This window comes from Lygodium microphyllum, chromosome 24 (assembly GCF_053477565.2).
Source record: "Lygodium microphyllum isolate KBCC chromosome 24, Lygodium_microphyllum_v1.1.10, whole genome shotgun sequence".
Lineage (NCBI taxonomy): Eukaryota > Viridiplantae > Streptophyta > Polypodiopsida > Schizaeales > Lygodiaceae > Lygodium > Lygodium microphyllum.
This window is the reverse complement of record NC_141158.1, coordinates 99,731,895-99,803,983: the sequence shown is the minus strand read 5'-3', so window position 1 is coordinate 99,803,983 and position 72,089 is coordinate 99,731,895. Positions and strand designations below refer to the sequence as shown.

The following is a 72,089-nucleotide window of genomic DNA, read 5'->3' as shown; positions in this document are numbered from 1 at the left end:
GTCAACTACCACATATATGCCATACCATCCTTTCTTGGCAATGGGCAGTCTAGTAATAAAATCCATGGTGATTTGCGTTTATTTCCCTTCGGGAATAGGCAGGGGTTGCAAGAGACCAGCTACTCTAAGCATGATGTTCTTAATCTATTGGCATGGGATACAACTGGCCACAAAATCCCTGGCATCCCTCCAATGCCCTTCTAGTGAAAGCTCTTGGCAATCCTACCATATGTTTTGAAAATACCCAAATGACCAGCAATGGGGCAAGAATGCATCTATATCATGGGGGATAATAATCTTGCCATGGGACCATAGAATGCCATTTTTGAGCTAATATTTAGAGTCTTTGTCCATTACCTTATGCTTAATCTCTAAAATATGTGGTTGAATTCCTCATTCAACAAATAGGCCTCTTGAAGCTAAAATGGAAGATACTCTGCATGCCCACATTTGTGATAGTGAATCAACCACTACATTGTCTTTGGCCCTAGTATGGGAGATGTCAAAATCATAATTTTATAAGGTTTTCACCCATCTCCTCTACTTAGAAGTCAAAGTAGACTGAGTTAAGAAGTACTACAGGACTCGATGGTTGCTCTTCTCTCTAAACCAATTGCCATAGATATAATGGTGCTATTTCTTAATAACATGAAGGATGGCCAACATCTCCTGGTCATAAACATTCATTTGCATCTCCTTTTCATCAAGCCTACGGCTCTCAAAAGTAATTACACCATGCTCTTGTAGCAAGACAACACCAATACCTCTATCACTAGCATCACACTGAATAATAAACTCTTTCGAGAAGTCAAGGTGGCATACGAGGATGGGGGCTAAAGTAAGCATTTCCTTCAACCAGTTAAAGCTATGATGAGCAATAGCATCGCAAAAAAATGATTCCTTCCTTAATTGATCTATCAAAGATGCTACAATGGTGGCATAATGCTTGATGAAACGTGTATAAAATGAAGAGAGACCAAGGAAACCATGTAATGAAGTGGTGCTAGATGGTGTGGGCCACTCCTTAACTCATTGCACCTTTTTGGGGTCATCTTGTAAACCATTTTTACTAACATTGTGCCCTAAGTACTCCTCTAAGATCTACATGAAGATGCACTTGATTGCCTTAGCAAATAGTCTTCTCATGATCTACAATAAATAAGAATATCATCAAAGAATATGAGCACAAACTTAAAAAGGAAGGAATATAAGACTTTATGCATGAGGCTTTGAAATGTAGTGAGGGCATTTTTCAATCCAAAAGGCATCACTAGGAAATGATAAAGCCCACAATTAGACCTAAAAGTCGCTTTGACCTCATCACACTTCCACATATGTATCTAATGATAGCTAGAGTGCATATCAATTTTAGTGAAATATTGTGCCCCTTCCAACTCATCCAACAAGTCATCAATCCTTGGAATAGGATACCAATTCTTGATTGTGATCTTATTCAAGTCTCAGTGTCACTAAATTGATTGCTTATTATGCATTCTCTATTTAATAAAGTTATGTCCATAAATTAATGACTCACTTTGCTTTAAGTGTTGATGATGATCTAGCATGGCCATGAGACCATTTAGAGACCAGTATTCCTAGTGCATCACTTAATGGGGTGATCAGAGCACTGTGACGGGGATATCTCGTACAGGCAGTACAAGTTATGAAGGGGAAAAGAAGTGTCTGCCAAGTGTAAGAGTGTACACAAGAACCAAGGAGTTACATATAAATGAAGATGGATTGAGTTCTAAGAAAAGGAAGTGCATTAGCATTGTGTATATGTATTTATGTGTGCATCCAGGGATGCCTGGGAATGTTTACTTGTGTGTAATGAGCATTGCATTCATTTGGGGTCATCCTCTCCCCTACAAGTCAAGGTTTAAGGTCTTTTCTTTCATTAAGAAAGACTACAGAGGGAAATCTCTCACTAAGAAAGACAAGAGACGTGATCCTCTGGAAGTGATGAGAGAAGTGGTTTTCTCTTTCTAAGGTCTAAAATGACACAAGCTCTTGTGTGGAATTCAATCTTAAGATTGAGGCCCAAGGCAATCTAATGAACTCTCCTTATCTATGACTCAAGGTGGTTGTATGGACCACAAGTTAAGAGTACAGTTTAAAAAGCTATTTTTTGGAAAATCTATTTTTAAAATATCTTGCAATAGAAAAATAATCTCTAAAAATGGGCCGCGTGGGTTAACAGAAATAGTGAGATCTACAACTTTCGTGTCATCCAAACAACGCACAAAGAGATATCTCGAAATTAGCGTTGCAGGGTGGAACAACCACATCTTGCATGAAGATCAACTCAACTCTCTCTCCAAGAAGAGAAGCTCTTGAAAGCCTATAAAAGAGGAGGCTCTCCTTGGGTGTAAGGGAGGGGTGAAGGAAGTATCACTTTGCATGTATCCAAGAGGAGAAGAGAAGGTGCAAGTGTTGAAGCCCTACTGAAATCAAGTGCTGTGGAAGCTCTGCTGAAATCAAGTTCCAAGAGGAGAAGAGAAGGTGCAAGTGCTGCGAAAGCTCTACTGAAATCAAGCGCTAAGAGGAGATCCCTACACATATTGTGTAGGAGAGAAGGAGACTCAAGAAGGATCAAAAGGTGCCAACTTCCAAGTTGTGCAAGTGTTAGCTGGTTGTATACCATGCAAGGAACCGTGATCTTGTTTCCAAGATCTACAAGTAAGAACTGGCTTATGTGTAATGGAGGAGCTTGCTCCTTGTCAATAATATAACTCCACAAGGGGGGCGGACTGGCCCATCTTCTAGTCCCTAGTGTGTTGCCAATTTCTGTACCTCTCTCTCTACATCTTTCTTTCCTCTCATCTATTCTCCCTCTGTGCCAACATAATATTCGCCATATATATTTTAAGTATATAAGAAAGTCGAGCATGTATCTCAGATTCTATAACAGTGGTATCAGAGCAGGTCTCTTTGCTTTTCTCAAAGTAAAGGCGATTGTTGCAAGAAGAAGATAAAGATGGCAACTGATGAAGCATCTACAAGTACATGGTCAATTGACAGAGTATCGTAGCTTTTTGGAGATTCCCGAAGTATGTCAATTGATTGACAGCTTAAGGGCAAGGGAAGAAGCTACTTATAAAGGACCGAATCCTCCAAAAGATGGTGGTACTAGAGGAAACACCACTGCACCAATTGATGGTAAAGATGCAAAGCATGCAATTGCTAAGAAGCTTCCTAGAAGAAAAAAGGATTCTCGAGTCAAGAAGAGTAAAAAGACCTAACCTTGAGTGAGGCGGATAAGGAGGGAGTCATCTCCCTCAGCAACCAACTACTCCCCTGATTACTCAAGTTCCTCCTCCTCCTCATCATCTTCTAGTTTCTACTCTCTTGGTTCTAAGTCTCGTGCAATCTGAAAACGGACAAAGAGGGACCATAAGAGGAGCAAGCTTAAGGAGACTAAGACTTTCAAGTTTGGGGATAAGGACATAAAGTTTGACTCTTGCTTTGGTAAGGGAGATCCTGCTAAGGCGTTACCCTTTGTCAAGCAATTTGAAGTTTCTTTTTCTTATGGTAATTTCTTAGAAAAGTCCAAGCTCAGGCATGTAGGCATGCACTTAAAAGACATCGCTAGCAATTGGTGGTTGACTCTCATTTTGGAGGGAAGGAGACCTATGACTTGGAAAAAATTCAAGAATAAGTTTTATGCTCAGTTCATGCCTCCTGATTTTGAGAATAATGTCAACAAGGAGTGGGATTGGCTAGGCCAGAAAGAGCATGAAAAGGTCACTAGTTATGTGGACAAGTTTTGGTCTAATCTTCTCAAGGTTACTCATTTCATGGAGATTAGCAGATGAATAGAAGAAAAGGAAGTTTGAAGCTGGCCTACTCTCTCATTTACACAAAACCATGAAGGTGTATCCACATGAAACCTTATCTCGCATGATGGAGTCTGCCATCATAGCTGAAAGTTTGCATACACCTAGTACATCTCGAAAGTTGGAGATGAGTCCTTATAGAGCTAGACAAGAGCAACTCTATGATCAACCAAGAGACAGGACTAATCGAAGAAGACCTACCTTTACCCATGACAAATATTCAAAGCTAGAGGGTAATAAGAAGAAGCGCAAGTATCTCTCACCCTCTGAGATACAAAAGTACAAATAGGAAGGAAGGTGTTTTCTTTGTGGTGAGTTAGGGCATATGAAGCCTGATTGTCCTCACAAAAGGAAGGAAGAAATGTGGTTGAAGATCCTCCTCCGCCATCCTCAAATTTTGTTCTGGATGTGCAAGCTAACACTCATTCAAATCAGAAGAAAAAGACAACTCTTAAAGGGTTGGGGGACACTCAACAATCAATGAGTTTTGATACCCTTTGATCCAGGGTCCACAGATAATTTTGTGTCAGCAAATACTGTTGAAAGGCTACAAATTCCACCGGATCGATTAGGAACACCAATTGGATCAGATTCGGTATTTGAAGGACTTACAACCAATTCTATTCCTATTCAAGGTAAGTTGAATCTTAGAATTGGGGATTACCACGACCAATAATCTTTTCTACTTGCACCCATAGGTAATTGTGATGTTATCTTAGGCATGCCTTGGCATTACAAGATTAGACCTCTTCCCAATTTTGTTAAGAAGACCCTTGCATTTCAATTCAAGGGTCAGAACATAGTATGCATTGTTGATGTTGGAGATTGGCCCAAATCTATTTCTGCGTACATGATTTTTGTGAGAGAGTCAAAAGAAACTAATGATTCAAGGGCACTCGGTGCCTCTAATGAACACACAATATCAACTAATGCTTCTAAGTCTCAAACTTTAAAAGAACCCCTCTCTTTAATTGATCAAGCTAGACATGATTTTGTTAAACAATATGAAGATTGTTTTAGTGATTCACTCCCAGGAGAGTTACCTCCTAAGCTCCCGAAAGATCACACAATTGATCGTATCCCCCCAGGCAGTTCACCGCCTAACCAACTGCCTTATCGAGTAAGTGCAAGTCAGCAAGAAGAGATCCTAACACAAGTAAACGAATTGTTGGAAAAAGGGTTAGTTCAACCTAGCTCTTCTCCATACTGCTCTCCAATCTTACTTGTTCAAAAGAAAGACGTTTCTTTCCGTATGTGCATAGACTACAGATCTTTGAACAATATCACAATCAAGAATCGTTTTCCTATCCCAAGGATAGATGATATCTTGGATAAGTTGCAAGGGGCTAGTATCTTTAGTTGCATTGATCTCAAGAGCGGCTATCATCAGATATGGATAGCACCTGAAGATGTTCATAAGACAGCTTTTCATACGACATTTGGACTATACGAGTTCTTAGTCATGCCATTTGGTTTGACTAATGCACCCACCACATTCAATCGAATGATGGAGAGAATTTTCAGACCTCACTCAAAGTTCACAGGTGTCTTATTTGATGACATTCTAATATTTTCACGATTTGAAGAAGAGCATAGAAAACATATATCTATTATTTTTCAAGAGCTTTGCAAGCATAGACTACAGGTCAATGCTAAGAAGAGTGAATTTTTCCTTTCGGAAATTCATTACTTAGGCTATATTGTTTCTCACAATTTGGTGAGAATGGATCCTGAGAGGATTCGAGCCATTGTTGAATGGCTAGACCTACTTCTGTACATGAAGTTAGAAGCTTCTTGGGCCTATGTTCATACTATAGAAGATTTATACGAGGTTTTGTGTATGTTGCATCTCCTCTACATGACCTTACTAAGAAGCGAATGCCTTTTTGCTGGGGATCAAGGAAACTACAAGCCTTTGAAAGAATTAAGTTTCTTGTGACTCAAGAACCAGTTCTCATAGTTTTGGATCTTTAAAAACCTTTTGAAGTTCAATGTGATGCTTCTGGGGATTGCATTGGAGTTGTGCTTAACCAAGAGCATCATGCAGAGCATTTGAGAGCCAATGCCTCAAAGACCATGAGCTACATGCTCCATTATATGAGAAAGAGCTTATGGCAATAGTACATGCTCTTCAAGTATGGAAACTATGTTTACTTCGTGCAGATTTTGTTATTAAAACACATCACCAAAGTCTAAGATACTTCCTCACTCAGAAGAAGCTCTCAGAGAAACAGATGCATTGGGCAAATTTATTATCTATGTTTCATTTTCAAATCCTTCACACATCTGAAACTAAGAATGTGGTAGCAGATGCTCTATCACGGCGACCTCGAGTGAATGCAATCACAACTGTTTACCATAACGAGTTCATGGATTTACCCAAAATGTATGCAACTGATTCTGACTTCTCAACCATATGGGATCAGCTTAACTCAGTTTAGTCAATTACACCTTACTCGATTCAAGATGGTTATTTGTATCATCATCAAGCAATTTGTGTAGCATTATCATTGCGACACAAGGTAATGGATGAAGCACATGCATCTCCATATGCTGGACATAGGGGTATTCTACCCACTACTCAAGCATTGAAAATATATTTCTTTTGGCCCACTCTTAGAGTTGACATTGAAAGATATGTCCGCGAGTGCAAGATATGCCAAAAAGTAAAGTATGACAGGCATAAACCACCTGGTCTACTGAAGCCATTACCTATTCCCAATGAGCCTTGGGAAAGTATAGCCATGGACTTTATCATGGAGCTTCCTCGCACACAAGTAGGCAATGATGCAATCTAGACTATCATTGATAGATTCAGTAAGCAAGCTCCTTTTATACCTGTGCGAAAGACCATCAAAGCCGATCATATGGCTAAGCTATTCATTGCTCATATTTTCAAGCATCATGGCATGCCTAAGTTCATTATAAGTGATCAAGATCCCTGCATGACCAGCCTCTTTTGGCAAGCTCTCTTCGAGAACCTCGGACAAAGTTAAAGTTTCCATCCTCTTATCATCCTCAAATGGATGGGCAGAGTCAAAGTGCCAATTCTACTGTTTGGACCTTTTGAAATCCTATGTCTTTGATAATCAAAGAGAAAAGTATTTGCCTTGTAGAGTTTGCATACAATAATATGGTGCACTCTAGTACTGGTAAGGCACCCTTTGAGATCATCTATGGTAAGTCTCATTTACCACCCATTCTTCTTATGAAGGATAAGATCTTTGCAGTAGATGATTTTTTTGGAGACATTGATACAACTTTCACTCAAGTAAAAGCTGTTATCCAAAGGACACAAGAGAAGCATAAACGCAAAGCAGATAAGCATCCTCGTAAGTTAGATCTCAAGTTGGGACAATATGTTCTTCTTAAGTTTGAGAAGGCTCGCTTGAAGAAGCAGAAAGGTCAAAAGGGTAAAGTGGTTAAGCTTTCTAATCGCTATTATGGCCCTTTCAAGATCACAGATAAGATAAACGATGTGACTTTTTGTTTGGATCTACTAAGTCATTGGAACATTCATAATGCTTTCCATATAAGTTTTTTGCATCCCTATATTGGAGAACCTCCAATGGAACCAATCAAGGAAGATTTACGTGACATAGAAGAAACAGAAGAGTTCCTTGTGTCTGAAAGAATTTTACACCATCAGGACAATAATCTAAGGTCAAGTAAGGTATTACGGAAGTATCTAGTTAAGTTTAAGAATTATCCCCCATTGGACGTTGTCGTCACATTAAGAGTTGAAGGTCTACCACCGGGGCTTTTAGTGCAAAAGAAGAGTTTAGGATTAAAGATTCAGGAAGGGAAAATGGATTGGGTTTTAATAAGATCCGGGATTTAGAAATGATTTAGATACGGAAGAAGAGTTCAAGCCTTTTCACTATGTACTTAGCATACATGAACAGAAGGAATAAGACTAACTTGATTACATCAAATGCCTCTAGATACATACATCATATCATAAAGGATATTTTCAGATTCTCAATTCATTTATGAATGTCAAATGCAAGCTCTAATGGCATTTATTTCAAGTACATAGATGGATTTCAACCCTTTGGTTCAAGTATATTGTTGATAGATTCAAATGCATCCAAGATTTGGGCCAAAGATACATGAAATGAATTGAAAAAGTATAATTTTAGCTTCAGCCCTGTTTTAAAACAGAAAATTCCAGCCCATAATCAAGTTCAAAATGAGTGCTTAAACTCAAGAACAAGCACTTCTAATTATTCATGAACAATGTCCTGAAGAAAAGAGGTCATTTCCTTCCATTACAACCATAAAAATCCCATTTTTGCTCATAAAAATGGACCATAACAGTGGGCTGCCCTGTTTATGACTAGTTATTTCAGCCCATAACAGCCCATAAGTCTTCAATATCCTTACCCTTTGCTTGCCCCAAAGTCACTCAAGTACTTGGGTACAAGTCGGGCTTCATTGGACCAAGAATAAGGTAAACAAAATGAGAGAAGTCGTACATAAGAGCAGGCTGAATACTCTTCTCTCAAATTTCCCTCTTTTATAGACTGTTTCAACATGCATTTTCGTCAGACCAAAGAGGCAGAGAAGTGGAGCTCTCACCATATTTACATCTTCAGTAGTTGGGCCTATTGATCTTCAGTTTGCATGCTCCATTTCATGCACCATAGCTTCAGCTCTCTCCAGTTTGCCTCAGACAGTGCAGCCCACATTTTGCACCGAAAAACGCGGGCTGCTCCCTGCTCAATCCCTGGTCACTTTTTGACCAGCCTAGGTCACTTGCTGGTCACTTAAGTCTGTTACTCCTGGTCCCATGTGGATCTAGTGGACTTTTGGCAGTTTTTGGCATCTTTCTTGGGTTCTGACCATATTTTTGTACCTGAATTAATGTGATTTATCCTGCAGACTGTCAATTCCTTCCAGATGACCAAGTTGTAGGTTCCCATAGACTTATTTTTCATAAATATACATGGTATAACTGAAAAGTATATGCTAAATACAAAAGAAATTGTATAACTGAGGTGGTTATTGGATAACAATGTCTGAATTTTGTATGCAAATTTTCTCATATAACTTCCAGTGAAGCTCTTCTGTGTTCACAAGAATCCCATGATTTATATTATGAACAGTAAACTCTTTGACATTCACCCCCTCCTAACCTGCACATCCTCCAGCATGTGCCATTTCATAAGATTACAGGTCAAGGTGGATCTTCTTCATCATCTTCATTCTCTAAGTCTCTTTCTTCCTGCATGTCTTCAAGTAGAGGGCTTATATTTAAGTCATCAAGTTCATAAGTTGAAGATTCTCTTCATTTGAAGAGTTTGATTCATTTCCCAGCTATTGGAATCTTTATCATGGTCCCATCCATTTCAGCCAAAGAGTAAGTAGCATTATTATGTACTACTTTTATAACATATGGTCCAAACCACAGCTTGGCTAACTTCCTATGAGCACTATATTGATTGTCCAGGCTGCTATCATAGACAAGAACCCAATCATTATCTTGAATAGCTCTTGGACGGAGTCAATGATGCTTGTCAAACCTCTTCTTATTCTTTAGTCTTGCTGTTTTTAGCCTTTCAATAGCTGTTTTGACATCTTCTGGCCTTCTTTCAAGTTGCCTTATGCGTAAAGACAGCAATTCTTCTCTATTCATGCCTTCATCCCAAGGCAAGATACTCCATGTGACAATGGATTCCTCAATAGGCATAACGGGTGGCTGTCCATACATAAGTTCAGCTGGCATATATCCTGTCATTGCACTATGGGTAGTTCTATCAGCCCATAATGCGAATGGTAGCATTTTAGGCCATTCCCTCAACTTCCCTTTGCGTGATTTTGCTAAAGCTTCAAGAATTGGTTGATGGCCTCTTTCACTCTTTCCATTGCCTTCAGGATTGTAGGCTGAAGTAAGAGATAGCTTAATTCCTAATTGAGCAAAGAAATGGTGAGCCTCATCGGCATCCAATTCCCCTCTATCAACTGTTACTTTAGCAACACATCCATACCTGCAAAATACTTCTTCAAGTAGAAATCTACAAACAGCATGAGTGGACTTTGTTGTCAAGGCCTTTCCTTCCACTTGATTTGTGAGATCTTCTCTAGCAAGTACTAGATATCTCATGTTCAAAATTCCTGTAGGCATGGTTACTAAATCAATAACCCATCTATAATGAATGGATAAAGGATAGGTAGGCTGAAGCCCATCTCTATGCTTTACCATAGAATACATTTGACAAGCATGACAAGACTCAACAAAATGCTCAATGTCTTTATACATGTTTTACCACCAAAATTTCTCTTTTATTTTAGCAAAAGTGCCCCATATGCCTCTATGACTAGCCAATAGGCTTTCATGGAATTCTTGCATGACCTGTCTTTGTGTCTTTTTATCTCCTAAGACACGAACAAGCGCCCTTCCTTTCTTTTTCGCATGCCTCCAAAGGTAACCATCTTTAAGTAAAAACCATAGGCTTTTCTCTTAATTCTCTTGAACTCTTCATTAGTCCAACCTTCCTTCTTTGTCATAGTACTCAAAAATTGGCCAATTTTTAGCCAATCATCTGCATAATATTCTTCTTTAAAGTGTGAACAAACCATAACAAAACATGGAGTATGTTGTTTACTAACTGTCCATTGTCCTTCTTTGGTTGATTCATCCTTTCTTGTTGATGTAAAAGTAGTTTTAACAGCTGAACCTGTTGTTTTTGCTATAATTTTTGTTGTACCTGCATTAACAGCATCATTTATAAACTCTGATTCTTCTTCATCCATCATTTCTTCTTCATCCATATATCTGGCATGTGAAAGCATATCAGCAACTGGATTATCTCTACCTGCAATATGTTTCAAACCAGAATTTAAGGATTTAATATAGGCTATCCATCTTAGCATGGCTATATCAGGAGTGGAACAGTTGGCGATCATGCCCAAGAGTGGAAGGCAATCTGTCTCAACTATAACATGTGCGCCCATGAAGTACTCCCTGTCACATTTTAATGCAGTTACTACTCCCCAAAGCTCTCTTTTAATTTGAGCATACCTTCTTTGTCATTCATTAAGAACCTTTGCTCCAAAACGGATTACATATCTGTTGCCTTCAAGGTCGTCTTGTCTAACTACCCATCCTATTCCAATCGGACTTGTGTCCACTGTGAGTATAATGGGCTGTCCATTAGAGTAGTTAGCCCTCTTTAAAGTGGAGGCTGAAATCATCATTTTCTTGAGTTTCCGAATAGCCTGAGTGTGTTCTTTTGTCCATAGAAACCTTTGGCCCTTTCTTAGAAGCTGATAAAGACTTTCAGCAACATGGGCAAAATGTGGAATCCAAATAAGGTAGAAGACACATGCACCAAGAAATCTTCTCACCTCTGAAACATTTGTACATTCTTCTTGCATTTTGCCGATAGCATCTATTTTGGATGGAGAAGGCTTTCGGCCATATGGACCACACATATGTCCGACCACAAGGACTTCTTCGACTCCAAAAACAGATTTAGCTCCTGAAAGAGTAAGATGAACTTCTTCCAATTTAGACAAGATTTGAGCACAATCATTAATATGATCAAAGACAAACTTTCGACATCCAAGTTCATTGAGTTCTTCATTTTTCTCATGAACTTCACATCCTTTGATTGGAACATCGTCAAGAAAAGGAAGAGTCAATTGAGGAATATAATCCCTCAATACTTTATGCATAGCATTCATCATGTGAGCTACTGAATTCGTAGCCCCTTGAGGTAGAGTACACATGCGGACTAGGCCAAGAGGTGTCTTCATTGTGGTAATGTCACAGCTTCCAAAGCAAGCTGAAATTGGTCGTAGCCTGAATATAAGTCTCCCATGGAATAGATTGCCCTACCTGCAAAAGCTTCAACAAACTCATCCACAATTGGTCCTGATCCAACATTTCTAATAGTGACTTTATTGATGGGTTGTAAATCTTGAATGAATCATAAAGATTCATTCTTCTTAGGTACGGTAAACCAACGGTTGGAATATGGGGTTGAAGATGGCTCCAATATTCGCATTTTAATCTTTTCATTTAAAAGTTCCAATAACTTTGGCAAATGAGCCCTTGGAACCGGAATTGGTTTAAGATTCCAAGGCACATATGGGACCGTAAAAATTACCATTGGTGCCACAATGCTTGGATCCACACAGCCAATTTCATGTGGCTGAAATGAAAAAGCTTTACCATGGTTCTTTAATATCTGCATGAAGATTTTCTTTTCAGCCGGCAAGAGAAAAGAGTCTTCACCAATTTTCAGCTTTTGTAGACTTTCTGTTGTAAATTGGTGACCGATATCTTTTGGATCACAAAGGCTTGGTTGTTTGGATACCCTTTCTGCCAGTCCTTCACTTTCAGGTGGTAGAGGAGTAGTTACTGGCTTGACCTTCTTATCAACTGTTTTTTACTTTGTTTCTACTCTTGCTTCATCCTTGTTTGGCTGTCCAAAAGCTTCATAATCTGCAAATTCTTGAATTATGTCATACATATCCAATGTACATACTTGTATGGACTGATTTTCAGCTTGATTTTCTGCATGAACGGCTGTATAAATTTCAGCCATTGTATCATTATAATTCAGCCCATAAAATAGTCTTGAAATTTCTTCATCTTTAGGTAAAACATCAATTTGCTTCAGCTCTTGCTCTATATGACTCAAATACTTTCTTTCACCCCTATTCATGGCTGAAAATTGTTTATAACAGCCTACACTATTGGCTGAAAAAGCCTGCAAATCAGCTTTTGGCCTTGCCTCCTTCATATGTGGAGGCAATTTTTTGTGACATGTTGCACTGCCATAGCCTCCACTTATAGCAGCGCTACCCGAAAACCCTTAAATTCTCAGGCATTAGGAGGAACAGGATGATCTCTCAATCGATCCCTATTCCGATGGTGATTAACACAGACAGTTAGGAATTAAACAGCTTTATCATTATCCTTGCTTCTTATCCGAGCATATGATGAACCATCATCAAGAGCCTTTGTCTCTAAACGAGACTCGGAAACAAATGGTTGTTCGAGAATGATAGGATAACTGCAGGAATCTTGAACAAAGAAATGAAATTCATCTTTTACATTACCAATAGTAACTGTACATAAGGACGGGCTGCATAAAGATCGCCAGAAGAGTTATTAGCTACCTTCATGCGCCATCCTGGGTCCACATCAATGGGCCATCCACCATTCTCATAGAGACTTCTTGACATAACATTAATTTCCGAACCATGGTTTATAAGGGCAATGCATGGAGTTTCTTTCTCACCGATTTTAACAATAGTTTCAGTAGTCGCCCTTGCCCAATGGGTATGGGAATAGTGACTACTAGGAATAAAGTGAGTTTCACTTTCTTCTTGCATATTGTGAAGAAGAGTCTCTTTCTTATGCATGGGCTGCACTTTAGATTGAGAAGTTCCCACCATTATGGCTTCTTCAGCTTCTCCTTCATAAATGTCTTCATCTTTGGCTTCTATAGCTGCAATCAATTTTTTGATTGCCTCTAATCGAATCCCTTGAGTTTTCAGCTTCTCTTCATCCTGCAAATACACATGAAGTACTTGCAAAAAAGAATGTACAGATTCTTCAGTTTCCTCACCAACATATTGTATTTTTCATTTAATTACATCAATTATTACATCATGAAATCCTCGTTTTGCAATTTTGAGAATTTCTCCTAATATAAATTCAATTCTACTTCCAAGAATCCTTTCTTCTAGGATCCATTTAAGATCCATTGCGGTCTCTATGTCAGACTGCAACTTGTAACTGGGATGTTTGCTTTTTCTTTTTCCTTCTGTCTTCTTTGCTTGAGAGGCATCTCCCATGTCATATTCTGGTGGCGGCGGATTTTCAACAGCCTTCTGTTGGTCTGGTTTACTTCTTGTTATGCGTTTAGTCGGTCTTGAAGAAGAAGGACCGGCAATATCTTCTTCTCTTTTCTTCTATCATGGCTTCTTGATTATTAATTTCAGCTAACCGGGCAAAAGCTGAAAATGAATCCACAGGCTTGGACCATCCGGTTCTCCCTCGAATACATTGACTGGCAGTGGTTAAATCATCCTTAGTTGCCTTGCCTTGCTCCATGCATTCCAAGGCCTGTGTCCACACTTTAGATTTTGCATTAGTTTTACATGCTTTAACAATTTCATTAGTTGGCTCAATTTGCAACCCATAAGTTGCAGCATCAACAGCTGCATAGGCTGTTCTTGTTGCCAAATCCTCCAATCTTTTCTTCATGCCACCGTTGCCGAAGTTTGGCTCAAGAGGAAGCCCGGTTTCGGTTGCATGAATTTTACCATCCTTCCAAAAGACTAATTTTTGTGCTTCAGCTTCACGGAATGCACCACACTCTCTCTTGTCATGCTGAAGGCTATCACACCAAATGCAGCGTCTTTTGAAGCCTTCTCGTGCAAGCCTTTGGGCAGTTGACCGACCCCTTTCTTCTACTTTTACATCAAGCCTTTCTACTTTAGAATTAATTTCTGTTAAATTAAGATGGAGATCCCGCATGCTTTTAATTATCTCGTCCATAACATCCTTCTTTGGAGAAGGAACAACAGAATTTCTTGATTGCTCGGTCATTGAGACAGGAGGTCAAGAAACTGGAACAGGCTCCTTCATAGATTCAGTTGTTGCAGGGGTTGATCCCTATCTTAGGCGCAATCGCTCTCTTCGAGCAATCATATTAACTGCTTCAATGATATCACTCCAAGCAGTCTTCAATCCCGACTCAGAGTCAGGGTCTTCAAGTCGGTCAATAAATTTCTCCTAAAGAGAAGAATTTGCACCCTTTAAAAATAATTCAATCTTTTGACTTTCCATACCTTGTTGGTCATCAGGATCTAGTTGGGCAAATTTGCTTTCAAATTCTCGATGAAGAGTAGTAGCAGTTAGACCCTTATTGGGCCTTTCGACCCATTCGGTGAAGACTTTCTTTGTCATAAGGCCAGAGTCTTCAAGGAAAAATTCTTCTCGAAGAGCCTTCTTGAACACAGTCCATCCGGCATCTATTTGGAAAAGACCATGAATTCGGTCCTGGAGACCATGCACAGCCAGGCAAGCAAAGTAACGGCTCCAGGCATGTTGAGGAACTCCAAAGAAGACCATCTTGTCAGTGTAGAGGTGGATAAAAGATGACACATTTTGTCCATTAAATTGCATGAGCTCATGCCCAACTGCTTCTAAGGCCTTAATGGCAGAAGCATCAATCCACTCTTCTTCTTGTCTCCGTTGTTGTTGCAATTGCAACTGCTGTTGAAATTGCAGCTGTTGTTGTTGGCTCTCTTGCATTAGACGAACCAACTGTTGCAAAGCATCGCCTCCCGAACTTGATGATTCTCCCATTGGACTTCTTTTTCCGCAGCGGACCTTCACGTCGGGTTCACCACTGTCGTCGCGTTAAGAGTTGAAGGTCTACCACCGGGGCTTTTAGTGCAGAAGAAGAGTTTAGGATTCAAGATTCAGGAAGGGAAAATGGACTGGGTTTTAATAAGATCCGGGATTTAGAAATGATTTAGATACGGAAGAAGAGTTCAAGCCTTTTCACTATGTACTTAGCATACATGAACAGAAGGAATAAGACTAACTTGATTACATCAAATGCCTCTGGATACATACATCATATCATAAAGGATATTTTCAGATTCTCAATTCATTTATGAATGTCAAATGCAAGCTCTAATGGCATTTATTTCAAGTACATAGATGGATTTCAACCCTTTGGTTCAAGTATATTGTTGATAGATTCAAATGCATCCAAGATTTGGGCCAAAGATACATGAAATGAATTGAAAAAGTATAATTTTAGCTTCAGCCCTGTTTTAAAACAGAAAATTCCAGTCCATAATCAAGTTCAAAATGAGTGCTTAAACTCAAGAACAAGCACTTCTAATCATTCATGAACAATGTCCTGAAGAAAAGAGGTCATTTCCTTCCATTACAACCATAAAAATCCCATTTTTGCTCATAAAAATGGACCATAACAGTGGGCTGCCCTGTTTATGACTAGTTATTTCAGCCCATAACAGCCCATAAGTCTTCAATATCCTCACCCTTTGCTTGCCCCAAAGTCACTCAAGTACTTGGGTACAAGTCGAGCTTCATTGGACCAAGAATAAGGTAAACAAAATGAGAGAAGTCGTGCATAAGGGCAGGCTGAATACTCTTCTCTCAGATTTCCCTCTTTTATAGACTGTTTCAACATGCATTTTCGTTAGACCAAAGAGGCAGAGAAGTGGAGCTCTCACCATATTTACATCTTCAGTAGTTGGGCCTGTTGATCTTCAATTTGCATGCACCATAGCTTCAGCTCTCTCCAGTTTGCCTCAGACAGTGCAGCCTGCATTTTGCACCGAAAAATGCGGGCTGCTCCCTGCTCAGCCCCTGGTCACTTTTTGACCGGCCTAGGTCACTTGCTAGTCACTTCAGTCTGTTACTCCTGGTCCCATGTGGACCTAGTGGACTTTTGGCAGTTTTTGGCATCTTTCTTGGGTTCTGACAATATTTTTGTACCTGAATTAATGTGATTTATCCTGCAAACTGTCAATTCCTTCCAGATGACCAAGTTGTAGGTTCCCATAGACTTATTTTTCATAAATATACATGGTATAACTGAAAATTATATGCTAAATACAAAAGAACTTGTATAACTAAGGTGGTTATTGGATAACAATGTCTGAATTTTGTATGCAAATTTTCTCATATAACTTCCAGTGAAGCTCTTCTGTGTTCATAAGAATCCCATGATTTATATTATGAACAGTAAACTCTTTGACAACGCTCAGTTTATGACTAAGAGAGAACTACAAGACTTTTCAGATCTTCTTAAGGACTATGTATCCCCTCTACAGTTGAGGTCAACTATTTAGAAGCCAGAGGGATGTCACTAAATTAATTGCTTATTACACATTCTCTATTTAATAAATTTATGTCAATAAATTAATTACTCACTTTTCTTTAAGTGTTGATGATGATCTAGCATGGCCATGAGACCATTTAGAGACTAGTATTCCTAGTGCATCACTTAATGGGGTGATCAAAGCACTTGTGATGGGGATATCTGGTACTGGTACAGGCATTACAAGTTATGAAGGGGAAAAGAAGTGTCTGCCAAGTGTAAGAGTGTACACAAGAACCAAGGAGTTACACATAAATGAAGATGGATTGAGTTCTAAGAAAAGGAAGTGCATTAGCATTGTGTATATGTATTTATGTGTGCATCCAGGGACGCCTGGGAATGTTTACTTGTGTGTAATAACCATTGCATTCATTTAGGGTCATCCTCTCCCCTACAAGTCAAGGTTTAAGGTCTTTTCTTTCATTAAGAAAGACTAGAGAGGGAATTCTCTCACTAAGAAAAACGAGAGACGTGATCCTTTGGAAGTGACGAGAGAAGTGATTTTCTCTTTCTAAGGTCTAAAATAACACAAGCTTTTGTATGGAATTCAATCTTAAGGTTGAGGCCCAATGCAATCTAATGAACTCTCCCTATCTATGACTCAAGGTGGTTGCATGGATTACAAGTTAAGAGTACAGTTTAAAAAGCTATTTTTTGGAAAATCCATTTTTAAAATATCTCACAATAGAAAAATAATCTCTAAAAACAGGCCACGAAAGTTATCGAAAAAGCGAGATCTACAACTTTCGTGTTGGATGTTTTTTCATCCAAACAACGCACAAAGAGATATCTCGAAATTAGAGCTGCAGAGTGGAACAACCACATCTTGCATGAAGATCAACTTAACTCTCTCTCCAAGAAGAGAAGCTCTTGAAAGCCTATAAAAGAGGAGGCTCTCCTTGGGTGTAAGGGAGGGGTGAAGGAAGCATCACTTTGCATGTATCCAAGAGGAGAAGAGAAGGTTCAAGTGCTACGGAAACCCTGCTAAAATCAAGTGCTATGGAAGCTCTGCTGAAATCAAGTTCCAAGAGGAGAAGAGAAGGTGCAAGTGCTGCAGAAGATCTACTGAAATCAAGTGCCAAGAGGAGAGCCCTATACATATTGTGTAGGAGAGAAGGAGACTCAAGAAGGATCAAAAGGTGGCAACTTCCAAGTTGTGCAAGTGTTAGCCGGTTGTATACCATGCAAGGAACCGTGATCTTGTTTCCAAGATCGACAAGTAAGAATTGGTTTATGTGTAATGGAGGAGCTTGCTCCTTGTCAATAATATAACTCCACAAGGGGGGGGGACTGGCCCATCTTCGAGTCCCTAGTGTGTTGCCAATTTCTCTACCTCTCTCTCTACAGCTTTCTTTTCTCTCATCTATTCTCCCTCTGTGCCAACATAATATTCGCCATACATATTTTAAGTATATAAGAAAGTCGAGCATGTATTTCAAATTCTATAACACTCGTTAGTGAATGCACATGCAAAAAGTGCCATCTTTTTTCTTGACTAGTAAGACTAGAGGTGCCTAAGCTGAGAAACTTGGTTCAATGAGTGCCATCTCAAGTAACTCTTTCGCTTGCTTTGCAACTTATTCATTCTCACACTTCGAGAGTCTATAAGGTGGCTTATTCACTCGCTTAGATTGGGCTTCTAGATCAATTAGGTGATCCACTTGCCTCTTAAGGGGAAGAGTTGTAGGCATCTGAAATAAATCATCATACACCTCTAGTAAGGATTTCAATGCTCAATTCTTAGATGGTTTTGAAGATTGATCTAAATTTTCCTTATTCAAGCATAAGACAAAGATCTATGAGCATTTGTTAAACTCCCATTTGAGTTGCTTTGTTGTAATTAGCTAAAAATCAACATTATCATGAACTCCCTCAAGGCAAATGAGTTGTCTATGCATAGCAAACTCCATCTAGAGCTAAGAGAAGTCCATAGTAATTTGTTGCAAGTGTTTCAAGTAGTCACAACCCAAGACATCAATGGGGCCCATGCCTAATGTAATTAGATCAACTAATGCCATACAGTTTTCAACCAAGCATAAGTAAACTTTGGAGCATACATGTGTGCCTTTTTTTTTTTCACTATTTGTTGCTTGAACTTTTAAGGGTTGCTGTAATTTTGCAGGGGTACATTGCACTTGATTAAGGGCTAACTTATTGACAAAACTATGTGTACTACCACTATCAATTAGGATAAATACATGCTTTCCATTAATGCTTCCTTGAATGCGCAGGGTGGGGGCTTATGGAGCCATCCATGTATCCATGGAGATGGAGCAAAGGGAAGTGGTAGCTTGAGAGAGTGTAGTAGAAGATATCAAATCAATATCATGAGGTGGGTAGCCACCTACATCAAAGGGAAACCCATCTTCCAAATCATAGAACCATTTCTAGTCTAAGTCTCGAGCATAATCCTCATTTTCAGCATGTGAAAGGATATTTGTAGCATTCGAGGCATGTAATTCCTCCTCATCATTTTGCCAATCCTCCAAAATATACATGCTATGGACTTTGACCTTCACTATCTTATAGGGGCATTTTGATGCATAGTCTACCGTGTACTTATCTCGACACTTAAAAACATAATCCTTTTTCTTTTCAATATTTCACAACATCTAGGAAAATGAATTTTTGGCCACTTTGACAAATGCATTTCTGGGCTTGTTTTCAGCATATTTACCTTCACCAATAGAGCTAAGTGTTGTCCCAAAAGTGGCATGTTTTATTTTAATTTGGAAGGGAGGTAAGTGGAGATTTTGGCACTGCTACTAGGCATGGGGTTGCCTCAAAAAACACCACCACATTAGCGTGACCTCATGGGGATACAAGGCTACCCAAAACCTTGTTGAAAGCCCTTATTTTTACGGTACTTCCTTGCATATCTTTTAGCCAATTCAATTGCATCAAATAAGGTAGAAGTCTTTTGAGCCTTTACATTAGCCAATAAGCTAGACTCTAACCCATAGATGTACTGTTGCAATTTTGCATCATCACTAATGCTCTCAATATACATGGTCAAGTTCATAAACTAATTTGTGCACTCCCTTACTATGAAATTACATTGGTCAAGTTGGCACCATCATCTTGCCAACCACTCTTTTTCCACCGGGGATATAAAGACTTGAACCATATACATCTTAAATTCCTCCCAGTCAATAAACTAATCATTTTCACGGCTTATGTAGTGCCACCAAGTGTGGGAAAATCCCTCTAAGTGGAGAGAGGAGAAGAGAATTTTCTGATCATCACTGCATGTATAAATATCAAAGTATAACTCCAATTTGGAGGTCCATTCTTCCAACTCCGATGGGAATGGTGATTGCCAATTATACTTTGTAAGAATGATCTTGTCACGAAGATCACTAGGGCCTCGATGTCTGTGAAATCCTTGTTGTTTGTATATACCATGCTACCCATACATACCATGCTATCCATACAAGTCATATTGTGCATTGACCCCATGCTACCCATAGGTAGCATGTTGCCCATCATTGCCAAGCTGGACATTAATACCATGATGTCCATTATTGGGTTGAGCCTGCTAAGTGCCATTGGGGCTCCTAGGGAGAGTGGGGGAGCTTTTGCCAATGGTAAACAGTGGTCTCACAGAGGGGTTGGATGCATGGATGATGGGAGAGCTCAAGAGAGGCTCTTTGTTAACATGAGAGGGCTTGCCAACCTCATATGTGGTAGTAGGAGGAATGCTCTTAGCTTCAAGGATACCCTGTGGGCCATGAAGCAGTTTCAATGGTGGAGGCTGTCATGATTCATGTTTGGACTCATTTTCCTTATCTTGTGCTCGAGAGGTGATGGATAAATGGGCTATAAGAGTGGTGATGTGCTCTAAGGTCTCTTGAGTGTGAGAGTTGGAGAGGGTCATTTTTTCGATCGCAAGATCAATTTTTGATAGCATATGGTGATGATTAGCAACCATGTCATTGTGCCTTTCCATGTGATGGAGCTCATGCTAACAAAGGGTATGATTAAGCATAATGTAGGGTTTCCTCATTTATTGAGGCCCTAGAGTCTCTAATATCCCTCTAGACCTCATCATAGGCCTTGCTTTTGCCTTTCTGCCTTGCCATCTGAGTGTAATCTACAAGACCCACTGTCAATAAAATAGATGTAACTTCCAGTAGGAGTTCTAATCGATGAGATTCTTGATTTATATCAAAGGAGAGAAAGTTTTCTTCAAGATGATCTATTAATCTTTGTGATAGAAAATGATCAAAGAATTTTGCAATTGAATATCAGTTTACTCTGCCAACACTGCATACATGTCAAGTGCTATACATGGGTGCCTTGCTCAATGAATGTGCCTCATATCAGGGGTATATCATCAAGAATGGGGTGATCATGGAGTGTACCTATACCTACATACAAGTGTCAGACTCTAGATCACCAAGAGGTGGGCAAAGTTTCCATCGGGTCAGGTGCTACACCCCTTCAAGGTCTTAAGTGATAAGGGAGGGTCACCTCTCTTTTGGCTTACCACCTCGCCTAGCATCAACCTTTTTTCTTGGCCTGAGTATACATGGCAAACAATTTTTAACCACTCAACCAACATGGGATACATGAGAAAATTGAACATTGGGCCTTTTCATGAGATGCAAGAAATTGACAAGAACTTGGGTGGAGGGCTTACGTTGGCAGTCCAGTGATTGACTAGCTGCCACTTACCCTTTTTACAGAGCATTTTTCTAATAAGTACACCAATAACTCAAAGCTTGTCCTCTTCTCATGTAAGCCTTATCCAATTAACACATCTCATGTATCAAAAAAGCTCCCTAAAAGTTTTTTTCCCTTTTTTCGGGGGCGCATAAGAATATTGCTTTTGAAAAAAGTAGTAAACTAAATGCAACATTAGCAAAGAGTAGTGTGATCTTAACTTGTCCTACTATGATTTATTTTTTTTTAGTTTGAATATCTTGTGTTTGCCCCTAAGAGCTCCTAGCATAACTCAACAATCTTACCATAGCAAGTTGAGACACTCATATGGGATATGGCCTGTGTGATTTCTAAAAGCCATTGCATTGCAACTATTATGTTGAAACTTAATTAATAGCAGTGATTACCCTAATGAGCTTTCAGCTAACCTCATCCAGGTTGCTATGCTCTCCAAAAAGGGTCACAAACATCCCAAAGTTGGGCAAATTTGCACCTTTAAGACACTTTCTAATTCTCCTCCACACTGGGATGAAATACGTGCAATCCCAAACTAGATGTTTCTCACTCTCTTCAGCATGTTTGCAAAAAGGACAAGAAAGGAAAATTTCCAATCTTCTTAGAGAGGATAACTCTAAGCAGAAGCTTCCTAACAACCAATCGCCACCTTGGTGAATTCAACCTAAAGGAAGGAGTAGCTTTCCAAATGTTCCTAACCTATCACCTCCAAGTATACAAACTGACCATAGGAAACTCTTTCTTCCACTCAATCGCCACCTTAGTGAATTCAACCTAAAGGAAGGAGTAGCTTTCTAAATGTTCCTAACTTATCACCTCCAAGTATACAAACTGACCATAGGAAATTCTTTCTTCCACTCGGCCTAGAGAGGCATGGGGATCATAAGTGGCGAGCGTTCAGAGTCCCTCACATTCTTACAAATCCAAAGCTCTTCGCTAAACATGCTAGTCAGGTCCTTAACGATTGAGCTTTGTTTTATTTACCACGGACCTAGGCCAATCCTCCTGGAGTATAATACTGAGGAGACCCATCTCCTTTCCTTAGCAGAGAGAGAGAGAGAGAGAGAGAGAGAGAGAATTGATCGCCATTGGCCTCGCTCCTCGTCCCAGTTTTTAAGCCATGTTGTCATGCCGCTATCATAGAATCCTTTTGCTAATCTGGGCTTCTGTGGGCTGGGGTATACGAAGGATTAACGGCATGCAAATTCAACATTACCCTTCCACTAGGCGACGTATCCCCAAGTCTGCTGGACCAAGACTCCCAATCGGCATTGGAAAAAACAGTTTGCCAGCATCCTGCCAAAGCCTAAGCGACACTAACTGAGGGATTTTAAGCACCTGATGCACGCAAACAAGCCGATCTTGCCACTTAAAACTTGCCCGTATAACTCCTTTGATGCACACAGCAATGATCTCGTGCTGAATTAAGATAGAGCAAGGCTCTTTCCCCTGCATTTTCCTTAGCAACTTGGTGCTTAGCGTCTGAGATTTCTGAGTCAAGGCTTCCAGTACAGCTCCACCATCGAACATATCTTCTGCCAGCACTCCCTAGCTTATTTGGGCTAGGCCTTTCTTGCCCTGGCATGACCAAAGAAAATCCCTAATAAGCTTTTAAGTCCTTGACGATGAATGATTGTTGAAACATAGAATAGAGCCCACATAAACCATTGCTGAAGCCAGCAAAGGAGGAGAGTGCAAATAACCACTTCCCAATCTTTGCGTGAAAGTTCGAAAAGAACCATTGGAATCAGTGGCTTAAAGACACACCTACCCCTATGGGGGCTCCCAGGTAGCACACCCATCTCTCTTGAATGTACTATTTTGAAGCCCAGTTCTGTAAGCCAATGCTCAAGTCTAGGCTATGTTTTAGCCTTGGAGGCAAGAAGAGCTGAGAATTCTAAATATACCTCCAATAAGCTACTGATAGACCCCGTTTCTGCAGCTACGATGGAAGCGTTATCATCTGTGAAAAATTGCAGTGCAATCAACGAGTCATCCGATAGATGTAGGCCTTTGATAACATCATCCTAAATCCTTTTGTCGACCTTTCACAACAAAAGTGGGTTTGTGATGAGAGCGAGAGCTTAAGAGACCCCGTTGATGCCGATGGAGAGAGTAGCGTTCCGAAGCAAGGTGGCCAGAATATTGCTGAATAATAGTTTCAAGCACATAGCAGCCAACACAACCATGATGGAGGACCAACTCACGAGATCATAGGTGTTGGCCCAATCAATATTTGTTGAACAAAATCAGATTATTGTAAGCTCAGGGCATGATCCATGGGAAAAACGAGGTTGAGTATCGCATCACGTATACTACAATCAATATTTGTTGAACAAAATCAGATTATTGTAAGCTCAGGGCATGATCCATGGGAAAAACGAGGTTTGAGTATCGCATCACGTATACTACTCCCATCCACAAGCCCGTACTGCTTGGAATGTATGACCATGGAAAGAGTTTGACATGCATGGCAAGCGCTTGAGCAAGCACTTTGTATGAAAATTAAGCATTGTTAATGGATGCCAATTTGTCACTTTAGTCCTACCCAAGGACTTGGGTATTAACTTAATCCAACCTTGATTGAAACACTTAACATACTCCAATTTGTCTTGTATAGTTGAGCATGAGCACTAGATCAAGTCCACAATAGGGCCATGACTTCTAAGTTACTTCAACCAAGATGCCGTTTGGACCAAGGGCTTTCTCAATCTTCATTTTGAATACTACTTTCTTGATTTCTTCTAGGGAAAATGGCCTATCCAATAGGAGTGCTAGATCAATATGGATAGGGACCACTAAGTCTTCCAAAAAAGTCATACAATCTCTACTCATAAGTTAGGATGGCATGGGGGCCTCCATCAACCATTGTTGCTAAGTGTTCTTCAAATATTTTGATAAGAGTAGTCATTGATGGCGAGGATAACTATTTTTTATGCAAGGGATACATTCTTTTTTCTGCTTTGATTTCAACATAGTGAAATAAAGCTCAGTAGGCCATCACCTTTCAATTCTTACTAGCCTTTGAGATGAACTTTGCAGCATGCACTACTATTTCTTCTTGCTACCTCAGATAAAGCTCCATGTCATTTAGACATCTATGCGATGTTTCATCTTCAGAATTCATAGCTAAAGATGCTAGGGGTGAGTTGCAGGCCCTAACTACAACTTCATTATTTCATTTTCTTATTAAAGCCTTGTTCCCTCCCCCCTCCTTTGTGTATCAATTGATGGCCTCTAAACATTTTATCCACCTAAACTCCAACATAGCTAGTAGATTCCTAGCATGATTCTAACTTGAATAGATCTTATGGATGAATCTATTCTCATTGAGAAGTGAGATTGAAACAGAATGGAGGGCACATTACAATTCTTGCCAGCACCTTGTGAGACAATCTATCCAACCTGCTACCTCTCCAAGTCGAGTTGATGTTCTTGTTGTGCTATGTACTTCAATCATGCCCCGTCAACACAAAGCATAGCAACATCTTTTAACTCACACATAAAGACCAAATCATTCCATGAGTATCCTCTTGTACCATTAAGCCATAGCCTTGGGAGCACTCCTCACTACATGTCATATTCCAATTCACTAATTCTAGTCACCACCTAGAATAGCAATCTTCCCTAAAATCTACAATGCAATTTGGTAAATTCCCACTATTTAGCCTAAACCATAGAGGTATTAGCTACATATCATGAGCACATCAACAAAGTTCACCTTGAATGCTAAATTGACCCCAACAAAGCTTCATCACCAACATTGAATGCAAAGACATGTTTGAATTCCTCTTTGATTAACATTGGCCTTTGGCTCTTCTAAATGCATCAAAAAAGGTTTGAAAGCTAGGAATTTGAAAGCTTTTGCAAGCATCATCATCCAAACTGCACAACAAAACTTGACCTTTGGAAATAGATTTGCCCTCTCAAAGCATCAAAGATAGCTCATCCAACATGGCGTTACCATTGATAGGGGCATAATAGTTGTGATCCACCGAGGAGGTTCGTGCAAGATTTTGTTGGCGTTCTTCTTGTGATCTTTACCATCATCTTTCCCAACAACAACTTTCAATGTGGACTACATGTCCCCTTTTGAGTCTTTGCCCTCTTACCTATTAGCAATCTACACTTGAGAGACTACTTCCTTTTTTGACTTATCATTGGATGCAAACTGCATCATTTTCCAAGCAACGACCTCTCCATTGCTCGACTTTTTAGGCTTATTCACAATTGCTTTATGGTTCTCTTTCATAGATTTCTTGGGACATCCACGAGCAAACTGCCCACTACATTTGCAATGATAGCATGAGTCTAGAAAAGCAAAAAACCAACATTGAGCACAAGCTCCATTCCTTTAGGATCCTACAACTACAAGTATTCTCAAGGCTCATTATGATGTTCCCAAAGAATACACAACTACTTATCACCCATTAGCAAAACCCAAGACGTAACAACTGCCAAAGCCTATGGCACATTTCCAAGCATTGGGATGATATTTGATGCTCCATCATCAACCAAGGGAGAATTTCAATGAAACTAATCCAATTTGGGCATTCATGGAGCACCATCCTATCAAGTGAGAAGGTCCAAGGTAATGCATACACCAAATTTGCATTGTGTCCAACTATCGAAGCAAGAACCAAATCACATTTGGCCTTAGAATCAAGCAATGCCAAATAAAATCCTTTGATAACAAATTTGAATTGAATAATGGCTACCTTACCTTCACAAGTCATGTCAAGCCATTTGCAAAAATCCTCCTCCATATGCAACCAACCCAAAAGATACAAGTATGCCTAAAAGCAACATACCGCTAACAAACTTTGTCAAGTGCAATTGTGGCTTTGTGCACCTAAGCTCCTTTTGTAGCTTTGACTTTGCACTCAACATTGTGTCTATCTTGATCTTGCTTCAAGAACTCTACTACTGCCACATTGAGGTCATTAGCCTTCAAGGCTTGCCAATAGTCCCAAAATAGCAACAACTTGCCCAACAAACATAGCCATCCGGTTTACTTGAAGATTGAGATGAATTTATAATTCTTGCATGTAAGCCTTCCGGAGTGATAAGATTTATTTCTACCTTTGGTGGCATCACATCTCGTTGAAAAGTGAAATTGGAAGGCAGCAACAATCAAAATTAATTTACATGCCATTGATGTTCACGTATTTTAAGACCTCATTCTCCATTTACATGATGCAAGTGACCAGTATATGGATTAAAATGTCCCCCATGAAGGTAACCTCTTGGTGTTGCCTATTGTTGATCCTTCTCTGCTGGTCAAAACCTAATCTTAAACTCTTCTTTCTATTTCTCAGGCATAAAATTTTTGGTTTTACAATCTAAGGGAACAATAGTAGCACTGACATCAATAAGGTTATCACACTTTCTGGGCAAGGGGAATGATAAAGTTGTAACAGATACCCAACAAACTTGATCCTTACATAGATATTATCATTCATTGAATCCGTTAGCAATTTGTCTCATCCAATCATCATGAAGGTGTGTAGAGTGACTTGTTAAACAACAAAATACATGCAGAATCTGTTCAAGTTGAAATTTGTACATTTGACCCGTCACCCTGCAATCCATCAAACATAAACTAGACTAGCAAACATTAATGATTTTTGTGTCTTTCACACTCCATCAAGCAATCTGTGAATTCAATGTCCAGACACTCTTTGCATCCTGCTCCTGAGATACATCCCCAATTTTGTCATAATCATAATTCTTACATAGGCCAAAATGATGCTGTAAAGCTGCATTCTACCCTTTCCAAAGTGTTATTCTCTAGAGAAACTAGAATAAAGAAACAATTACTTCCAGTTCTAGCCTCTAAGTACAATAACTCTTGAGTAAAAAATTACAGGTAATTCCATAATGAATCAATGCTTTGATAATGCAGCTGCAGTCAAGGAAGAAAAATCATAGGTTGCTCCTGCTGATGGAGTCGAAATTTCTGAGCCAGCTGAAATACTGCTTTTGCTTGCAGCAGGTACCGGTGGGCCAGAGACATTGAGGGAATTTCCACTGAGTGCAGAAAGGGATGAGGAAAAGAGAGACTGATAAGGCATTGAAGCCCCTGGCATCCCTTGGCTTAGACTGCATTCCAGCAAAGGGGGAATATGAAGGATTAGAGATGTGATATTAACAATACTCCCAGAAGCATGTAAGGCATTTTTCAAGTGCATGATGCCAGAATAATTCAAGTATGGACTCATAAGGTTAGACGATTAGCCAAGTGTGGATAAATAGTTTACATATGCAATTTTGGCACAGGGAGGCAATTTTCACTTCGCTATGTCAACACAAAGTTGCACTAAAAGGGAGAACTGGTGGAACATTGAGTCACAAATTTCAAGTAAACACTCAAAATATGCAAGCAAGAGCTTTCCACTAAACCCTTTAAATGGAAACCAGGACCAATATAGATGCAACTAAACACTAAGTCATCTGCCACTTTTTAATGTCAGAATAAGAAAAACTCGACAATTCCCCATCCCACTCAAGAACGGACCAATCACAGACGAAAAGGATGAAAGAAGGAATATGATCAGTATTTAGAGCCACTCCATTTGGAGTACCTTATCAAATATTCCAATGGCCCATTTTCAAATAGTTCAAACAGAAGGTATGACAGCAGACTTTGAATATCAACCTCGATCCCCAGTCTGCCAGTGATTTCAACTAGACACAAAAAGTTGGTTAAGAATATTTTAGCAGCCTCCCCCCACATGCCTTACAACCATACTTCAGAAAAGTACAATCGTTAGGGAGCCCTTATTCCAGAAAAGAATGACATGCATGCCTACAGGCTACTGCAATTCCTCTTCGTCTGAATTCAACTCTTAGTCCTTTGAGACTGACCTTACAGCTTTAGTTAACAATGTATATGTAACAAGTAACACGCAAATAAAAATGAAGAAATAGTGGAACTATACCTAGGTGCTCCCAGGACTTGAAGGTTTGTGTTTTGCGCAATCGCCCCCATGCCAGTCTGACAACATGGTTAATATTTTAAAATGAGAAATTCTAAGAAAACACAATTACCAGCCTTTCTGGCATGCCAAAGGGACTCCTGAAAATTGTGTAAAGACATACTACTATCTCTTCAACAAACAACAGATAACTCATAAAAGCTGAAAGGTTCTATATGAATTTTCCCTGTATCTAGATTTAAAATTCGCACTAAACGCCTGCAACTCTCATCCAAACAAATTCACCACACAAACACATCCCACCTGACCAAGTGGGAACACTGAAGATTGACTTCCTGAATTGCCAATCATCCCTGTCAGTTGAGGATTAGACATTGTCCATGTAGATCCTATAGTTGTACTGACAGATCCCCGGTTCTTGTCTTGAGATGACAAAACTTGCTGGCTTGCCGGAAAGGTAGTTGGGAGTTGCACACCTGATCCTGCTGTTGCTGCCATTAGCATGTATTGCCTCTGTGCCAACGCAGCCATCTGCTGCTGATGTGCAACATAGGGGGACGCAATAGATGTCTGATTTATAAAGTTAAAGTAGAAGATGTTAAGATAAATAGGTGTGAAAATAAACACAATAAATGTATAAAATCTGTTTCAACAGCATGACCTGCCCAAACAGACTCAGTATATCCTTCTTGACATCTTTCTGCGGTGGTGGTGCATCTGATGTTTTCAACGATACTGCAGGAGAACCTATAAATAGATCCTCAAGCCCTGCCATGATGTCATTTTTTGTGGTTGAATCACTTGTAGACTCGGACTGTTTTGTTGCACCTGCCTCTGTGGAACCTGAGACTGGGTTTTCAGAACCCAAGGCGACCTCTGCAGCAGGTGCAGGTTCTGCAGCTGCACCAATACCTGAATTATTTCAGTTCTAGTGACTTCAAGTTGAAAAATATAGCCCCAAAATGATGCTGCAACAGCCAAATGAGTATACAAAGTAATTCTCTACACAGATTTAACCAAACAAGCCTATTGACTTTGTTTTAGGACCTGAAGAACAAAAAGAAATATTGGATCAAGATGACAAAAAAGCTTCAAAAGCAAGTGAATTTTACACTGAAATGCAGCCCATGACTGATCATCTGGTACAGACATAGGAACTGCAGCCTGCGGAGGATCTTCAATATTCAAAAGATCAAAAAGATCAGTAGATGCTTCCACTTTGGATGCAGCCTGCGCAGGCACACCTTGAACAGCTTGCAAAGGATTCTGAGGTGGCTTAGGAGCAGGTAGAGCAGCAGCATGCCTTGCATTTTCCTGTCCTTGAAAAGAAATTAGTAAACTTGCTGGTTTCAAACTGCAGTCCTAAACAAGCCCAGCAACAGATGCACTGTAGGCGTGATACTGTGAGGCTTAGACTTGGAGATAAACACAGCACCTGGAACTTGTTGGAGGATGCATCTGAGGAGGAAGTAGAAGCTCCAGAGGTATGGCGAATGGATGGTCGAGATGCATGAATTGTTTCGGTGTTATCTTCATGATGCTCGCTTTTCCTTGGTGCTTGTGTGTCAGACACTTCATGTTCATCATGGCCATGGTCAAGACTTTTATGCTCCTTCCCATTGTCTATGCTTCGTCTAGGCCGATCTGTGGAGAATCGTTTTTCCTCATGAGTCCTTGAAGGTGACTTGCTGCTCCTTGGAACCCATCTTCTTGCTTCATATCTGCACAAAAATCAGTGATTTTGTGTTCAGTTGTTAGACCATCCATGTGTCAATTCCATAGCTGAAATCATTGTAAATCTTATATCAACCTGACAAGTATACAGAAAATACAAATATCACATTTGAAAATGTTGGCATGTATCGTAAAGCATATGTAAAACGCTCTTCCTTTCTTCCTTAAACATCTTTCATGCTCTTAGCTATGGCTACTGCACCTTACAATTATAAGTTATGGGAACTCAAATATAATGGGGATTTTAGAGTTTCCAAAACATTTCAAAAACTTTGTTTTGTTTTCATTTCAAGCAACTATGGACAAAGATGCCCCAACCATTTGGGACGTGTCCATAGAGTGGTTTTGTTTCGCTTCTCCCTATGTAACGTGTCCAAGAAACCCCCTCCAAACTTCTTCAGAACATCTAATGTTTCATTCTAATGGAGTCCAGGCTTTAAAAACATGCATCATCAAAATTGCTTTCGACCTTTTTGATTAGGGACTACAATTTCTTACAAGAGGCAAAGACGTGATAATTTTGGCCCTATGAATCCCCCTCTTAGAATAAAAGTTGCTCCCCTTTATGTGGTTCGACAAAAAAAAATACCCTTAGACCCTACGGAAAAACCTTAAATAACTAGTCCCACAAGGCATAAGCAAACTTCCGTAAGGAGCAAGGAGAGACATTTGCCCTTGTCTTTTAATTTTTAAGAGTGGCTTGTTAGAATTTGTCAATTCTGGGTAGTATCCATGTGATTCGTGTGGTGTGGACACTATTCAAGTGTCACTTTTGTGTGTGTGTGTGTGTGTGTGTGTGTGTGTGTGTGTACCTAGTGTCTTTAACATTAAAAGTAGTGACACTAGGGACTGGAGTGAGTTAGCTTAACTCTAGTCAATTGCTGGAGGGCTGGTTAAGTCAACCCTTGACCTAACTTAAGTCGTACCTTCACTCTTTCTCTTTGAATTCAGCAAGTACACTCTACTCTCTTGCTTCAGCTCACTCATTGTCATTATCTCATTTCTCTCTCCTCCATGGCTGGCATATCACCAGCCAGTGCAACTTCACCCAAGGTCCTACCGCCATCAGCTTTTGTCCTTGTGAGAAAGTGCTCAACTGCCTAAAGCCCAACTACTACTGCCTAGCAATGCTCAATCCGCCATCATCCAACTCATTGGCCACCAGAGCCACCAGCATTGCCGCCAAAACCATCGACTGTGCAACTGCAATCTGTCTAGCCAGTGCCAGCACCAGCGCCGCCCCTATCTCGCCAACTCCACTTGTTCTAGCACAGTGCCGTTTGTGCCGCTTGGTCCTACACCCTGTCCACCTGCTGACTAAGCAATGCCACTTGCTCCGCCTCCAATTTGTATCTGCAATGCCGCTAGTAACACCATCTCTACCTTGCCTATCTGTTGCCTATATCCCCTGCTGCCTGGCAATGCCGCATGCTCCATTTAACACCACCACTCAGCCTATCCTCTATAGCGCCTACTTTCACTGCTATCTACCCACCAACTCCGTCTCTTTACCAGCGTGCCACCAGCTCCCCATCGATGATCTCCCGAATGCTGACATTTCCGCCACCTGGGCCGCCATCTCAGCCAATCGGGCTGCCACCAAGTCCTAATCTGTGCACGTGTCCCGGGGTGCCCAAAATTTGGGGCTTTTCATTGATTCGGCCTCCAAGCACAATTTGATCTCAATTTGCACAAGAAATTTGAGGCTTTTTGTTATCGAGGCGACAACACACATCACAAGGTGGATTCCATCTACTACTCACTATTGGCACACATCCCGTGTTAGATATGCTCAATGCCCCACCCTTGTAAAGTGCCACAAATGATCCATGGTGCTCAAAGTTATAAGGCTCCCATTATGAGGAGAAGCCATATGTGAACACGAACATCGGATAGGTCTTGACTTGTGTGTCAAATGAGGTCCATGTGACCGGATGGCAAAAAAGTAATCTTTGTGGATCTAGCCTTTGGATTAGATCGAGTAGTTATGCTAGTAGCAACTCGAGGCACAATGCATCAAGTTACTAGGTGTGGAGTTATTAGAGGGGCCTATTTTGGGGTTCCGCAACCCCCTAGCTAGGGGGGGGGGGGGGAGGGGGGGGTCTTAGGGAGGCCAGCAACCCCCTTGACAGCGGTTCGGAGGTAGCACTCCGGCCTGACGGTAAAGGAAATATTCCTTGGACGACTAGGGAAGATTCATAATATGGTTGGACTTGCCGACCAAACTACCTTCCCGAGCTATAAAAGGAAGACCCTCTAAAGCCATCGCTTTCGCCCAGTCAAAGTTGTTACAACTACCCTAAGCTCTTCGCCTATCATTTGTCTAGATCGCCATCTAAGCTTCACAATGGAAGCACACGAGTGGACAGAGCCATCTTTGTATCAATTCGTTTGAAATTAGAGCAATCTCTATTCTTCTCATATTTGTTGTGTGTTCTCTACCCCTTGCTCAAATTTTGTATGCTGTGCCGTGTGATTTCTACATCCCCTAGTGACATTTCTGCAAAAATTCGAACTGTAATGTATGATTTTTTTCAATTTATTTGAACTTTTGTGAAGGAATTTGGGGTTTTTGCGCGACACGCATTCCAAGGCAAGAAATAGGTAGTACAACAACATTTAATTGCTGTTACAATCAGATTGAGCAGAAAATTTTGGGAAAAACCAACAAATTTTGGTGAGACTTAACATTAAATTGCTGTAAGCTATCCTTTTGTGGGCATGCGTTTCGAGGCAAGTGTGATATAGCACTGCATTGCTGTCATTTGCAGGCTGCGTGCTGATTTCTATGACATTGGGCACATTTTGGCATATTTGTGACAGTTAGGTACTTGCATTCTAATCCCATGGGGATTTTTGGCACTTGGAAGAGTACACTCTATACTTCAACTGTGAAGTATTTGGCTGTTGATTTTTCATGCATCATTGACAACATGGCATATCAAGGGCATAATCATCAAAGGAGCATCCTTGGTGTCCTCACTTAGAAGGACAAACTCGATGGCACAAACTACCTGTTGTGGAGTTTTATGGCCCACAACCTTCTTATGGTGAAGGACTTGTGGAACTATATTACATGTGATATGCAGAAACCAGGAGGTCTTGCACCTCAGATACCTCAATGCAGTGCTCGAGAACAAGTTGCTGGTGCTATTTCTCCTCCTCCTCCTTCTCCTACTGAGGTTTAGAGGAAATGGGACTCGAAGGATGCACATGCACTTTCTTTGACTGCCTTATCAATGAAAAGGGCAATTACTTCGCACATTCAATCGTATAGGACCTCAAAGTCTGCTTGGGATGTACTTGAGCGAATGTTTGTGACACACAATGAGGCCATGATATCCTATCTTTGTAGAGAACTGGCCAATGTGAACATGGATGAGGGTGATAGCATGATGTCGATCACTATATTAATGAATGCAAGAAGAGATTGGCCAAAGAGAAGGAGGAGGACTCCGATTTGTTGGAGGTAAAGGCGCCTCCGCCTAGCCGCCCGTGTATTACTACACTGACAGTACCCACCATTGTGTACTGCAGGTGGCGGGCGCCCGTCACAGTCACTTATTCTTTATTCTTTTAGTGACAATTTGAATAAAGGAAGGCCCGGCCACACATTGTGGTTGTTGGAGTTCCCACTTTTGAGTCTCCCTCTCTCTTGGCTCTTGCTCTCCATCCGCCATAGCTCTCACCGCTAAGCTTCTTCCTCCTGGGTTCCACTTCCCTTTCAACTGGTATCAGAGCAAAGGCATTGGAGCTTGCCCGGCATTCTTTTCAGCCCGGATTTGAAAAGCTTCAACCCGAGCTTCAATGGCAACTATGGCACCTTCATTTGCAGGTATGTTTTGATCTCCCGCCTCCTCCCCGAGCTTCCGGACCTTCCTCGGCTTCTTCCCGGGCTGCATTGGAGCCCCCTCGACATTGCCAAGTGTCCTCGAGGACTGTTGAAGACCCCCCAGCCCCCAAGAACAGCCAGCGCATTTTTAGGGGGCTGGGTTGACCTACTCCTGGCATTTCCCTGCTCTTCATGGCACTCTTGGCAACCTTCTTGAGCATTGCTTGACTCCCCGACATTAGTGCTTGACTCCCAGTGATCGATTCGAGTGCTTCCCCCTTCAGCCCTTTGCTGTATACACAGTCCCAGGACTGTCAAAACAGGGCAACACTTGACATTTACTGTTTGATGCTTCTTGGCATTGCCCGTTTGATGCCTGGTGATACCTAGATGTTATGGGATGCTATGTCTATGCTTTGGGACTAATTTGGAGCAAATTTGACCACCATTTGAGCTTCATTTAACAGTAAATTGCTTGCTGTAATACAGTGGGCTGAAGCTCATTTACTTGGTGTATGCATTGGTTCATGGATACAGGGTGCTTACTGGAGGTTTAATTGATCATACCGATGTATTTGGAGGTTGTCAATGTTAGCATTTGAGTCATCCCCTGGACAGGCTATGTTAGGGTTTCTGCACAGTTAGGGTTTGGTACAGCAGACAGATTATAGAGCCACGTCAGCAACAAACAGAGTACAGTGCCACATCAGCAGATTGCACAGGTGCCACATGGCAGCCTGCAATGCAATCGGACAGTTTTTTTGGCATTATTTTATTGCAGTCATCGGCTTCGTATAGCAATCCTCCAACACATTGTTCGTACATTATTCAGTGATTTCAGATTCTGATATTGAGATCTGTTGGCTGAGACAGACTGTGCTCGAGCTGACGGAGATCGAGGTCATCAAGTCAGAGACATATGCAGATATTTCCTCTGCCCCCTTGTGTACTTTTACACTCTTATACAGCATACTACACTGCAGATTTTCTACGTTTACACTGTCTCCTCTCTCTCTCTCTCTTCTCTCTGTGTTCACTCTCTCTCTCTTCTCTCTGTGTTCACTCTCTCTCTCAGTCTTTGTCCTACGCCTCCACATCGCTACACTCTGACAGGGTATCAGAGCGATGAAGATGGACTGACTGAGGGTTGAACCTATCTGAAGAGGAGATTTCAGTGCGACACAAGGCTGCGTTTCCAAGATTCGAGGGCGAACAGGAGGGCTGCGCATCGGATCAAGGCTAAAGCGAGCATGGGCGTGCAAGAAAGGAATCTAATCGGTGAATTTGCTGCATGTTATTGCTTTTCGAAGGGAAAGAAGGCTACATTTGAGGCCTTCCATTGCAGATTTTATATTTTCATCACCTTCGGCAAGTGAAGAAGGTTTGGGCAGCAGAGGAATCAGTCCTAGAAGGCTGCGTTTTCACAGTCAGAGGGGACTGCTTTTGCGTTTGTGCAGGTATTGCAGTCTAACATGTCTACAGAGACTGATTTGGAGTTCCAGGCGATCATGGACAGGAAGGTGCCTGTCCACCGGCTCTTCCAACGGATCAAAAGCTTGATGGTGACAATTACCGCATCTGGCGGGCGATGGTGTTGGCCATTTTAGAGTCTTATGATTTGGTCGGTGAGGGATGAGTCCAAACTCTCTTCCAATGCTCGTGCAGAGATGTCCAAGCCCCAGTCTCATTGGGACAAACTGAATGCCAAGATTCGATCTTTTCTGTTTCTGTCTTGCACCACAGCCATGATAGCTCACATCGAGCACTTGACAGTGCTCATGAGATATGGCTGAAGCTCGACCAGATGTACAATTGGATGGCCCTGAAAAAGAGGGTTTCTTTGAAGGTGCAAATGCGGATTTTGTCTGTGAATAAGTCTTCTTTGCTTTGGGAACACATCAACAAGCTTCGGCAGCTTCAGATGCAAGTTCAAAATGCGGGGAAGCCTATTTCCTCCAAAGACATGGCGATCACTTTACTATCCCAATTGCCGCCATGATTCGTACTTTTTATTCCGCTCTTATTGCTTCACGGCGGGAGTCGACTCTTCGGTGGGAAGAGTTGGTTCCTATGGTCTTGGACCAGGAGGAACAATTGAAGGGACAAAATGCTTCCAAATCGGAGGCATTGGTTGGTCAAGCCTCTCAGAAGAAGGGGAAGGACCAAAAGAAGAAGGAGGACAACAAATCCAAGAAGGATAAGGAGAAGGAATCGACTTGCCATATTTGTGGAAAGACCGGTCACTGGAAGAAGGATTGCCCCAACAAAGACAAGAAGGATACTAAGAAGAAGGACATAAAGGACTCTAGAGCCGTGGATGCACCCTCATCAGCTGCTTTTCTACACTTAGCAACCATTGAGAACTTTACACCGACAACTTCTGATGCTGCGATTCCCAGGCTCGAGAGTGGATTATGGACAATGGTGCATCACGGCATATGACTCCTCCTTCCGTTGGTGTTGCCCATTTGCGACCTTTGCATGGGCAGATTCTCATTGGAGACAACTCTTCTATGTCTATTGCTACGAGGGGTGAGATACACCTTATTCCAAATGGACATGGTGGTATCCACACCTCTGAGGTGTTGCATGTGCCAGGATTGGGGTATCATTTACTTTCGGATCATAAGATTTGTGCTCTTGGCCTCTTGATGGAATTTGACAGTGATATTGTTGGAGTCCTTGATCGTGGATCGAGGAAGGTTCTCTCTGCAAGGTATGAGGAGAATGGAGTCTACAAATTGAAGTCTTCTTCAACTCTTACTTCTCTTTTTCTTACTTCTCAGACATAGTCCAAGCTATGGCATGCTCGGTTTGGCCACCTAAACTACGAGTACCTTCGGAAGGCATCGTGAGGATCGTTTATCCGAGGCTTGTCGGACATAGTGGTGAGCCATCAGCCATGTGTCTCCTGCATTCGTGGGAAACTGCATCGGGATGTGATTCCCAACAAAGCTTCCAGGAGGTCTACTTCACCCATGAAGCTTGTATCTACGGATCTTTGTGGCCCGATGAGGACCGAGACCCTGAAGGGGAGCTTGTACTTCATATTGATCGTAGATGACTACAACAGGATGACTTGGGCCTATTTCTTGACCTTGAAGTCAGAGGTTTTCTCTCATTTCAAGAATTGGCTTCTCTTTGAGAAGAACCGTTCTGACCGGCGACTGAAGACCTTGCGTTCAAACAAGGGAAGTGAATTTATGTCTAATGAGTTTGCTCGTTTTTGTGCAGATAGGGGCATTCACCAGGAGTTTGCTAACACCAATACTCCCCAAGAGAATGGCATTTTGGAGCGGAAGAACCGAAGTGTGATCAAGATGGCACGCACCATGATGGAGCACCAACAGACACCTCAGTTTCTGTGGGCCAAGGCAATGACTACTGCAGTTCACATCCTTAATCGATCTCCCACTTCAACCATTGACAGGATGAAACCTTTTGAGGCTTACTTCGGAACTAAGCCTGATGTCTCTTATTTCAGGATCTTTGGGTATGACACTTATGTGCACATTCCGAAGACGCAGCGTGATAAGTTCGAGGCGGCTTTCCGCCGACAGGTTTTTATTGGCTATAGCTCCCAATCCCAAGGTTATCGTTTATTTGATCCCGTTAAGCAGGATGTCTACACGACCGAGATGTGCGGTTCGTGGAAGTATCGACCACAGAGGGGGTGAGGAGCACCGCGTCCTTGGAGATCCAGGGGAGAGTTGGGCTCCCGAGACAATTTCTTTGGAGCCAAAGCCTCTTGATGGAGATTCTTCTTCGGATTCAGAGTCTTCTCTTCCACCGGCCACCCCCGAGGGCTTCCGCCGGTGGATACTCCTGAGTCTTCAACTAATGGAGAGTGACGGGGAGAGGTTCGTCCTCCTCGTTGGGCCCATGACACCCTCCGAGATCTAGGGATTGAGGGGGTCCCTGAGGAGTGGGAACCGCAGGATGGACAGTGAAGGTCACGGAGGAACTAGGCACATCCTTTGGAGCTTGTCTGCTCCAACTATTGTTTATTGATCTGTGTTATGCAGGATCGAGAGTCCACTTCAGTGAAGGAGACTTTGCAGTTTGATCATCGCCGAAAGGCCATGGAAGTCGACTTGGAGGCTATTGAGAGAAATGGCACTTGGTATCTTGTGCCTCGTCCCTCTCACAAGAAGGTGATTGGTGTCAAGTGAGTCTTCAAGAACAAGTACCTTAGCGATGGTTCTTTGGACAAGCACAAGGCTCACCTTGTTGCTAAAGGTTTTGCTCAACGCCCAGGCATTGATTTCCACGATACTTTTGCCCCCACTGCTCGTATGGCAACTGTTCGAGCTGTTCTTGCCTTGGTTAGCCATAGGAGATGGCCTGTTTATCAGTTGGATGTGAAGTTGGCCTTTCTAAATGGTGACTTGCAAGAGGAGATCTATGTTGAGCAGCCTCCTAGCTTTGGATCCTCGGATGGAAAGTTTACAAGTTGAAGAAGGCCTTGTATGGCATCAATCACGCTCCGTGTGCATGGAACGAGAAGATTGACTCGTTTCTTCGGTCAAAGTTGGGATATTGGCGCTCCAAGGCCGATCCGCAGCTTTATGTACACACTTCCGAGGTTGGTCATGTGTTGTTCGTGTTATATGTTGATGATTTGATTTTGATAGGGGATTATGCACAGAAGGTCCGAGAGACCAAGACAGCTTTATATCAAGCATTCGAGATGACGGATTTAGGGCTTCTTCGTTTCTTCTTGGGTCACGAGATTTATCAGTCTCAGAGGGAGATTTTCATCTCTCAGCAAAGGTACATTTATGAGCTCTTGGTGACTTTTGAGATGGAGACTTGTCGGCCCATTACTACTCCTATGGATCCGAATTGGAAGGCCACTTCACACTCCGATTCTCCCGTGATGGATGCTTCATGCTACCGTCAATTGATTGGATCCTTGATTTGGCTTCTCAACACTCGTGTTGATCTTTGTTTTGTTGTGGGTCTTTTGGCAGGGTTCATGACGGAACCCAAACAGGTGCATTGGCAGGCTGCCCTGAGGATTCTTCGGTATTTGAGGGAGACCTCTGACTTAGGGGTTTCTTATCCCGCAGATACAGATGCTTCCGATCTGGTTCTTGCAAGTTGAAGTGACTCGGATTGGGCTGGCGATGTGGACCACTGACGATCTACTACAAGCTACTGTTTTATCTTGGGTCCAGGTGTTATCTCTTGGAGTAGCAAGAAGCAGCCCATGGTAGCCCTTTCTTCTACTGAGGCGGAGTATCGGGCTGCGTCTTCCACCACATGTGAGGTTGTGTGGCTTCGGAGATTGTTGAAGGAGCTTGGCTGCCCCCAAACTCGTCCTACTCTTATGCAGTGCGACAATGAGAGTTGCATTGCCTTGGTACAAAATCATTGAGATCCAGTATCACTTCATTCGGGAGAAGCTTCTAGATGCCATTAATGTGGAGTATTGCAAGACAGAGGATAATCTTGTAGATTTGTTTACGAAGGCGCTTTCCCAGGCTCTTCTTCGGCAACATTCCAGATCCCTCAGTCTGATACCTCATCCAAGATCTGAGAGGGGGTGTTAGCATTTGAGTCATCCCCTAGACAGGCTATGTTAGGGTTTCTGCATAGTTAGGGTTTGGTACAGCAGACAGATTATAGAGCCACGTCAGCAGCAGACAGAGTACAATGCCACGTCAACAGATTGCGCAGGTGCCACGTGGCAGCCTGCAATGCAATCGGACAGTTTTTTTGGCATTATTTTATTGCAGTCGGCTGTATTTAATGCAATCGACCTATTTATTTTATGCCTTTTATTTCTGCTTTATATAGCAGTCCTCCAGCACATTGTTAGTACATTATTCAGATTCTGATCTTGAGATCTATTGGCTGAGACAGACTGTGCTCGAGCTGATGGAGATCGAGGTCATCAAGTCGGAGACATACGTAGATATTTCCTCTGCCCCCTTGTGTATTTCTGCACTCTTATACAACATACTACGCCACAGATTTTCTACATTTACACTGTCTCCTTTTCTCTCTCTCTCTCTTCTCTCTGTGTTCACTCTCTCTCAGTCTTTGTCCTACGCTTCCGCATCACTACACTCTGACAGTCAAATGCTTCTTTTTGGTTCCGGAATGCTTTTGAGCTTGGATTAGGCTCCGACTTGGTCGTTCTTCACTGGCATTTGGCTTCAGTTGGCATGCTTTGGACCGGTCTATCCCTATTGTCACTGCTTGACATTTAGAACTCTTGCATTTATGCTTTGGTCAGATATGGATGCCACTTGATTTGCCCATGCTTAACAGTTACTTGGAACTTCATCTTCACATATATGTGAGCATTTTGGATCTATTGGGCATTCCATTTGGTTGTCAGCTACATGCTCTTTGAATGCTTTCAAGCTTATGCTTTACGGGTCTGAGATAGCTTGGGATTTATGCTCCGGATGTACCTTATTGGGATTTGGCATGTCTGATGCTATGTATTTGATATATTAGAGCGTTGCTTGATCTCTTTGCATCTGACTTCACTTCTAGTGGGAGCCTCTTGGTATATTCGGATGTACACAAGTCTTATTTACAGATGAGCTTGAGCTTGTGGGACAATTACATGCATTTGCTCTCTTGAAAGCTTTATGTCTGGAGTTTGTTTGTAGTGGGCTGATTTGTTACACCTATTGAGGCAAGCACCTATCTCTGTCACAAGTTTGTCAGTTTTGTATGCATCTTGGATGGTTATGTATTGAGTTTCTTGCTCTATCAGTTGTGCTTGTGCTTGGTCTCTTCTCTTACCTCGAGACCCATTACATGCATGACTTCTAGACCTATGAGATGTCTCTTGCCTGACAGGTGATTGGTTTGACAGTTCTTGGTACCTTCTTGCCCCTGGACACTCACTGTTGGATGTATCTTGCTATCTGGCATTTGCAGTGACATATGTATCAGTGATTGCTTCATTTTGGGACAGTTTTACATACTACTGTCATTTATTACAACAAGCTTAAATCTGCAAATTTTGAGCACTTCTATGAGGGTAATGCTTACTATTTGATGTTACCTTGGTCATATTTGGTAGACAGGTGCTTCTCTTGGTGAAATCCACCCTTTTAGCTTGGTTTAGCAATGGTTTTAGTGCATTTTCTGCTAATTACAACAACCTGCAATTTTGCCTTTTTGCTTTGATTTGGGACAGTATGGCTGGTCATCTGAAAGATACAGCTCTCTTTAACATTGCCAAGTTGGATGGTACTAACTATGGGTATTGGAAGTCCCAAATATGGCAGGTTTTGGTGCAAAAGTTGCAGATTAGACCCTTGCATTTCAAGGGTGTTAAATCTGAGGATATGGATGATGATGTTTGGATGGAAGTTGATGAGCTATCCAAGTCTACCATTATTTTGTCACTCTCAGAAGAGGTCCATCATAATGTTATTGAAGATGAAAATCAGAGTGCATGGAATTTATGGGAGAAGATTCAGGAGCGCTATGCGCAGCAAAGTCCTGTGTCACAGATGTATTGGCTGAAGCAGTTAATGGACCTTCACATGGAGGAGGGGACCTCCCTTTCATCTCATTTCAGTCAGTTTCATGCTATCATGAAGAGTCTGTTGTCACAGGGTATTGAGTTCAAAGACAACCTACACCCATTGTTTCTGCTTGGCACCTTGCCTGAATCATGGGATGTCTTCTGTACTGCCATATGCACGAACAAGCTGGATGGACTGAAAACCAAAGATGTTGAGAGTGCTTTATTGACTGAGGAAATCAACAGGAGAAACAACGATGCTTCCCGCTCTTCACATGCATTGACCGTTAGAGATAGCAGACATGGCAGGCATGATAATGATCATAAGGGCAGGGACTCTCAGAAGTCCAAATCCAAGTCATGTGGTCACAGTAAGTCCCGTGGACGGAAGTCTGATCTTACCTGTCATTATTGTGGAAAAGCAAAACATATTAGGCCGCAGTGCCATAAAATGCCCGATAATAAGTGCAAGGAAAAGGAAAAAGAAAAACTGCATGAAAAGTCTTCTGAGCGCAGTATTGTACCTGCAAAGTCCAGTGTGAAGATAAAAGAGGTTAATGTCATGCAGGCACTGATTCAAATGATAATTACATACTTGCTGTCACAGGGACGTGAAATTTTGAGATGCTTTAATCTTGCTAGTAACATTTGATTAAGTTATTAATCAAATGTGCCAGGTTGTTTAGCACAAGTGATGCACATGGCAGTTATTTCATAGGAAACGGGCCAAGGACCCCGAGGATACAGTGGGTGTTAAAGGAAAAAGTTATGTTAAGTTATGCCAACTAGGTTTTAGTGGTCAGTTGGTGCCAGTTTGGACCCTAGGACAATTGTTTGGCAAGTAAGTGTCAATGGTGACACTAGGGACTAGCATTAATTAATGCTAGTTTAAGAGTCAACAAAGGTTGGGAACCACTCCAAGTTGCAAATGGCCTAGCCAATTTCATTATAAATGGGCAAGTTTAATTTTGGGCAGGGTCAAAAGAGCTGAAATTAATTTTCACAATTAATTAATTCTGAAAAATTAATTTAATGGCTGAAAATGCATTAGGAAGGGTGCCACTAGGCAAAACTTTCCCATGCAACTAGGGAGAAGGCTGTTGGAGGGTGGTGAAAGCTGAATTGCAGCCATTCTGAGCTTGGTGGAGGGAGAGGAGGTGATCAGATTTGGCTCTAAGAGGCGACGACAACTGATCGCGCGCCGCGACAGGATAGGGGGTAGCAGGTAGAAGAGGAGGGCTCCCAGCCGAGCTAGAGTTTTACCCCCCTTTTGAAGCTGTTAGTGCCATCAGATTTGTCATCAGAGCTACGAATCAAAAGATACATTTCAGCTGATTTTCTCTCTCTCTACAGCATTCTCTCATCTCCTCCAGTCTATGCTCAAGCATTCTCAGTAATTCTCAGCCATTGGTGGCATAGTACAGCCAAATTTGGTGGACAACAGAGAGTTTACTGCTGTAAGCCCTAAATTACAGCAGTAATTAGGGTTTAGCAGCCACCTTGGGACCCGTGCCATCAGTCAAAGGCATTGTACACTGAAATCAGCATCGGAAATTCGCAGAATTGTGAGGATTTCAAATGCCAGCCCATCTATTGTGAATTTGGGACAGCATTTGACTAGTTGGGACTCCATTAGAGCAAGTCCTAGGTGGAAATCAAGGGGCAATTTGCCCAAATGCTTTGCTGATTATTGGAACAACAAGGGGCTTTTGAATCAGCCAAGGAGATCGTGAAATCTCGGCTTGTAATATTTCCATTAGCAATTGAAATTAAAGAAATACCGAAAGAGGCGCCAGTTTTGGGGCCAACAAGGTGTCCACTGTCCAAGTTTATGAAGGTAAAGTGAGCATTTCAGTTTATGTTCATTTGCTGATTGCTGTAATTAAGTGCTTAATCAGGTTAAACCACCCTATCCGAGAAGGAAGGCTGGTTTCACTTGCAACTTCTTCACACGATGCCTTACAGACTTCTGAGATACATTCTATGTGTGCGCAGTGCTGGCTCTTGGATTCAGGAGCATCCTTTCATGTGACACCCTGTAGAGATTGGTTTCATACCTATCGTACCATATCTGGTTCTGTGCGTCTTGGTGATGAAGTCTCTTGACATTGTGGGCATTGGAGATGTTAGGCTGCAATTTCCTTTTGGTAGTTCTATTGTTTTGCATGATGTAAGCCATGGACCTCCTCCGCTAATCCAACTGCCTCTTGCTGTCAAAATTGACCAACAAGCCTCCAAACCAATAAGCCCCTTGATTTGCTTGGAGATTAGCCTTCACCCTACTCATTGAAAGACAATTTCAGTCCCAAATCTGATATTGGTTGTCTGGCCTCTTGAATCTTGCTAAAATTCCTCAATTTCAGCTGTTGGAATTCAAGTCCTAGGCCCTCAATTCTAAGCACACATCCCGAGGCCGCTGTCAAAACCCTAATTTCTGCTGTAAATTAGGGTTTACAACAAAGATTGACTAAAATCTCTTCCTTTGATGGCTGAAATTGCTAGAAAATGTTGAGATACTAAGTGATAGCCTTCTAATCTCATTTTCTAGCATTATTCAACTTACTAAATTAATTTTCAGAATATTAATTCTAAAAATTAATTTAACAATTATTCTAGTGCTCAAAAAATCAATTTTACCAATCAATAATTAAATTGACTAAGCCAATTTGTCTTCCAAGTATCCTTGAGCAATTATTAGCCCTTAGATTGGCATTAATTAATTAATTAATGCTTAGTCTCTAATGTCACCATTGACATTAGTGGCCAATAAATTGGTCTAAGCCCAAATATGACACCGAGTACTACCTAGTACCTGTTAGACATAACTTATTACAACTTTTGCCTTTAACATCCACTACATCCTCAAGGTCCTTGGCCTATTACCATGAAATAACTACTACGAGCATTACATGTGCTATACAACCTTGCACATTTGATTGATAACTTAGTCAAATGTTATCAACAAGATTAAAGCATCTCAAAATTAGCATCCCCTTGACAAATCTCCCCCTTGAAATCCCTGCAATCATCTTCGATTGCACTACATTATGCCAAAGGAAAAGCATACTGCACCAGAATTTTCATAAGGCATCACAGTCACAACATTGGCCACTGTTGTCCAACCATGCCATATTCCCCAAACTTGCTGAAAATTTCTAGCCAGCATATACATAACATAAAACTAAAAATTAGTCCAAAAATTGTTGCTGGAGAACCACTGGATGCATCCATAACTCATGTTTCTTAGCTATTCCGACTCCACAACCATAGTAAAGCATATTCTCAACATAAACCATGGCTGAAACTATCAATGGCATTTACTAACACGCTGCTGTCCATGGAATCAGCTATAAACCATTGAAAACTAAGTATCAACTGATCATAAACCGATCACTTTTTTATTTAAGAACTGATCACAAACTTATTACAAAACTGATCAGTAACTAATGCAAAAGTTGATACAAAACTGATCCCAAAAGTGACCATAAATAGTTCTCAAACTAATCAAAAAGTAAGCTGAAACCAATCAAAATTTGACCTCAAAACTGAGGCAAAAACTCATGCCAAACTGATCATAAACTAATACGAACGTATAGTTTCAGTGCCCAAGTGAAACTCATACTCATCTACATACATCTCACAATGACTAATACACTAAGTAGTGACCTCATGGCAAACATACTGTCAGCACAATACCTTAGATGCATACTGAATACATTTGAGATCCACTATATATGAGAGTTGCCCACAACTAGTGAAGTGGAAGTGCTACCTTCCCCTTAAGCATCAGCCAATACTCTGAAACCTTGCTCTTCAATGCTCTTTAATAATGATGGTAATCCTCAAGCTAAAGATGAATTTGTACGCATGGAGTCTCTTATAAAACAATGTCAAGAGAATATTCAAAGAGCCTAAGGCTTAATGAAGTCTTATGTGGATGATAAGAGAAGGCATGTGGAGTTCCAAGTTGGAGATTGGGTATTTCTAAAAGTACCCAAGTCTCGTTATGCATCACTCAAGGTCACAACAAATTAGCCCATTGCTTTTATGCTCCATACTAAGTGCTCCAAAGGGTTGGAGATCTTGCTTATAGGCTTCAACTACCCTCTGCTACCCCCATACATGATATTTTTCATGTTTCTCAACTAAAGCCTCATCGATTGCTCCACTAGCATCATTCGCTTATGCTCACTACCCACATTTGAAATATCATGCAGCTATATCGGCTCTTCCTTCAGTGCATCTTACTGTCCTAAAGCTCCTGAAGACGATTTCCTCCTCTTGCCTTTACTACCCTCCTTTAAGGGATTCGAAGTGCATGAACTGAGGATAATTTGCCAATTATACAAACATTTTAGCTGTTGTCATCAGCTTATCATTAAAATGGTCATCAAATTCCTGGAAGCTGTCATCTAAAACTTAGGACCACCAAAAAGACTATTGCCCCCTCCTATATGTTATCATCTATACCAGAAGGAGCTTGGGTTGTTGTCACCTACTCCTGGAGGGCTCCAAACTACTGTCACATACTATAGGACTAATCCTTGGTGGCTGCAAATCACATCAGCAATCTCTCTTTACTCTCCAATAGCCTCATGCTCTCTCACAATGGCTGGAATAGACTTCCACCAGCCCCCATTAATTTTCAGAATATTAATTCTAAAAATTAATTTAATAATTATCCTAATATTCCAAAAAAAATCATTTCAGCAACTAATAATTCAATTGGCTAGGCCAATTTGTCTTCCAAGTATCCCTAAGCAATTATTACCCCTTAGACGCATTAGTCTCTAATATCACCACCGACATTAGTAGCCAATAAATTGGTCTAAGCCAAAATTTGACATCGAGTACCACCTAGTACCTATCAAACATAACTTATTACAACTTTTGCCTTTGACACCCACTGCATCCTCAAGGTCCTTGGCCTGTTACCATGAAATAACTACCATGTGCATTACACATACTAAACAACCTTGCATATTTGAATAATATCTTAATCAAATGTTATTGGCAAGATTAGAGCATCTCAAAATTTCACGTCCCCGTGACACTCCAAATTTCCTTGCCATATATATAATGATCTAAGTTCATATTGAGGAGTATGTCCACCTAGAGGTATTTAAGACCCTTAAGCTCTTGAATCAATGCAAGTAAATGTTAAAAGGTTTCTAACTAAGATATGATCCTTGATCCAAGCACAAAATTTTGAAAAAAGGATGCTTTAAGAGCTATTTAGACCCTTCAAATGAATAAGTTGAGGTTACTAAGTATCTACTCACTTTCATGGCTAGATCGTGATAATGTTTTGAGTAGCACCTAATACTTGTAGAATGCATTGTTGTGCAATGATTTTGAGGTCATGGAAGCAACTACAACTCTCTATGAACCAAGTGCAACTTGATTTGCATTCCGTGATAACATCTTCTCGCTCCAAGGGTACAATGTTTCCAAAACTAGAAGGCCTAGGTTCATCATATTTTCTCCGCACATTAGATCTTACCATGTGTGATTCGAGCTTATATATTTGCAAGCATACAAAATTACCTATAAGTTCAAGATCTATGCATACATAATTACTTTATGTGTTTAAGATCTATGCATACATAATTACTTTATGTGATAGTATATACACTAAACAAAGAATAATCGACTTTAATACTTACACTTACATCAAAAGAATTATTGACTCCATATTGGTTCAACGATTGTAAGTTCACACAAAGAGTTGCACTTATAAACCCATTTAAATGATTAATCTTCTCATATTCACTTTGAATTGGCTAGTATTTGTTTCAATGGTGTAACACAATCTCGAGAACACACTCAAACTAATAAAGGCATTTAAATCCTTACTAGGGCATTGGACTCGTATCAAGCTTGAAAGCCTATGACTAAAAGCTTTATGACTTCACAATCTTAATTCTTTTCCAAAGAATTAAGCATCTAATAAGAGACCTCTAAATATGACCACTAGGATTGAGCACCAATCAATAGATTTATTGAGAAGCAACTAGACTTCTAACTTCCCATGTTTTCAAGATTACAACCTGTCTTCCTAGATGCCACACTTGAAAAGCCAAATGATCCCCTCTTTTTTACTAGCAAAACTTGCTTCCATAAGATTTTATCATGCACATCAAATTCTCTAACCATCTCCAAAGTTTCTTCCACACACCCCTAGCCCCCTTTTTTAAGTCCATAAAATTTTCAATTTCTCATTTTATAGCTTACAAAGAGTAAAATTTCAGCATCATCATAAATATTGTTCCAATATTATTAATCTCTTATTGAAAGATGTTAACAAACCTTCTACAAAATCCAATTTATTGTAAAGATTTACCCACCATTTACATGAGCATGACATGATCGTACTTTGTATTGTATACTCCGAGAATTAAAGACCATATTGTAGCAGTAACCAAACAGCTATCAATTTCTTTATGGCATCGCCATTTGGGACACATGTCAATTACTGAAATGAAAGCTTTGTGCCCTTTAAATTATCTTGCATGTTTAAACTTTTCTAAGCTTGGCTTTTATGTGCATTGTATTTTGATAAACAAACTAATTTGTCTCATAAGAGAGGTGATGGTACTAAAAGATCAAAGTGCTTGGATTTTGTTCATAGTGATTTGTGTGGTCCTATGCCTACAATCTTATTGGGTGGAGATTCATATTTTTGTCACTTTCATAAATGATGCTACTAGGAAGGTTTAGGCTTACCCTCTTTGTAGGAAGAGTGATGTGTTAGATACATTCTAACCGGTCTTGGCATTTGTAGAGAATCAATTGAATAAAAAACTCAAGTACTTAAGAACTAACGATCATGATAAACACATTTCACATGCCTTTATGAACTTTTGTGGAAGCTCTAGCATCAAAAGAGAGTTGATACGTCCTAAAAATTTTGCTCAAAATTGAGTGGCTAAAAATATGAACAAGACCATACAGGAAAGGATCTCTAGTATGCTTTCTAATATTGATCTCACTAAAGGGTTTTGGGCTGAAGCTATAAAGACAACAGTGCACTTGATCATGTCAGAAGTGGTGTAGCAATGGAAGCATAAACATGTGCTGAAATAAACTACTGAACACAAGACAAGAAAAAAAAGAGAGAACACAATACAGATGAGAACTCAGATGTATGCTCGGGAAATGGAATCCATATACCAAGATATGAGACAATACAGAAGTAATGTGAGTCACCGACTATGGGGGCACTGGCACATGCTCCCTCTCCCCAAGAACTGTTGGGTGATGAATGACTATGGAGAAGGGAGCCTGAGAATATATAGGCCAAATAAATACGATAAAATATGACTGTCAAATCCCATTAAATACTGACAAATAAAATGCCTAAAATATCTCTGATGCCCAGCTTGTTGTACCACATGCACAGACTCAGCCATGAACTAACAAATTTGCTAACAAATCAACAAGTTTTCTACAAAGCCATTGGATGGCAAAATTCCAAAGGACTTACATATGGAAAGTGAACTAGTTATGATTACTTTCATGTCTTTGGCTGTGAAGCATTTATGCATGTACCTAAGAATAAGCAGAACAAGCTTGATCCTAAGTCTAGGAAGTATATCTTTCTTGGATATAGGGAGTCAAGAGAAATGGGCTCTCGTTGATGGGATCCTAAGACTCAGAAGGTAGTACACAACCATGATGTCATTTTCAATGACGACAAGATGCATAGACAGCCCATTAAGACACTTGAGAATCATAGGATAGTGTTCTAACAGGATGGATAGTTGTCCCATGAGCAATATGTGCAACATGTTCCACATGATACAAGGCTTGGATAGTCAACTAATGCAGAGGTAGGGGTGCCACAGACAAGTGGACAATCTCATGTTTTACAAGATAGATAGATAGGACAACCATAGGCTCTTGTTTAGCCAATTTTTTGGTGGTTTACAAGAGTTTCTAAACCACCAAATAGATACACTTGGTCTTTAGAGCCTAGACTATGTCATGGTTACGAATTGTGGTGAGCCTTCTTGTTATATTGATGCTAAGACTAGGGATGATAGTGTCACCAGGTGGTGATACTTTTTACAGTTGCTTTTCTAATTTACTTATATAAATATTTTATTTTTCTTTTCTTTTGTTGTTGTTGCTTCTTACCCCCAAAGTTCTCTTGGAATAAGCCAGGATCTTTGCATAGCCAGAAGAGGCAACCATTGGGACAAATTGGACTAATGGTTTGTTTGAGCCTTAGGATTGGTTCCATATTGAATGGGCACTAAAGAATAGAATGCCAATGGTTTGGGACTGTTTGCTTAGCTGCTAGAGATGGTGCAGGACAATGAGCCTAGCCAAGACAAAAGATGCACATGTGAGAATGCTCACGGAATAAAAGTCATCATAACTGAGCCACATTACACTTTTTGATGTGGTCACAATGATAAAAGTTGCTCAGGACAACTTGAGGAATGCAGGGATCACCATCCATAAATTTAGAGAGTTACTATTTTTGGACCCCAGAATCTGTTCGTGTCATTATCTTCATTTTTGCACGAGGATTAATTCTCTGGTCTATACCGAGGTCAAATTTTGCACCGATCATGGAGAATTTTAGACCAAAAGATTTAAACGGGAAAATTGTTACATGTATGCCATGTGGCACAAATTCCCAAAAGAGAGAGAGACAGAGTATTAAAAAAAAACGTAATACGCATAAGGGGCAGATGGGAGAATGAAGTTTTGAGGAGCTGAGGGCAAATTGCTGCAAGAAAATTAGCCATGGAGAGTACTTCTACGTCTCTGACTCAAGTACGGAGGTAGAGCTTGCTCCCTTTGATCAACTCTCTCTCTATTCTCAGAGGAAATGCTTCGCATGATGGGCTGATTCCATCGAAGGTACAATTCTGTGTTTTCTCTAAAATTCTGCACATGAATCATTGAGTATTGGTCACACAAAATGCAGGACATGTTGGACAGTAAGAACAATGAATTCAAAGATCTGCAAACTGTAATTCTCTACACAAATCATTGAGTTTTAGTCACATGCTGAACAGTAATAACAGTGAATTCTGCACATGCTAGATAGTAAGAACAGTGAACTCTCGATATGCTGGACAGTAAGAACAATGAATTCAAGACAGTAAGAACAGTAAATTCTGGACATGCCAGACAGTAAGAATAGTGAATTCAGAGATTTGCAGACTACAATTTTGCATAGGAATCATTGAGTTTTGGTCACAAAAAATGCTTTCCTAAAAGGGATGTTCATCTGGACATATTGTACTGTTCTTATGCAGCTGGGATTTACTCAAAAGAGATGAAAACCAACTATTCACAGGTTTTGGGACATTATCATTTATGTAATTTTTCTTTTTTTTAAATTGATAAAGAAATACTGGGAGGGGCGCCAATCGGGCCAATCTGGTGTTGAGTGAGGAAGTGAGATCTCTGCTTATGTGTGTGTGTGTAAAGACCAAGTGTTAATTGAAGGAACTACCGCTTTATGAGTCATAGACCGGTTACAGATAGTCATAAGTGAAAGAAGACTATGCAATCAAAGATGGATTCTTTGGTAAAAAATGCTACTTGGCAGTTAGTTTCATTGCCGTAGTTTCATTGCCGAAGGGTAAACATACCGGGGTTCGATGAGGAAAAGGATGAAATGACCAAGGTTTCTTGTGCTAATGTACACCATGGTTACTATACGTCTAGACATCGCCTATGCAATGGGAGTGGTTAGTACGTATATGGCAAACCCTAGCAAAAGGGATTTGGAGATAGTAAAGAGCATCATGAGATACTTTGATGGCACTAGAGCTATGTACATATGCTTCAAAAAGAAAGATGAATCTATTCTTGTTTATATAGATACCGATTTTGCAAGAAGTAGTGGTGCAATCTCATGGATATCTCGTTTACAACCATGTACGGCTTTATCTACCACTTAGGCTGAGTATATTGCAACCACTAAAACCTACAGGAAAGCTATATATATATCACAACCAAAAGTTCCTATAAAAATCTGCCACATTCTGTCTATCGGTGGTCTTCGCTACTACATTCTTTCACCTTTGCTCTAAAAAATGTATTTCATCTCCTATTGCTCATAATCTCTACCATCTGCTCCTTTTCAACTATGTTAAAAGTGGTCAAAGGCTCAAAGTTGTCATGTTGTTGTTCTTATCATTTGCAATATTTTATGGTCTTGCCAACTGATCATAGCAATACCTAATGCCCAGTCTATATGGCAAACAAAGAAAAGAAGAGAGCAAAAAAAAAGAATTGTTTCCCTTAGAATGTTTTTCACAAGTGACACAATCCAAGTTCAAACCGATATGGCTTGATATTCTCTTCCAAGTCCTAGGAAGTGATAGCCATTAGAAATACATGTATGCTAGTAATGGCACAAGCAATGGTGTAGGAGAAGTCTAGAAGACAAGTCCAGAAAACCACTTGCAAGTTTCAAAAGCATCACAACACTAATGCACAAAGAATCCAAAATTCAAATGAAGATCTCAAAAGTTAATGTTGAAAATACATAATCTCTCATCATAAACTCTTAGCTCTTTCTTCGTGGTATGGATATATAATAAGAGGATCCTAAGGAGTGCGAAAATAGACAAAGAGATACCATTTGATCATGGTTTCTAGCTCCTTTTACCATCAATGACTGCTTTTATAAATAGTGGGTTGAGATTGTATTTAACATTCTTTGAAAGATCAAAACCCATCATTTAATATTTATGATCTTGCATAACTTGAATATAAATCACAGCCAAGTTCCTTCTATAGCATAAAAACTCAAAATTATGCATGTGGAGACTGATTTTTTGTATGAAGTTGGCCAGGATTCATGAGCCCTAGTCACTAGAATTGACCAATGTCCTAGTTAACATATACAATCCATATTAGGGGTACTTTGAGGATCCATGAGTTATTTGAGTAGAGCTACTTCATCTCATTGTCTCTCTATGCACCAAGGCTTGAAATTGTCACCAATCCACCTTGAGGAACCATGCCCCACCAATTATTAAACACAATCTAGTACAACTCAAAGTGCCTTTTAAGTCCTGCACATACTGAACCAAATTTATTTATGTAGAAACAAATTTTGTGTGAGGGTTGCTGCATTATTGCCATACCACAGCCGTTTGAGTTCTATTCATCACTTCTAGCATGGGGTCCTTTTCCCTGTCTTCTTTCCTTTTTCTGGTTGTTTTCTAGTGCATAGTTTTCTATTCTCTGTTGTTCTTTACAACTACACTCAATATGGTGATTTGCAAAAGGGTTAGTCTTTTACAATAGATGTATCACCAATAAACCAGTTTTCATAGCAAATTTCATCCCACCAACCCCCCCCCCCCCCCCCGACAAGTAAAAAAGGAAAAGTAGGCATCCTAACATCTGGCAAGGCACATCAAACTTTTGGATTTTGAGCTTTCTCCCATTTCCATAACATGGCACCCACAACTCTCTTAATTTCAGAATACCTCTGAAAAGAAACATAGAACCATCTCAAATACTAACCTGGTGAGGAATAGAAGTTATGCAGATTAAAAAGATAAGCTTTCACCCATTGTTTTGGGAAAAAACTTAAGATCCCTAATTATGCTTACTTGGACCGAATAAACGCTTCTAGACCTCCGCGATCATTTTCGCTAGGACGCTTATAAGAACTAGGTAACTCTGCCTCCCAAAATGCATTTGCCTTTCCATTTCCCATACCTGTACATCCAAAATAAAGTGGGAGTATGAGAAATGCACTACATGACCCTCAAATGCACCACAAGCTTGATACCAGAAGTCTCATTTTTTTATGAAATGTCTGCTTAGATGACAAAGCAATATGTGCGAGTAAAGAAGAAACCTTGCATAAAGGCAACCTGCTCTGGAAGCCATGTATCCAAAGTTGCTGAGCGAACCTGTCAACAAGAAACAAGTTAAGTAACAATAACCAAGAAATAAAACAAATGACAAAGTGTTTGATGCATGAAATTCTGTATCAATCTGCAGAAAACTGCAGCTGCAGTTCTCACAATTCCCAATGCATTTCAAAGAACTGATTGTCAAGGGCTTCCATCTTATGCGCATACCTAGACATGGCCTGAGAACAAGGTACAGCTTACAGTTAAAGATAAATACCAGACTCTGAACATAACAGCATAGCCCTTGCATGTAGGTAAGGAACTCAGTATAGCCCTTGCATGTATGTATGTTTCTTACTCTATGATCACATTTCATAGATGTAACTAATCATCTGAACTGTCGTCGTTGTACTAAAGAAACTAGCTATACTCATGCATGCCAGTGTTTCTTTCACCAAATAGTGCTTGACAAAAGATAGAGATCCAAAACAGAAAAACAAAGAAATTTGAGGAAGAAAGAACATGCAAAAGGACAGAAGCAGAGGCAGGCCCGAAGCTGGGATAGGGGAATAGAGATGCACCTTTGATATGTGGACCCCAAGGCTACGGTGAATTCCAGAGCATTGAATGCATACAAAAATTCCCAAGTTTACACTTGCCCAACGTGGTCCCCTACAACAAAGTACAACAAAACTCTATTAAGCACAGTTTTTCCATAGGCAGTCCTTCAAGAGCTTGCAGACTCCATCTTCACATGCTCATACCCAAAACATACAAATATATACGTATACCAACAAAAGAAAAAGACATAAACATGTTTATTGATTGATTCAGAAACAGTTCACTTCAAAAAAGCTTGAAACAATTGATTCCCTTTACACATTCATGCATAACTGAGAGCTTACAGCCATTCATAATAATCATCACTCTTAGCAAAACTTGCTGTTGAATGGAAAAATGCTGTCCATTCATTACACAAACACTTTGAGATAGTTAGACCAAAGATACTCATGAATGTACATTTAAAAAGCTGTTGTGATCATGAGACTCGTAGCCAAATTTATAACAAGTTATAAAACACTTATCCTGCTTTAGATCTTGATTTTATAATCCAACAAATCCTCATCTGCAATATGGTCAAGACAACAAAATACTACAATCAGCAGGAACTATGGCCCCTTCAGGGACCATCTAAACCTGTGTAGATCTAGCCTGCACAAATGACATGACACAAGCCATACAAAGAACCTCGGTGCTTTGCATTTTTACAATAGCAGTACATTGCTCTAGTTGAGGAAACTCTTTAACCCAGTCATAATCCATAGACCATCAATCATGTCTACCTCCAAAGAATTTGGTAAATTTGGCCCCTCAACCAGCTCTAGACTTCTCTTTTGCTCTCCTGATCCAAATGTGGATGTCATACCTGTGAGTTATGCTACCTCTTTACCAACTCCAATAAAAACAGATAACCCAAAAAAAACACTCACTTGCTTAATATGGATGTCCATTATCCATGCTGAAATTAGAGGATGATGTCATAAATGCTAACAAACCAAATTGACCATTACTCGAACAATGGAAAGAATAGAGGGCATAACTATGAGGTACAAAATAAATCACTCCTTGCCCAATAATTGTGAGCAATGAGATATAGGATCTCAAAGAGAAAAAGCAAGCATGCTATTGCCACAGACATAACAAAGCAATTTTGCCTTTGAACTAACTGATGAGGCTGAACCCACAAACACTATCCAAACAGCTGCTGGCTGCCGCTAGACTGGTTTCCAAAGCACGAATGGACTCCAAAGACACTGAATCGAATACAACAAATCAATCCCAGGCTGAAGCAGAAATGAAACTCAACTTCTAGAGCATCAGATAGTTGGGAAGATGAGTAACAAGACAGCAAAGTGGCAGTGAGGATAAATTTCAATGTAAATTTTGGATTCCTGTATTGGGGTCCTGTAGGCAGCAAACTGACATGCAAATTTCAGGCTCACATTGGGATGAGCTAAGGTGCAATCTTGCTGCCCTGTAAGGTAAACTCTAGTGCTACAAACTGATTTGCACACACATGTATGGCTGATCCAAAGTTGCCACCACAGCCTCCTCTAAATGGCACTCCCTTCTTCACCAAAGCATGAGGTGCAGCAATCTTTGATAATAAGAACATAGTCCAAAAAAACAACAGACATAATGCTATGTTCTTAAATTTGGCCAATTGCAAATTGCCTCAACCTTAGAAGATCCATATGCACCCCATCCTTAGAAACAATGTGCCAGAGAAAGTGAATCTCCTCCAAGAAAAATCACCTTTTTCTGGCATGTATGACCGGCCTATGGTTGCAGTGTCATGAAAAACCATTGCCAAATGCTTTTTGTGCTCTATCTCATTCTTTGAATAAACAATAATGCCATCACAAAGGGAAAAATAACCCCTCCCCAAAAAGATGATAAAAAGTGCCCATGATAGCCATATACATTCCAAGGTAGCCATAAGTGCTACCACCTTGTATTTAGCCTCATGGCTAGAAGTGGCTGGAGATCTCTATTTCTTGCTAAGCCAAAAAGAGCACAAGTCCCAAGAATGAAACAATTGCCCCTAGTGGACAATCTAGTGTCGTAACATCGAACTCACTATATGTAAAAGCATGGAAATGTGGATAAGTCCCTTGAGGATAGAAAAATCCATAATGTCTAAGTGCCTTTGAAAGACTAAGATACACATTTGGCTGCTCGTGAATGTTGTGTGCGCATGAGCCTACTCAACTATAGTATTGCATAATGTAGATCTAGTCTAGTATGACATAGATATATTAAGCATCCCACAACCTTCTAAATAGAGATATATCACATGGTTTTCTTGCATTATCAACAGACAATTTGAAGTTTGTTACTTTGGAGTAAAAGCTACTGAAATCTCCCATCTGAAAATTTGCAAAAGGTATCCCATATACTCCATGTCATGACAATTTTCCATAAAATGATAGTATAGTCCTCTCACATGGTGCCATGTGTGCACCCATGTAGTGTGCGAAGTGCCTCTATAGGTCAACTACCCAAGATAGTGATGTTCTAGTAGATGGATCTAATGGTCTACCTCCCAATGTTTTTTGATGTCTTGTTTGCAACCATTCAATTTATTTCTTCATTAGAGTATGGAAGAGCCCCCAAAACCAAAAACTTAATACTTCAACCTCCTATTACACCATTTGGATGAGAGGTCAAACCATTCAATGGTAGATTTGTGCTTCAATCTAAGATATTATGAACCCCTCAATGATTCAATGTCAAGATAGGAGCCCTACAAGATAAACTACGACTTGGAACAATTCAATACTATAGTCCAAATAAAACTTTATACACAAGAACTACCACGTTAAGGACCAACTTTGTTATATTAGATATAACACTCAAAACCTCACTTTTGCACATGCCATATACATGCAAGTTTCCACTACATTACTAAACAATGACTTCAAATGCTCCTTCAAGTAATGCTTCTTTGAAATCCAATGAAGAAGTGCAAAACACTCTAGACTTCCCAATACAAAAAGCAAGGTTAATGTTTCAACAATGAGTAGAAAAGCTACAGAAAGCTAGGTATCTCTGTTAACATCCTTCCTCGCCTTGGTATATATTGCAATTGTGTTTTAAGTAATCTAGGCCTACACCCCCAAGGTTCCCACCCTTATATGGTGATATGTCCCAAGTAATTTGATCCCTATTAAAAAACAAGATTCCTTTTTGGCATTTAAGCGTCCCTTTCCTTTAGCATCCATCTCCCTTAGCTTCAACATGTTGTAGCGAATTCATTACCTTGTTAATGGTATGTTTGGATAGATTATAATAGAGATAAAGCAGAGGGTTGATTCCAACTTCAAACATTCAAAGTTGTTCTTTATCATTGATCCTTAAGAATTGATTGGTCTTTGGAAAACTTCCATGAACCTCTTTAAATATAATTACACTTCTCCATCATAAAAAACCTTGCTCAATTAACTCACTCCTCACATTAGTCCAAGCATACAACACTAGACAATTGTACTTTTCTAGAAGTATTTTTGCATATTGCAATCAAATGACAAAGCTAAATAGTGAGCTCATGCCTACTTGGAAAAGTCACATAGTTCAACTACCAACACCAAATCAATCAGTGTATGTAAGTACAACAAGTCTATTTCAAGTGTCTTCATAATATATTGACATTCAAGCATGTATCCTTTGCAAGGCATTCCTGACACACATTGAGATATAAAGCATAAATGAAGATAACTGAAAGTTGAAACATTCTCACGTAAAAAGCACATAAGCACTAGTATGCAAGCCTTCATTTCAATGCTCCTAATTTTTTGCTCCTAATCTCTCGTTTGCACTTGAATAAGTCCTCAATGTCAGGCTTGGTCATCCCATTTGTAGCCTTGTGTTAACACCAAAGCCCCAAGATAGTTTAAACTAACTCTGCTAAGTGCTATCATCCCAGGCCATTGAATATAATCAGCCAGGTCAGATAAGCTCATAACAAATCATAGACTTATCAATGCTTTAGTTGCCTTGCCAGTCCAGTGACAAAACCAGATCTTCATAATCAAGCTTTACTGAGAAGAAGTTTGAAATTAATGTGACCACTGGGCATAACACGATACGTTAATTTTTACATTGCAACCCACACTCATAGGAATCCCCGCCTTCGTATAATTCTTATAGATCCTGCGTTTCTCTTCTATCCCGAAAAATTTCCATTGATTATCTTCCCACAAAGGAATGAAGTAGGTTTCAACGTTTTCTTGCAGTAAAAACTAACTACAAGGAGATTGAACATACTTGCTTTTGCAATCCGCACACTCTCTATTGTCTGGCAGCTTCATGAGACCTTCCAGCACCTGAAAATACACCAGTGCTAAAATCAACGAACAAAGCAAGCTTGTAAGAACGTAGCCTCTTGTTTGGAGGACAGCATTTAAGACCGTTTAACGCATGCAATAAAGATCCAAGCAAATCAAACTCTCGCTATATGGCCAAAACAAAGTTATCGTTGGTGCCTTGTGAAGGATCCAATGTCAAGAATGGATATCAACGGCTGAAACTTTCGTGGCTGAAACGTTCGTGGATCAATCATCAACCACGCTCCATACAACAGGCATCGGAGAGACTGGCAGCAGAAAATCAGGGTTCTCTGGTGAACCTACCGCACGATGCCTGGCATTTTGCTCCTTTGTGACGGAGGCCTTGTCATTGGACACCATACCGATGACACGCAGATGCGGGAATGATCATCCAAAGACGGGACGACGAATTTACTCAGATTTGCGAGGGATAGACGGAAGCCGATTGAACACGCGCGGGCAAGGAAGTCCCGCTTACAGAGATCTGGCTATGGCGGAGAAAGAAAAGAGCCTGAAAACTTTATTGGGCAGATAAAGGAGGCGAATGCAAGTCAATGTGAAGAAAGGTGGGGGGGATATACAAGCAGAAAGGACTTTGTAATAAAAAGGAACAACATAGTATGTTTTCTTTGATCCCCTTTAATGATTTAGGCCTTGCTTGCCCACATAAAGAAGGGAGCTTATTGGCTTCACAAATGTGTCACACTTCACCCAAATGTCTCCTCTCTCTTCCCTTTCCTTTTCTTACACTACCATTACCTTTTCAAAGTTTCATACCCTTAAACTTATTTCATAAGTGACTTTCATATATGATTTGTCTGGTCATCCTCATGATGTTAGGTGCCAAACACGCCATTACGTACGAGTTGTCACCACTGTAATCAATTTCTTTTACCAAAGGCTCAATGAGGTGCCTTTACGGAAGAGCTTGTGTGTGTTGTTCCCTGGCATTGGTATACCAATTCAATGGGTACTCTCAGTTGTACCTATGTAAGTTTTGCTTATTAGTTGTGTAGGTTTGATGTGCTCTTGATTGCCTTGCAATATGACAATGTTTGCATGGTGGTGAGTACTAAAAAAAACAAAGTGTCCATAGACAAAAAGATTGCTTGTTCAAATGTAAGGTCTATTGAGTAGATGACCCCCATGTGTCTTGTGGGGATCATTAACTCACATATGGTGCCAATTTTGATTATGTCATATATATGTTGTCTATTGAATACTGTAGAGAGTTACACCAATCATGTAGTGCCCACAATCTAACATTGTTCACATGTTATGAAGTCCAAATTTCAAAACCCATGGAGAGCCAAAACCTACCTTCACTCCTTCCTTTGGCCTCCTTGTTGCCTAGCTTCACATGCCCTTGTAATGATCATCCCACTCCTACTTCCACATCAAATTACTTGCCACCCCTAGTCCCTTGGGGAGTCGACCATAAACCACTTTCCTCCTTCCCACTCTCCTTCCTCCTGACCGAACTGTCCAATATTACATCAAATAGATCAAGAGATACACTAGAAACCAACAACACCAACAAGACATAAGTCATCTACTGAATATCAACATGTTTAGAATCTCTTGTCATGAATCAAAGAGACTCAATGCTTCAACAATGTAACTTAGAGATCATGTCATTGTTTGTTGAAAGCACAAGCCACAAAATGCTATGTCCCATTAAAGGCAAAATCCACTACAGAAAATATCAAAAACCACTATGATGCAACATGCTAAAAGAGTCCAATAGTCCACGCCAATACCAAATATATCTTATGCACTTGTCTTGAGTCTATGCATCATTTCCTAGCATGGCCAATGCCAAAATGCTACTAGAATACATTCTTAAGGCAAGTAATAATATTAAATCTAGTGTTTTCATTTCCATTGAGTATCCTCACAAGAAAAAGTTGTTATGTTTGCTTGTCACAAATATTTTAACTTGATTATGGTAAGTTTACTTGTTGCCTATATATTTGTTGTGTTGCTTTGCATAGAATCCATATTTGTGTGGTGTGTTTTATCTCAAAGGTTTGTGATTACTTTATGCTTTAATGAGAGATGTTTATAATCGAAATTTGTGTGACCCACTTCAATGTGACACACACTTATGATCGCTTTTGAAAATGTTTCAAATGTGATGAGTGTTGTAAATAAACTTTATGGGATGTATGATGAAGGTTCGAGGTGTTCACTTCAGATGAGTTTCATGTGAAACACGTTTTGGACACTTGTGAAAGTATGAGTTTTCTTTGGGCATTCACATGAAAAAGCATTATTGAAAATATGCATCTCATTGGGCATTCCTAACTCTATCTCTTTTAAAGTACCTTCTTATGTTAAAGTGATTTTAAACTATTTCATTATGTGTAAGTTAACTTCGTAATCACACAAATTTTAAAAGCACACGATAGTAAAGATGATATCTATTTGTGAACTATTTGCCATAGACCCCTCATGGCAAACAAATCAACAAGATAGATATGAAATGAAATTATTCATATATTAGGTGGTCCTAAATTCTAATGAAAAAACATAATTTTAAACTTCACTTTTTATATGTGAGTGTCGTGAACAACTTAAAGAGCATTAGTTGTGTTTTGTTGTGACAATTTTTGAGTGTTGAAAGCTAGAGAAAGGCTCTATGATCATAAATGAGATAAGCCACCATACAAACATCCTTACAACATTGAAAGCAATTAGCATTCCCTCTCTCGCATTGCTTGCTTTTAACATTTTGTGGGTATTGCTCGCTAAACTCACTTGCATTTGTTCTCTTTTATTTCCAACATAAACATTGTGTAGTCTTTTTCTTTTGGCATCTAGATATCCTTTTTAGTTACTTGTTTTACAAGTTTGTTCTTGTTCCTCACCTTCCATTCATTCACAACCTTCACCTTGTTTAACCTTCTCCTCTCTTGTCTTTGAGGTCAAGATCGATTATGTAGTTAAAGATTATCAGTGTTCGTGGTGGTACATGAAACTGTCTCCAGAAAACCCCAAAAGAATACCTCTCTCTCTCTCTCTCTCTCTCTCTCTCTCTCTCTCTCTCTCTCTCTCTCTCTCTCTCTCTCTCTCTCTCCACATTAACAATAAGAAAATTCTCATTCACTTTGTCTCATAACCCATTTTCATGCTCTTTCCAGCATTTCTTTGTTCTCTCCCCCACAATGATATTAGGTTGCCTTTTTATAAGGTCATCGTTTTAAAATAGCACTTGTCCCAAAAATATAATAAGCCTAAAAGGAAATGCTATAAACAAAATCCTCAAAGAAGGAAGCTTAAAAGTGAGATGTTTGCATTTTATGCATTATGTTGCCCACCATTCCATAATGTGTTGCTACAAATAGATTGTTAGAAGCGAGTCATGTGTCAAACAATAATAGACATAGTGCATGTGATCAAATCAATACATCATGTTGTCCCCATTGGCATGTGATAATGGGCCATGACCTCCTTGCTCCATTGATCCCTCAAGCTTCACCAAGTTAAGTTCTCTTTCCCATTGTATGATAGGGGCTTCTTCCTAATTAGTAGATCCAATGATACAATCCCAAAGCTATGCATGTTCATCTTCTTCATGCAAATGTGCCACAACTTTCACTATGCACGTGGCTATACATAGTCCCCCCAGCCCCGAGTACAATACCTCATATTGCATCTCGCATTGGCATGTAGTTGTAGAAGGTACCTTCCTCCACCAAGTCCACCCTTCCTTTAACCAAGACAGAAATATTGACATGGCCCCCTCTCGCCTCAAGTGCCCTTACCTACTTCTCGAAGACCAACTAGCTAGCTACGGTGGCAACTCAACTTTGATCATCTTGGCATAGTTGCAAGTAATAATTAAGAAGTAGGGATGATCGATCGATGGTCATTGTTATGTTTGGAGAGAGTAGGCTTGGGCACCAAATGGAAGACTAATTAGTTGGATACCAATTTCTCTTACATGTCACACAATCAATGCCCCCCAGGGTAAACATATCCACAACCTTCAAGAATTATTGTGCCCTATTGAGCATTCAAAGGTCATAGTAGGGATGATGGTGGAATTGGAAAGGAGGAGATGAAGAGGGATTGATCAAGAATAGATGCCACCCACTAGACTATGGTGGGGTGTGCCAATGATTGTGCACATTTGTTAGTGCGCAAACTTTAAGGTTTTAGCCTTCTTGGAATCCATCAACAACATTAACAACCATTGCAAGATTGTCATATCTCTCATGTCTTTACATCCCTACCTATTAATGGTATGTTTGTGATCCCAAAGGTATTCCTCCTCTCAACTCACTGCACTACACTCTTCTTCTACTTGATATGATTTTCCATATTTCTTGAGTGAGACATATTGTGAGGAGATAGAGGGAGCACTTGGATCATGCACAATCACCCAAATAAAACACTTAATGGCAAAATGGTAGCAGAAAAATATGGAATCTTGAAAGAAAAAATCTCCTTGAGAAAAGGGAGAAAGTAGAGAGGAAAAGAAGCCACCTAAGCAAAGCCCAACATATTATTTTGTTATGTCCACTCCCTAATATACTCTTTTGCTAATATGGCCTTGAATTGTTGTTTGGTTGGGGAGGCTAAGTGCCAAGCATATGATACCCATGCAAAGGAGCACTCGTAAAAGGAGGTAGCAAGATGCCATTCACATGTAAGGATGTTTGATCCCAAGTTCCCTTGGCCTACTGCTCATAGATTACTCACAAACCCCCCATCATGTAGACACCCATCCACATTGCAAAACCATCCACCATATTGAAGGGCGTGGCACATCATCTTAAGTACCACAAGCTAGGATGTCATTAATTCAGTGCCTGCCTCTTACATGCACTAATCATGCATACCACAACCATGGTTGCAATCATCATAGCCATATCCATCTTCACTAGTTTGGAGGAACAAATTTGCAAGTGAGGTCTTGACAACGTACAACTAATGTGCAAAGAATGATGAGGATGATTGGGGAGGAGGATGATAATGATTCATGGTCATTTATCTATCTCAACACGTGAATGGGTAGGTAGCCTTTTGGTAAAGATTTCTTGATGGCCATATTGTCACCACAAACACACTAAAATGTAAATTATCATGAGGCAAGAGGTGATAAAACTACAACTTGCATCGATGAATTGGGATACAACTAGCCATAGGCAAACATGCACACACACACACACAAAGGCCATTAATGGTTTGAGGTTTGATAGAGAGAGCATGTATACGAGCAAGCTAAGGGATGCCATGTGGCTTGAGGTGTGATAGAGAGAGTGTGGACGTGAGCAAGCTAAGGGACACCATGTACTCGCCCATAGATATCCTTTGTTAGCTAATTGATATGCCAATGATTTTTTTTTTTCAAAGGTGTTCCATCACTGTCACTTCATTCTTTATTCTTTCAGTGACATTTGAGAGTCTCTCTCTTTCTCGCTCTTGCTCCATCTGCCATAGCTCTCACCTCCGTGCTCTCTTGCTTGATCCTTCTCACCTTTCAACTGGTATCAAAGCTTGGTTCTTCGAGGTCTTGAATGTGGTTGGGCACTTCTTCAACATTCATTCGAATACCTACACTCTTGTCTTCACTCTTGGCAACCATAGCCACACTTTTCGAGCTTGTTGTCGGTCTCATCCTTCTTGGGTAAGCATTGGGCCTTCTTAGGCAACCTCACGGCATTCATCTATAGGTATTGGATCTCTCATTCCACTCTTTATTTCAGTCCACAAGGTTTGAAGAACAAGGTAGCCATGGCTCATCAGCCCATGAAGGTTTGGAACTTAGCTTTCTCTCTTCTATGCCTATTGAGGCCTCTTGGGAAGCTTCTTTGGGAGCCATAGAAGTTTTCTAACCATCAACTAGTGCCCAACTCCCTCAGCAACATCAAAAACATGATTTTAGCAAGTTGCACCATTTTCTCAGCTTGTCAAAACGTGGCCTTCATCTCCAACACCTCTTCAGGCCATTGGCACTACACAAAGGTCTCATTTGAGGCATAGGAGCATGCTTCAACCATGACATTGAAGGCTTGAGCTTGGCATTGAAATTTGGGTTTGATATACTTCAGTCCAAGACTATCATAACAGTCCCCACAGGCAGCCCCAAACAGTGCTACATTATCATTTGATGTTTATGTTTGCTTGGTAATAGCTATTGATGCCATTTGGTACCTGAATCATGCCCAGATGTTATGGGAAGCTATGCATATTATATGCCTTTGATTTGGTGCTGATTTTAGCCTTGTTTATACTCATTTTGACAGTGAATTTATTGCTCTAGTAGAGCAAGGCTGAAGCTATTTAACTCAGGTTATGTTATGCCTATTGGTCTTGGGTGCTTGTTATGACTATTTGGATGCAAATGGAGGTTGGCAAATGTCTTGGATGGTTTTGAAATGTATTTTGAGCCTCATTTGAGCTCTGTATTGGTTGGAACTTACTAACATTGGTCTACATTGGCATGCTTTGTGATAGAGGCTATACCTATGGTCTATGCATGACCCGTTGGTACATGCTTTGAAGCATATGTCAATGATGCATGCTACCTACATTGTTTGAGCTTCTTTGCCACTTGGAGCTTCAGTTGTTGGGCTTGTATTTGGATACTTTGGAACCTATTTTGGATGTTTCTTGGCTTGTTAGAGATTGACTTGGGTTCATGCATGATGTACTTGGATGCTATTAGATGCTTGACTGCTTACATGCTCTTGGTGCTCTCATGATGTACGGTCTTGGCTATGAGATGTCTTATGCATTTACATGCTATCTCTGAGCTTGCTTGCTCATTTTCCATCAAATTTTGTGCCAGTGGGAGCTTTATGCTTATGCTCTTGGATTTACCCAAAGCTTGTTGGTTATGCATTTGAGCTATTACTTGAGATTTGAGACGGGATCTATTATACATCCTTGATTATGATATTTTCTCGGTAGATGCTTCCATGTCTGCTCTTGGATGCTTATGAGCTGATTTGATTCGTCTTCATTGATCATACACCGACCTTTGTCAGGTCTTGCCAATGGTGTGTACATCTTGCTTATTACTTAGGGGATGTATTGATTGTACTGACGGACTCTCTTGACACATTTGGGTGTTTGGCTCGTGTTCATTGGCTATCATAGTGCCTCTATTATGCCCACTTGATGCAAGATTGGACTTGGCATCACTGTTGTCATTGGATCTCTATTAGCTCACTGTTTGCTCTCATTTACTCATTGATGTCATTTATTACATCAAGCTGTTTTATGTAGACAATTATGTATTTATTGGGCTAAATCATGCCATTTTGATGTACTATTGATAATACTTGATGGGTATCATCATTGATCACTTGTACTTTTCCATTTTGTCTTGGTTTGCTCATGGTTTTGGGCTATTTACAGCAGTATACATGAAGCTATTTTGATTGTCTGCACTATTTTCAGCTTGCATTATGGCTAGCTCTTCCACTAATAATGCTATATTCAACATCAATACGTTGGATGGTACAAACTATGGCAAGTGTTGTTGCAAAACTCACAAGTTAAACCACTAAGATTGAGTGGGCAGTAGCCCGTAACGATGCCTAATGATCAATGGCTTGAGCTTGATGAATTGTGTAAGTCCACTATCATATTGTCTCTCACAGAACAGGTACAGTACAATGTAGTTGAGGAATCACAAAGTGCATGGGATCTTTGGGAGAAAATTAAGAACTTGTATGACAAGAAAAGTCCTACTTACCAGATGTACTGGTTAAAACAGCTTATGGATCTCTGCATGAAGGAGAATGTGACTATGTTTGCTTATTTAAGCTAGTTTCATGCTATCTTGAAACATTTGGTTTCACAGGGTATTGATTTTAAGGAGGATTTGACTCCCTTGTTCTCGCTTGGAACTCTTAATGACTATTGGGATATCTTTCGTACTACTTTGTGTACCTTTGCTACTACACTTAAGCTATTTGATGTTGAGAGTACTCTTCTTCAAGAAAAGATAAACATAAAGAATTTGGATGCCTCACGTGTCTCTTATGCATTGACAGTTAGAGTCAAGAATGATGGAAATGAAAAGAATGGCAATGGTAGTGGTCGTGGACGGCATTCTCAAAGATCCCGCTCCAAGTATCGTGGGAAATCACGTAGCAAATCTTGTGGCAGGAATGCAAATGTTACATGCCATCATTGTGGGAAAAAGGGCCACATTAGGCCACAATGTCATGAACTGCGCAATGAAAGGCACAAGGAAAAGGGGAAAGAGAAAGTGCAAGAGAAGTCCTCTGATCACAGTATTGTACCTACAAATTCCAGTGTTAAGATTGAGAAAATTAATGTTATGCAGCTCGAGGACTCTGATGGAGATTATATTCTTGCAACTTCTTTATGTGATGCCTCACAGATGACTGACACTCACTCTATGTATGCCCAGTGTTGGCTTTTGGATTCATGTGCATCCTTTCATGTGACACCCTACCAAGACTGGTTTCATACATACCGCACTATTTCTGGTTCTATGTGTCTTGGTGATGACATGTCTCTTGATATTGTGGGCATAGGTGATGTTATGCTGCAATTTCCCTCTGGTAGCACTTTTCTTATGCATGATGTGCACCATATACTTGCATTGACCCGCAGTCTTATGTCAACTGGATAGCTTGATGATGGAGGATATCATGTGTCTTTTGGGGATTTTGCATGGAAAATTAATCGTGGTAGGCTTGTACTTGTAATAAGAGGTTCCAAGTCCAGCAGCCTCTATCCCTTGGTTGTATTTGGTTCTACTCTTGATCATGTTTTGCCAGTGGGTTCTATCCCGCACGTATCTCTTTGGCATGCTCATTTGGGGCATATGTCTCTTAAAGGAATGAAAATGCTTTGTGCTTTGCAATATATCCCCCCTTTTGACTCTTCTGACTTTGTGTCATGTGATCGTTGTTTATATGGCAGGCATACTAGGAACTCGCACAAGAAGTCTAGTATGTCATCATGCATGGGTGAGCCATTGGCTCTTGTGCATTCTGATGTTTGTGGACCCACGCCTTGTCAGTCACTAGGGGGTGTGAAGTACTTTGTTACATTTATTGATGACTTTTCACATAAGGTTTGGGCTTATCCCATAAAGCAAAAGTCTGATGTTTTGGTAGTATTTCAACGTTGGCTTGCTTTAGTCGAGAACCAATCTAGGCATAGGCTGAAATGCCTAAGGATAGATAATGGGGGTGAGTATGTCTCACGTGCCTTTGAGCAGTTATGTGATGGGTGGGGTATTAAGCATCAGTTGACTGCCTCTTACACCCCTCCCCAGAATGGTATGGCTGAGCATATGAATAGGACTATCCAGGAGAGGGTATGTAGTATGCTTAGCCATGCAAGCTTATCACAACATTTTTGGACTGAGGTAGTTACGACTGCAGTGCATATCATTAATAGATTGCTTTACAGTGGCATTGACTTCTAGGTTGCATAGGAGGTATAGATAGGAAAGTCTTACTCTTATACTCATTTGCGTGTCTTTGGATGTGAGGCATTTTGCCATGTGCCCAAGGACAAGTGCAATCAGCTGGATCCTAAAAGTGTGAAATGCATATTCCTTAGCTATGGAGATGCAGGTGAGATGGGATATTGTCTCTCGGATATGCAGGTGCAGAAAGTCATCCATAGCCATGATGTTGTGTTCCATGAGGACAAAATGCATAGGCATCTTGAAAAGGTAGTGGAAATATGTAGGGTTATCTTTCAGGAGGAACTGACTGCTCCTGTATAGCCAGTTGGATAGCATGCAACAGCAGTTGGTACTCATGGTCAGGATGTTAAACATGATGTTGGACAGGCAGCACAACCTGTAGAAATGGTTCTCACTAGAGATAGACGCCATCTTGACCGCTTTGAGTCTTCTATGCACTATGTCTTGGTTACAGATGTAGAAAAGCCTCTCACCTATGATTAGGCTATGCACAAGTGTGATAGCCACTCCTGGGAGAGGGCTATGTAGTTTGAGGTAGACTCATTATATAAGAATCATACTTTGTTGGAAGAGAGGGAGAGAGACAGAGTGGAGCAGAAGATGAGCCTCATCTCATTGTTCTTCTTCTTTCATTATTCTTCCATCATACAAATTGAAAGAGACTTACACACATAGGTATGACTAACCAAGACTAACTATGGTTAAGTCACTAACTACACCGACTTATTGAATGTCACACACATGTATAGCTATATCTTGCTAATGTCGGTTACACACATAAAGATAGACTGACTGAAGAGTAATAAGAGCTTGATATTCTAACACTTCCCCTCAAGCTCAAACCATCTGATAAATCTCCAAGTGGTTTTTTGAAATATATGAATTTTTCTTTACCAAGAGACTTGGTAAATATATTTGCTACTTGGTCTTCAGTCTTCACATGAATCAAGTCAATCTGCCTTGTAAGAACCATTTCTCTGATAAAATGGTAGTGAATCTCAATAGGTTTCAGATCTCCGTAACTGTGGCTCACTTTGAGCTTGCCTCTCATGAGGCGGTACATAACAACTCTGGCTTGCTCCAAGTGTCATAATAGACGGAATGCCCAACTCACTATCCAAACTGTCATTGTTAGATGACTCCTAACCTGTTGTAAGTGGACATGTCACATCCTCAAGCATCTTTTCTTTTCTCTTATCCAATCTCCCCCTCATTGACATATCCATGTCAGTGGATGTAGGAGTACGACTTTGCAAGTGTCCTGACCAAGGACTTACTGTAGGTGACCCATCACCTGTAGGACCACTCATAGATGTACTCACTATAGGTGTATTTTTGGAATTACTAGTACTCGACTATCCATCAATAGCCACTACAGTAGGATTACCATATCACGATGCCAGCTCATAAAAAACAACATCTCTGCTAATCAATGTCTCATGTGTAGATGGTACATAACACTTGTAAGCTTTCCAGTCTTGTGTATAACCAAGGAACACACTCTTGACAACTTTCGGATCCAATTTCTTCCTCTTTTCATCAAGAACATGCACATATGCAATGCTGCCAAATACCTTCAAGTGTGAAATGCCAGGCTTATGACCATACAACCTCAAATGGAGTTACATCATGAATCCCTGCTATAGGGGTTCTATTCAGCACATAGACAATAGTCACTACTACTTCAGCCCAATAACCATTTGGCAAACTCTTCTCATTCAGCATAGCTCTTGCTGATTCCATCAGTACCCTATTTTTTCTTTTTGTGATACCATTTTGCTCTGGTGTATAGCTGCAAGTTAACTGTCTTCTGATCCCATATTTAGCAAGGTACCTATCAAAGTAAGTAGAGATATATTCTCCACCTCCATCTAATCTAAGACGTGAAATTTTACAGCTCAACTCATTTTCAACATGCTTCTTGAAATCCTTGAATGCATCAAACACATCATCCTTATGTTTTTGTATGTAAAGCCAAGTGTACCTGCTGAAATCATCAGTAAAGGATACATAGTAATGAGCACCACCAAACGAAGCATTATGAGACGGACCCCCTACATCTGAATGTACCAATTGCAAGGGTCATGAGCTATTCCGTACATGTCTCATAAATGAAAATTGTGCTTGCTTTCCAAACTGACATGCATCACATACATGTCCAAAGTCATGATACTTGAACTTAGGCAGTCCAAGCACAATCTCCTTCTGCTGCATAGATTTCAGCTTTTGTACATTCACATGGCCAATCCACTTATGCCATATCTCAACATCCCATATAGCACCATCATCATGTGCAAACATGGTTGCTTTCAATTTTTTAATTGACGCATCAAGAGTAAACATTCTGCTATCTCTTCGGCCTCTAGCAATCAATTTGCAGCCATTACCATATTCTTTAACAAAGCATCCATCTCTATTAAATCTCACATGCAGATTTTGTTTTGCATCTGTCCAACTGACAAAAGATTATTGGTTATTGTAGGTACATGTAGTACATAATGCAGACTCTTTTTCTTGCCATCAGGCATCAACAACGGAACAATTCCTATTTGTGAATGTTATGTTGGGTGTCATCCCCAGTACACACATAACCATGTGAACCTGCAACCATCTCATCAAACCATTCTTCATGGGGTATCATATGATTTGAAGCCCCTGAATCAATGTACCATCTCTCATATCTATTCTGCTTAGATGCATTCTTAGACATGTGTTGCATGGCAAACAATCCGTCAACCTGCTCATCATGAGCACCATTAGAAGATGCATAGTGCCCACGATGTTTGCCCTTTGCCTTCATATCTCCTGCTTCTTGTAACAATCCTTTGCAATGTGTCCATATCTGCCACAGTAATGACAATCCTTATCTTTGTTTGACTGGTCATTTGATTGACATGAACCATATCCACCACCTCTACCATGGGGTGATCTCCCCGTGCCTCTAAAGCCACCAGATCCACGCCGCCCTCATGTATTTGCGCCATACCAAGCATTCTGTTGATGCTGCCCCCATAAGTGTTTCTAGTGTCTCCTTGACCTCCAAAAGAGCCCCGACCTTTGCTGCCTCTACCATGCTGGCTAGAGTAAAGAACAACGTCTCTGCTTTGAGACATACTAGAATTTGTATTCAGCCCAAGCTTAACTTCCTCATGTAGCAACAAAGCAATCAACTCATCCTAATCATGGGATTCAGCTCTCACAGAAATAGACGTATCAAATGCTTTATACTCTTTACCAAGTTCATTCAATGTCATTGCAATCATATCATCCTTAAACATTGAAGATTCAATGGATCCGCTATGTTCTTGATCTCTTTTGTGTAGGCCTGAATGCTTCTGCCATTCCTAGACATGTTATTGAAATGTTGCTTTAGCCGAAACTTTCTTGCATGTGTTACATTTCCATAATTCTTCATGAGTATGTCCCATACATCCTTTGGGGAACTGCATCCAGTAATCTGTATAACCATAGCATCTGATACACATAAGGAAAACAAATGTAACACCTTGCATGCTCTCTCAGTCCATAGCTTATAAGCCCTTTTCTAATCATTTGTTAGATTCCTTTCATGCATTTCAGGTTCAGTCTCATCACCTGTACATAAGTCCCAATAACCTCTGCCAACCAAAAAATTCTTCATACGAAACTTCCATAAAGCAAATTTTTTGTTGTCCAGCTTTTCTCCCACAATTTGAGTGATATTTTCAGTACCTTGTGCATTTGCCATAGTTGCAGCTTAGGTATTCAGTGATGTATACAACTTGTAAGTATCTGACTCCTTTTCCTACAGTTCAAGACCAGTTTTCTGCTATTCAGGACAATTTTCCTGACAACCTGCTTGTTGTAAACTATATTCCAACAATGAAAAAACACAGTCAACTGAGCATAAACCAAGCTCAAATAAGTTCAAAACATTCTATGGTAGTGGCAAAACATCCCAGCAACAAACTATATCCATACAAGTATCAATGTTTGTATTGTATGCAAGTAGCAGTACCAAATACAGCTAGCCCACTGCTATAACCAACAGTATTTTCTATGTTAAAACAAGAGTATTCAAACCTCAAAACAGCCCCAGAACATCTCATTCAGTTTCCACTTTATGTAGGAGTTGATACATGTCCAATCGGTCAGAATATATTGCATGTATGTCAAGTGAAGATGATAGGTATCCTTCTTGTAGACAATAATCAATCGATACCCTGGTATAACCAGTGACAAATCAGTCCAAAATTTGGACTTTTAGCACTCAAAATATCCCAAAAAGCATCTATCACTCAAGTGGTATGATCCAAGCATTTGTCAGTAGCAAATAAGCATCACAGATACTTCAACCCTGTAGGTATATTGTTTCGAAATTTAGGACAACAACCAGTTCACTATTTCTAGCCTGCAAATAAGGTCCAAATTTGAGCATTTAACACTCCAATATCATGCTCAAATGCATGATAATAAGGGCATATACATTGTTAGGATGAAAGCCACCAGTGCCCTGGAATCACCTGAACAGCCAGTTTGCACAAGT

At 40.3% G+C, this 72,089-nt stretch overlaps 1 protein-coding gene across 2 annotated transcripts; it reads right to left on the bottom strand.

The window, feature by feature from the left end:
* Positions 1 to 26,891: 26,891 nt before the first annotated feature.
* Positions 26,892 to 58,799, bottom strand: AGD5 (ARF-GAP domain 5). Of its 2 annotated transcripts, XR_015688482.1 has the most exons (12): positions 58,438 to 58,799; positions 58,073 to 58,131; positions 53,827 to 53,917; positions 53,248 to 53,302; positions 52,997 to 53,105; positions 29,774 to 30,059; positions 29,451 to 29,652; positions 29,000 to 29,238; positions 28,642 to 28,908; positions 28,342 to 28,397; positions 27,985 to 28,087; positions 27,470 to 27,502 (listed from the first exon to the last, which is right to left on the bottom strand). XR_015688482.1 is itself a non-coding variant. In XM_087666096.1 (11 exons), exons 1-11 carry the CDS (start codon positions 58,492 to 58,494, stop codon positions 27,286 to 27,288), a joined length of 1,638 nt encoding a protein of 545 aa, XP_087522222.1. In that variant the 5' UTR covers positions 58,495 to 58,794; the 3' UTR covers positions 26,892 to 27,285. The 2 variants fall into 2 exon arrangements, 1 of the variants encoding a protein (XP_087522222.1); XM_087666096.1 differs by lacking the exon at positions 27,985 to 28,087 and having other exon boundaries at positions 26,892 to 27,502; positions 58,438 to 58,794.
* Between the last annotated feature and the right edge of the window lie 13,290 nt (positions 58,800 to 72,089).

Coding starts and splice junctions, on each gene's coding strand:
- AGD5 (XM_087666096.1), bottom strand. CDS start 58,494: ATGGTGTCCAATGACAAGGCCTCCGTCACAAAGGAGCAAAATGCCAGG. Junction 53,106..53,247: donor GCAGGTTGCCTTTATGCAAG/GTTTCTTCTTTA, acceptor TTGGATGTACAG/GTATGGGAAATGGAAAGGCA. Junction 29,239..29,450: donor GTCATGGGCTGCATTTCAGT/GTAAAATTCACT, acceptor GTATTGGTGCAG/CTGCAGAACCTGCACCTGCT.